General features: G+C 31.8%; 3 long non-coding RNA genes across 3 annotated transcripts in view; all 3 read left to right on the forward strand.

Annotated features, from left to right (window-relative positions):
- Window positions 1-5,236, forward strand: part of LOC143256182 (uncharacterized) — a 15,687-nt gene extending 10,451 nt beyond the window's left edge. The window contains exon 2 of the long non-coding RNA XR_013031203.1: window positions 4,408-5,236. This is a non-coding gene — a long non-coding RNA (uncharacterized LOC143256182). The remainder of the gene's footprint in view (window positions 1-4,407) is intronic.
- A 6,834-nt stretch (window positions 5,237-12,070) lies between these two features.
- LOC143258060 (uncharacterized) lies at window positions 12,071-14,355 on the forward strand. Its single transcript, XR_013032124.1, has 2 exons — window positions 12,071-12,178; window positions 14,083-14,355. It is a non-coding gene; the product is annotated as an uncharacterized LOC143258060 (long non-coding RNA).
- A 30,035-nt stretch (window positions 14,356-44,390) lies between these two features.
- On the forward strand, window positions 44,391-60,445 carry LOC143256183 (uncharacterized). Its single transcript, XR_013031204.1, has 3 exons — window positions 44,391-44,541; window positions 53,863-54,020; window positions 60,247-60,445. It is a non-coding gene; the product is annotated as an uncharacterized LOC143256183 (long non-coding RNA).
- Window positions 60,446-72,089: the final 11,644 nt, after the last annotated feature.

Consider the following 72,089-nt stretch of genomic DNA (forward strand, 5'->3'; position numbering starts at 1 on the left):
AAGAGTGCAGATATTGGTTGTATATGTTTACATTACTTATGTGTACGACGTAGTTTAAGGTAGCTTTCAATAGATCGTGTATTAAACATACATTTCAACACCAAACAAATGTTATTAGATTATTATTTGGTTTGTAATGATAGTCTAAATAAATCAGTCCTTATTAAAAAACAAATATATGTGAGGTTGATTGTGTACTTCACTTGGAATATTTGAAGTTAAATCTAATTGAACATTACAAGGTTGTTACCTCGGTATTTATTATTGAGAATGAATGAAGTCATCAGATATTTTACGTGGATGTAAGTTTGGAGTAATGATATGTACCGTAGACCATTAATTAACTTAAAGCCTATTATTTTAACAATATCTCTGAGATATTGTAATAATTTTAGGTATTTAGATTTCAGTTGTGTGCTTAATATTTATTACTTACTCTAAAATTTAGAACATTTCTTGCGTTGAGTATTGTTATATTTATTTTTTTAATACTTACCCAATCTGTGTTTAACTTTTGTGGAAATAAAGGTTGATTTTAATAAGATTCTTGTTACCGAAGTTTTATGGTTTATTTATTATTAAAAATAAATGTTTATTTAAATACAAATCTTAATATAATTAAACGATTTATCTTTATTACATACGATTATTTCTGTCGTCATGTCTTTCAGTTTACTTTAAAACTCATGAAATTGATGATTAGAAAAGGTTCATTTTTGAAACATGACTTAGTAAAACATAGAATAGAATTTATTGTGATGTATTTAAAGTATAAAGCAGAGATTAACTTACCGATCTGCGAAGTGAGAGTTACGAAGTTTAATCATTGTTTTGTTTGAGGTATAGGTGGGTGAAAATAGAGATAATATTGTTACCAGGAGCCAGACAATTCTCTTATGGCAGAGGATATTGTTACTGAACTGTCTTTCTCTTGATCAATAGTTTAATATTACATATGTTTATTCCCAATACTTGCAGTTTAGTCCAGGTTTTATAGGGAGCCGATCAGGTTGAATGTACCAGTTCTCTACTAAATGATAAATTTCAAGTTGAAAATGTTTCTATCTTAACGTGATTATCAGTCACCAAGCACTGTTTATGTTAACGTATATTTTTAGCAGGATCACAACTATTGAAACATTATGGAATAATTTTCATACCTTTCACTCTGTTATTATTTATAATTGTGTTCACATATTTTCGTTCGGAGAAAATTATTTTATTTATTTTTAACTCGAAATGTTCTGGATATTCGTTAATTTTTAGTGGAGTTTTAAATATCTTGAATGTCATGTTTAAACATCTGTTCTAACTTTGAAGCTAGTACAAAATGTTTGCTAACCCAAATATATCAGTTTTAATCCGTTTTTACTCTTTAAAGACAGTATAGATTATAATCATTATTTCATATGATAAACAGTAGAAACTTTAAATCTCATGTTTCATAGTTTGTTATTTCTTTCATTTTATTCCATTTACTGAAATTGGGCATTTTATATTACAACAAATTTTATGTGCAAATTGGCTAGAAGGTGGGTTAGCGTTTTAATGCACCTAAATATTCATCTATAAACTGAACAATGGATAAAACTAATAAATGAAACATGAACACAGCCATAACCACAAAACATTAGTATACTGAATTTAAATAACATGTCCTTTCCAAAGTCACAATGTTGCTGGTCTCTTTAAATTACCAATGACAGACCAGAAGGAAGAAAGACAACTAGTCAACACAACTCACTCTCAACTTTATGTCTACTCTTTAACTGACGAATATTTTGATTGATCATCACATCACAACTCCCCACGGATGAAAGAGCTATTGTTTTCAGTGACTGTGATTCGAACACGTGAATCGTATATTGCACTTAACAAAGAGTCTATGTCAGGCCAAGATAGGTAGAAGTCATGAACCAATAAACGGATTCTCAGGTCAAATGTCAAAGCTACCTCATTCATTTTTTTAATATCTAAGAGTCAAAAGTGAAGTAGAACACCGCTCATGGCTGAGACATATTAACTCATCCAACACAGTACTGCCACATAATAAAGAAACATCAGACCTTCATACTCCATGGTAAAGAGTAAATAAGTACAAAATCCTGACAAGTAAAAAATGAAACACAATGTGAGAAACATAGTTGATGAAACTTCTCTCAGTATAAGCAGCTGCACATGAAAGAATCTGTGCCAGTTCACGTACAAAATAACACAAGTCAACGAGACAAGAAATACTGTGATCTATTCATATAATAACAAAAGATGAATTCTACGAAAATTTCAATTTTTCAAAAAATTAAAACCAAAAGGTGCAGTTTAGGTTAGATATTACACTTAGTTACTATTGAAACAAAAGGTGCAGTTTAGGTTAGATATCACAGTTAGTTACTTTTGAAAACAAATATTTCTTACAACAGTCTACGTCAGTAACATTTGTGATGTGTCATTGAAAACAAACATTAGCCAAATGTAAATAAACAGACAAATAACATGCTATTGCTTAGCAAATGTATGCCGAAAGTGGATTTTGAGTTAAACAGAGAGCTCCGTTATGAAAGAAAAATATGAAGTAGACACCAATCTGAAGTACTTATGAAAGAAACCTGAAGATGTGGTACAGCAACAGGAAGGTGAGATTTCTGACTGTGAATCCAAAATGAAATTAATGTGTTGACAATATGGGATGAATCAGTTGAAGTAGGGTATACTTGTGAACAGTCATAGAGATTAAGAGGTCATGTTCCACCAGCACCTTACCCTCTGAAGCAATTATGGTTTAATGAACAGAAGAGAGATCAATGGAAGAGATTCCAAAACAAAAGTATGCTGAGCTAGGTAAACTAGGAAAAACTGATAACTGTAAGAGTTCAACAGTATTATTAGTAGTAACTAGCTCTGAATCCTAAGGCAAGGGTGTAGAAACGCAATACATGGTTGAAGGACAATTTCATCACTTGAAACAGGGCAGTAGGACACACAATCTCACATGTAGTATTAAATACTGGATACTGCAAGACATTAGACTCCAACAGTGCACCATCTGGGTCAGAAAAAGTTGATTCATCCACAGAGACATGAACAATCAAAACATGGACTTAATGAATCAAAAATAAGTGTTTGAAATGTAAGTGAATCTGCCACTTTACTCACAGAGGAGGATTCCTTTCGAAAGCAAATAAAATGTACTTCAAAAATGTAACAGCAGAACAGAGCCAAGACACTTCGAATGTAAAGAACTCCACATATAATTGATTATATCTTGAGTTTATATCGTCACACATCGCTTGATTTGCTTCACACGACTTACTTTTACCTGTGGTTATATTTAATGCTCTAGTAGAAATTCTAACGGTTGGTTATGTTCGAAATCTATAAACTATCATGATTAAATTTTGTAAGTTTTCGACTAATAAGCGTTAATCACAATTATAGCTTCTTAGGTCTATAGTACACTGACTCTAACTGTCAAATATTCTTCTTTGTCCCTCAGTGCGTCAGTTTATTCTGTAAGAATAACTGGAGATTCTCGACATTTCAACAATATTCTAGTGCGTTTTAGTTTTGGTGTGTTTTACTCTCAAGAAACTTCTTTAGATCTCGGGAACAAGCGGGATTTGCACAGTACACAGTCAAGAATATACGTCACGTGCAAACAAGGAAAACTACGTATAAACGAGCATAGTACACTAAATTATACAGTGTAACGATAAATCCCTTAAACTAATAAATAACAGACTCTTTAGATAGTATTTTACTAATAAACAAGGAACTACATGAATAGCATTTTACTAATAAACAATGACATGTATAAATAGAATTTTGCAAATAAACGACAAACTTTATGGGTATAATTTTTCTAATAAATAAACAACTATACATGTAGTCTTTTACTAATAAACAACGAACTGTAAGGGCATTTTTTCACTAATAAATTACAGTCTCTATAGGTAGTATTTTACTGTATACGTAACTAACTGCTTTGTTTCACATATCAAAATCAATAGTAGTGTAACAACGATAAGTCTGCAGACTTTTTATAACAATAGAAATTGAACTTGGATAATCATTGTGCAGCTTTGCAGTTAACTACAAATTTAAATTATAATGCATAGAACAAGACAATTTAAACCAAATCAAAGCGACTCCAAGGGAAAAGTTGATATTAAAACCAACTCACTATGTTCTTGTTGTGGAGCTCATAATCTAAGTCAGTTATTTTTACCATTAACTGAATATTTTAGAAATTGAAAAGGTATAAATTTCTACCTGTAATGTACACGTTTGGTTTAAGCATGAGGTCGTGATGAAATTAATCTAATTATTTCCTTGTACAAAATTTATGACAAACACAGTGCTCATATATTACTTATATACTCATATATTAGAACGTTTTATTTGTTACAGGAACAACGTTTATTTAAATATTACATAGGGCTTCAAAAAACATCACCTGTGTAACTCCAGCGGAGTCATGGCTTCATCAGATACCATTATTAACACAATCTTTGCTTCCAGCCTAATGATTAAGCCCTTAACCGCTGATGATGAAGAAGGTATTCGAGACTTTTTGAAGCTTTTATTTGCGGAACAAAAGAAACGTTTTACTTCCGTCCAGTTAAGTAGAATGTTCAGAAACATCAAAATCTGGATCTTTATAGTATTCATCATGACCACAGTTTACACGCTCATATCAAGTATAATTATATCTGTTATATTAGGCATTACTTTAGGAATTATAATAGCATTAGTATTGTCACTGTTGCTATTAAGAAAGCTTTACAACAAAGAATACAACGATTTTAGTCCGCATGTAATTAATCCATTCGCCTGGTCACGTGAAAATAACCACACATTCCTAGTAGGAAAAATCGGAGGTGTTATAATAGCAACAGCGTTACTCAAAAGAGTTTCGAGTGGAGAGAGACGTTTGACAAGGATGTATGTGAGAAAAGGTCTTCGAAGTCGTGGAATTGGAAAGTTAATGGTGAAAAGATGTATAGAAATGAGTAAAGACGAAAAGTGTAAGAAGATAACAGTTTGTACAATTTCTTTAAATTCAAGGGCGATTAAGTTTTATTTGAACAGTGGATTCAAAGTATGTGACACCAGTATACTGTTTGAGCAATTTCCTTACAAGTTGTCGCATGTTGAAATGGAAATGTATCTGTAAAATAATGGAACTGTTTTATAAAACAATAACTGAAATAAATAAATATTTAGATATTTAATAATAGCAATGTTTGTTTTTCAATTTAGTTAAATTCGTAAAATACTCAACACGTTTTGGATATCTCAGTTAAGACTTTTTATTCTGTTTCTCTACAGTAATGAGCTAGATATTTCAAAATAATAAATGTAAGTTAAACAAAATGTAACAAATAAGCTGTAATTATAAAAGAATGTAAAAAAAGGGAAAAAATTAAAGATTCAACTTATAAGAAGTCTTTCTCATAAGAAAAAATAAACAATTGTTGGTGAAATACCAAGTTAGTTCATAAAGAATATCAGGGCTGATACTGGCTTCTCTGACGGGAGATTTAGACCATTGGTAGATCAAGAGAGTTGGTAGAAAACTAATAAATATGTAAAATGAAATGTAAAAATTAATGTAAAAATTAATTTTAAACACAACTTATCTTTGTACTTAAAACACAAAAATCAGGGATTTTATTCCCTCAGGTGAACACAGTAAAGAGCATTAAGTGGCTTTATGTTCAATGTCATTATTAGTGAAAAAATCACTAAATAAGAATAAAATTCAAAGCGTTGTTTCATCAAGAACGCTACAATAAAACTTTGACACTGATCTACTCTGACGTCGTCTACACGTGGTTACTGACGTATAACTCTTGAAGATAAGGTTTCCCTTGGGCTTGTCTAATACCTGCTGTATTTTCTTGTTTTATCACATTATTAGTCATCTAGAAAATTCACAACAATACCAAACATTCGTCAAAAATCATAATCGTAAAAGAATATCTATTTATAAGTGAAGTAATTTGCCTTCGACTGTATCAAATAATTATTCTTCCTCACGTGGATTTGGCAATTGTTACCGTAACACGAATAAAGAGAAGTTTACACTTCACCAAATGATAAAATCACCAGTTACAAACCATAGTTTTGTGATCTTCTTATATGAAACTCACTTCTCATCCTAGACTAAGATACTGTCTCTTGGAGAGATAAATAAAATCTCAATCTAACGTACAACATATAATAAAACATTTGTTAAGAAAACTTCTAAATACACCATAAAACTATTTACAAAAACTTTTAGTTTATAAAATTTGTCTGGCTTAGAACTTTGTAGTTAAATCACCCACCACGAATATTAGTTTGTAACAAACCTCTATTTCATATGGTAAACTCATGTTTCCTCGTAACACGATATAAAATAGTTATTATACATATAGAAAATCACATATTTAACAAGCTAACTGAAACATCTAACAAAACTTCTAAGATACCGACCTTAATCTCAATAAAATAATATCTTCTGGATATATTGTTCGAGTAGATTATTGGTTAACGTAAATGAAACATAAGTGACAAGTAATCAAAGTTCATTTATTTTAGAAATTACAAAAAAACTTTTCATTCATTTGAATTTAAATTACCTGGCCTGACATTTATATACTCCTTCCCCTATTGTATTAACTTCAAGATATGTAATTAAAGACTGGTAAACTATCACATACATATAGGTTTACTGTCTATCATTACAGAGTATATTTTGAAACTAAAACAAAGTGTACATCCATTATACATTAACTTTAACAAATGTTTTGTGTCAGAACTAATGTTCTTACACTTTACATAGTGTAGAAAAGCTAAATGTATATTTACAACATATGATAATTCAACAGGAAAATATTTTCTAATTCTATGCTAGAATTTCTTTTTTTGATATAGAAAACATACATGTATCGCTTCAAACACACAAAATTATATACATTGTTATTTCGACACGTTAAGAAACATCAGTGACGTCCATCTTGAGCTTTGGACAACTTTTCATGATGACAAGAAACCTCTTGAACAATAAATCAATTCTAAAGTTGGCTGGTATGGATATTAAAACTTTGTTTTATTTTAATTGAAGCTTTAATAGATATACCAGCCGTATTTAGAATACATTTCGATAAATTTTATCTTGGAGATAAAATTACTCTTAGTGTATAATAACCTCTTGTATTTATAAACAACACAACTGAGATATGTATGGATTATGAATATTAAATTAGCTTTCATAGAAGGTAGTGTATATTATCCTTGTTACACTTCTGTTGTTTGCTATATTTAGTAATGTTTACTGTAGTAAGAGGAACAAGTCATATCTCACGTATATTTTTAAGTTAAAGTTGTTTAAGTTTTTGTATTAAACGATAAAAGTTAACTCGTTAGTTTTGCTGTCACTGATGTCTTTTGACGTTATACTAATGTATGTGTTACCACTACTACGATACTAGTTTCTACAGGTTAAGTAACACTCTTTTGACAACCGACTCTCAGTCTAAATAAAGGTATCAGAGAAATACAAAGGTATTCGGTGTTTCATTTTGACGGACCTACAGAAAAAACTAATACAAAATCAAAATTTACAACGAATTTTTTATATGTTCGAACATATACCTTGGTATATTATAGCCTTAGGTACTTTATTTCTAGCAGAATGGAAAATCAAGTATGTAGGTTTCACATCTATATACCCATAGACTAAACAATATTGTGAATATCCTGTTGGATATCCAACAATAACAACTACAATATATTTCTTTTTTAAATGATTATTTCAGATTTATTAAATGTAAAATTATAGCTTCAGGAAATTTTGTTATTCCCTGTTACCATTTAGATTTAATGGTAAACTGACATTTCCATCATGTAAATCACGTGTGAAATTCAGAACACAGCCTCAACGTGATCACATCGATGACCGAAGATCTTTCATCTGTATCTCGGTCACAGAAGAAGTAAAGAAAGTAGCTGAATGTGGATACTAAATAATAAGCACTTTTAAGATTTATCATTTCCTTATAAAATTGATCGATGTCTTTAGCAAATATATTGATAAATTTATTAAAATAAAGCAAGAATTTTTTGGCTGTTCCTCTCACTCGTAACATCTGAAACAAAACAGTTTTATGTTGACCAATGGAGCAAAAAATGAAGGAATGCAACTGACCCTTAAAGATATTGTTTTTACTCGAGGAAAAAGGTCAGATGAGAAGTTATGTTTTAAATTTTGGGGGTCATTGGGGTATGTCTGAGGACAAACTAATAACTAACTATACAGCATATTCAATCAAATATAATAAAAAAAATACAATAATGCTGTTGATTTATTTTGTTATTCTGTCACGAAAGTAATATAATAGACATTAAAAGTTGATATGTATCAGATAAACTTTTGTATATAAACACAGTAATTTTGTGTTTCTAAACACTTATTGTCATTTCATTAAACAAGAACTTAAAGAAACACGTTTCTGCAAATGTTTTTTTTTTTGTTCCCGAACTTTGAAGCCGTGAAGTAAGTAAAATTTTAATTGCATTTGGTTTAACAACTGAAAAAAAGACAATTTCCGTCGCCGTCTTTCTAGCAAGCTAAAGACATTTTGTAATAACTAAATTCTCTATTCGAAAACCATGTAGATTTTTCTTCACATACATGTTGGTCAAGTACGGAATATTTTTTCTCTCTGGATTATAACTGTTGCTACCACTTAACTTAATATCTTTCATATTAATTCTTAGTTAAACAATAATCTATATTTTAAGCTTTAAAGTATGCTAATTGGAAACATTAGTGTTCGTTGACCCACAAAATCTAACACTTCAACTGAATAAAATACAGCACTCTAACTGAATATTTGTTTATTTCAGTTAAAATGAAAAATACGTGAAGCAGGAGTGTGTAACATAAATTAATGAGTTTTGTTTTTGAAATATGAGAAATATAAATGAGTTTTAATAAACTATGTTTTTAATGTTTTTAATTACAAAAAAGATATTATATTAAATACATTTTTTACAGCCCGTCTTCAGTTAAAATCAAATAACCTTTAATTATAGGTTTTCTCATTTTATTGTTAATCTCAGACACCCGTTATCCAAGTACTTAAGAGCTTTGATTTTCATCTTAAATAGTTCAGTATGTTCATCTTATCTACTTATTTTCTTAAAATTTTTGACTGTTATTAAAATTTCTCGTGTCAATATCAGGCAAGGAGGAAACGAAACATAATATGCAAGAGTTGAGTTCAAAATTTTTAACCTAATATCAACCTATTTTATAAAATAACCAGATTTTTGAATATAACCCATCTTTTGGTATGTTTCTTTAATAAACTACTTTCAAATTCAACATATATTCGCAAAACAGCAAATATGTATTTGAGATAGCATCGTAACTAATAATTAATTGTAATAAGTAAACTGAAAACATCTTTGCTATCACCTATTACTTAAAATCCAATTTCACTTGAGATAAAAATGTGTTTGTTTTTTTAAAATTTAAACTAAATTTACTTCTTTATTATTTCTTTTATTGTTCTGATTCAACTTGAGCTAATTCTCAGTAAGTGTTCAAGTTAAAGGTCATTAAATATTTCGCCGATGATGTTTTCTTGCAGGAGCCTGCACAGCGAACAATCCATATTTAATGCATCTGTGAGCCAATAGTATTTTAGGTCTATGTATTTTTTTAGTGTAAGATTTTGTTTGTTTGTTTTGCAATTTCGCACAAAGCTACTCGAGGGCTATCTGTGCTAGCCGTCCCTAATTTAGCAGTGTAAGGTTAGAGAGAAGGCAGCTAGTCATCACCACCCACCGCCAACTCTTGGGCTACTCTTTTACCAACGAATAGTGGGATTGACCGTCACAATTATAACGCCCCCACGGCTGAAAGGGCGAGCATGTTTGGTGCGACCAGGATTCAAACCCGCGACCCTCGGATTACGAGTCGCACGCGCGGGCCGTATTCCAAAACAACGTATATTTTTCTTTATGTACACTCTGTTCAAATACGGAATAATTTTGTCTCTTTGGAACATAATTGTTGCAACCACTTTACCTTCAATCTCTCTTACTAGAAATATGTGATTGTTTTGGAAAAATCAAGATACCAAGATAATTACTTTAGTTGGTACAATGATATGTCTGAATCATTTGTATGATCAAATGAGATGATTTAAATGCTTGTATCCTATAAAAGTAAACAACTCCATTTTTAACTCAGACACTTATCTATGCTAAATTATGCTCTGCATGCCATCGGTGTCACAGAGTAACCACGCTTATGTTTTAGTAGTTAGAATATCGAAACACTTTACTGTTATTTTATTACGAGTGAACAATGTGTGCGTGTGTTTTTCTTTTAGCAAAGCCACAAAGACTATCTGCTCAGCCCAAGGAGGGGAATCGAACCCCTTATTTTAGCGTTGTAAATCCGGAGACATACCGCTATACTAGCGGGGGGCACGAGTGAATAAACCATGCATATTCAACCTGTGAACACAAATTATTTTAACTGTGATAAGTAAAGTAGAATTGGGGGAGACGTCATTTTAAACTAAATGGATAAGAAAGTAGACCTATTTAGTTCTAAACTTGATTTCAAATTTACTACAAGTCAAGTCAGAGCAAAATAGAGAAATTAAGGACTTAATTGACGTACAATAAACAATGCAATGACATAATTTCTCTAATAACAGAGTAAGTATGCGAAGTACCAATTTATTTATCTGCTTTAATAACTACCGTCAAATACTGTTAGTAAACCTGGCAATATTAATATTGTTGGCGTTATCAAGAAAGAAAAGGCATTATCATCTATACTCTGTGGTTTTGAGTTAATTCTAACTGTTACTCCTGTTCTTCATACAACAATGACCACAGTGGTTGTACCTTAATAGTGGCGAAGGAAGGAAGGAGTCATTGTTCTAGTTCATGAGTTTTCCTCCAAATACCTCACAGGAAAAAAGGCAAGCTTTAAAAGGTATGTACTTAACCACAAATGAATTCATACCTGGGTTCTGAGAAATAGCTTATGAACTCCATCTTTGCTTAGTCTCATGCTTTACCAGTTAATATCAAGCAGACATAACTGATTTCGTTGAGTAAGATGATGTTCGTCAAGGCAACATTTTCTAGGTATATTTAAGTTTCAATAAAAATTTCGAAACATCGTATTCAATACCAATTCAACAGGAAGACACCAGGCATGTCTTCCTCTATTCTGACAATAAATATTTCTTGTCTCTCTTATCATTTCATAATTGTGATTTTAAACAAGCGATCCAGAGGGTATTGCTAAAACAAGATGGTCACATTCATTGGTAAAAGATAGTCCAAGAGTGGGCGGTGGGTGGTGATGCATCGCGTTTATTTACTTTTGTTTTACCGTCGCACCAAACTAGCTCTCATTTTAAACTTTGGGGCGTTATAATGTAATGGTAAATCCAACTAGTATAAGACTAGGCCAAGAGTTGGCAGTGGGTGGTGATGACCAGCTGCCTTTCCTGTAGTCCTATACTGCTAACTTAGAGACGTTCATCGCAGATAGATCTCGTTTAGCTTTGCACGAAATTCAAAAATAAACTTCAGTGTTAGGAACGTAAACCCCACAAACTGCATTCCATTTATATCCGTGTTTTTATTCATTCTTAATTTTAGTTGGTTTCTAAACAAAGCGTTAGATGACAGTCTTATAGAATAGTTAAGTATCGATTCCTACTTATTTAGTACTTACACGAACATGTCGCTATTTTATATGATAATTCAATATGGCTTCAAAGATAATGAAAATACCACACCTTCTATGGTACTTATATTAATGTACGCGATTTTGTATCCTGAGATTAACAGTATCACTTTGAAGCAAACAAGTCAAATCCCTTAAAAACTGGTTTAACGAACAAAATCAAGTAACAAGAATGAACATATTACATCATCATTTAACCTAAGTCTTTGAGTAAACTATGTCTTTCCTCATTGGTAAGGAAGTTATGTGAAAATTACCTTTACAGTTGTATATTACTGAAAAACAAACCACTACATGAGACCTTACTTAGAAACCTAAACAGAACCTTACGAAACTTGAGAAAATACGAGTGCGTTTAATCATTCAATCAGTAGACAAATATTTGTAAAGTTTATTACAAACATGCAGGTGAGTACCTATGAAGATAGCTAGATCTATAGATAGGGACTAAACTGGTGTAGTTTAACATCAATACAATACCAGTAACAACAGTAATATATAACAATACGACTTTATTTTGTACTTGTGATTAAATCCAACGACATGGAAGCGTTTTATCAGAAATTAATGGTTCTCATATATTTTTATTGGGCATATTTATTACATGTATAAAGCCTTAAGGTTTATGTTTATTTGTGAATAGTTTGTGTTTATTAGTGGGTGAACGTAAGTGTTATCAAATAGCCTGGATAGTTACTCTGTTTAGTATCTCCGGTATAAACAACTGATATCTGATATGTTGTATTTTGTTTGTTTATTTGTTATTTATTTGGGGATAAAAGAAGTTACTGAGATATAATCTTTACTAGCAGTACTACTATACTATAATCTCAAATCTGATATGACCACATTAATTTACTGAGTAATTCCAAATTCTTCATAATTGTCTAATTGGTTTTAAAATATTTTTTTTTATTTCTAATCACAAAAAACAGCCAACTTTTGTAGTGTTCATGGTATAATTGCTACTGATGTATTGTAGGTATACAGTCAGTTACTTCCCATGTTCATTACCACTGAAGGTAATATATTCACATATGACGACTTGAGAATTAAACAATTAAACATGTGCAATGTAATATTCAGGGAAATATGATATTTCTGCTAATACTATGTCCACTACTTTGTAAGTGAGACACATGTATAACTCTTGTGTCTATTCATCACTTTCATATTACATTTACTTTTATAAATTCACGTAGTAAGTTCTGTCTGTTGTATACTGACAAAAAGAATTCATTCAAAACCCACATAGCTAGCAGGTTTATCTTAAAAATCCTTTTTTAAAATATATGTTTTAAGTCTAAAATCCTAAACATAAAATTTTGTAAAAACAGCTAAGGAACTTTTAGCTGTAATACGTCTCGGAGAACAATACTGATTACAATATTTTAAATATTTTTCACAGGTTATATTAAAAATAAAATGTTTTCTGTTAAAACGTTTTTATTAACTTCATTATTCAAATTACCAAACTTAGTTCTCTAATAGAAAATCGAACATTTAAAAGTTGACGAATAAATGTCTCAATCACCCTACACTAACATCTCTTACCAAATAAGATCATGAAATGGAAAAATTGACTTGTTTTCCAATTGGCCCAGCGACTTAAGAGTTAACACATAACGGATGTACAAACACATAGATACACAGAATTTTGTGGTTTATGAATATTACATATATGTATATAGACAGATGAAATACAAGTAATAAAATATTAGGCTTGTCTATCAACATTTTATTGCATTTTCTAACGTAGAGGACATTAATAAGTTTTTCAAATATTGATATAACTTCTAACAATAGTTATGAATGTTTTAATGACTACATTTAGTCATGTTTTCAGTTCGATAAAACTTTGATAATCTGCAACAAAAAATAAAATATTTAAGGTTTCTTCACTTGTCTTTCAATTGGTCCATTTTATTTTCATTGTTTTAAGAAAAACCAAAGATATATTAATTACACCTTTAATAACTTCTAACAAAATATAATATACTGATCATCCACTTTCAACATCCAGTGTTACCATTAAGGGATAGCAGCTGATTATGAGTAAAACAAAAAAAATCCTTTTGATTGAATATAACATAGTGTAATATATATATTTAAAATAGTATCGATGTGCGTGTTATCTGGTTTACATATATTTATATATATATATACATATATTTATATATATATATATATTATAACCATAATTTTTAAGCCATAAACAAAACGCTTTAAAATGAAACAAAATACATGTATATAATTTTTTTAAAGAATTCTATGGTACAAGGTATAACGTGGGATTATAAAATGTGTCCTAGGTTTTGTAGGTGACTGCCGAAAAGGACCAATATTGCTGTGGGCATACACCGTCTATCAGTCTTAACCTCCAATTCGCTAGTCTCACATGAGAAGATTAGAAATTAGGAGAGCGAAATGTAGGTGGTCAAGCCCACAACGTCCCACATCTATATCACCCTTCACTGCCTACAGACAGTTGTAGGAAGATGACTGCTTCCCCAAGTTAAAATAAGAACATCAAAAAGATGAAAAATAAGTAAATAAATAAAATAAAAAATAAGGAAAATAAGGTACTTACGTCTGGTGGTAAGTAAGATAAAACTTATCTTTTGAAGATAGCACTTTCCCACTTTAGAATTTATTATACATGATAGGAGAACAAAAAGAAAAACAAACCTCAAAATATATACAAAAATGTATAACAATGATATGGAACAATACAGCAAAAAAACAACAGCAAATAAATATACAATATATACAACTATGTAAATAAACATGAGAAATACAAAAGTAGAAATTGAAAAACGAATATATATATATATCTACATATATACATATGTGCACCAAATAATATATATATATATATACATCTCTACATATGTACACCAAGTAATATATATATATATATACATACGTACACCAAGTAATATATATATATATATGTACATATGTACACCAAGTAATATATATATATATATATGTACATATGTACACCAAGTAATATATATATATGTACATATGTACACCAAATAATATATATATATATACATATGTACACCAAGTAATATATATATATATATACACATATGTACACCAAGTAATATATATATATACATATGTACACCAAGTAATATATATATATATATATATATACATATGTACACCAAGTAATATATATATATATATATATATACATATGTACACCAGATATTGAATTTTGAAAAAATGAATTGGTACATGAAAGTACACTAATGTTACACATCGTCTGTCAGTTTCAGCTCTATAAAGTACATGCCATCCATCACGTGGAATGTTGTAAACTACGCTGCTGTCTGTTAGTTCCACTCAACGTATTTAGGTCTTCGTGTATGTAATCACACAACAAGTTCAGATCTACTAATAATATTCTTAAATATCGAAAAAAGAAAACAATTACAATTGTTAGCGTCTTGTCAGTTAATCAAACGCATGTCCAAAGTGACTATATATTTGTAACCTGAGATCAAGTTCCCCAAGTCTCCATTCATATACTGAACTCTACTGACGTTTATAAATTAAAACAAACAGAGAGGTGTGTGTGTCTGTTTTTCTTATAGCAAAGCCACATCGGGCTATCTGCTCAGCCCACCGAGGGGAATCGAACCGCTGATTTTAGCGTTGTAAATCCGGAGACATACCGCTGTACAAGCGGGGGGGGGGCAAACAGAGGGGTCACAGAGCACTATAGCACTTGAGTAGGATAAGACATGTTTCTAAGTTACTTGTGTACTTGGTGAACCGATCCTGTATTAAGTTGATTGCAACACTACTTATGTTATCCATACTAACACGATTGCCACTGCTATGTGTGTTAACGTTCTTTAAAAAACAATTGATAGAATCTACCGGCACTTCACATATAAGATGTTACTAGTATTACATTCCTAACGAGTAAATTCGTTATTGTACTGATATGTGATACGTGTAATGATGCATATCATAAAATGAAAGGAATTTTAGGGTTTTATCTTGCTTTCTGCGTGTAACAAGATGTTTATGAAGACCAGGAATCATTCATCAAGACAACTCTGACTACAGTAATAGCTTAATCATAACCCATAAAGTCAGCTCTAATTCCAATAATAACCCAATTATTACCCACAAAGACTGTTCTTATTGCAGTAATAACCTATTCATTATCGACCGAGACGGCTTTGAATGCACTGATAAATCCGAGTTGTTTTGAGAGATATTTTTTCTAGCCTATGTTGTGTATTTGTTTTAACATTCAGGCTCAACACAAACCTGAATGAACAAACAAACGTTATATACAGACAATCCAGGGTCAATAATAATTTTAAAATTTAAGTATGTTTCTGGAACAGATGGTTCGCTCACATGTACAAAACGAAAATAAGTAAAGAATAAAAATAGTTGAATCGCGTCAGAGACCCAGAATATCCTTCTATTTCTATTCAGGTTTATCAACTTTAACTCACCTTTGTTCTATAGGTGATATTTATGTTTCATTTGTTAATTATTTAATTTGCTATAACATGCACTTTATGTAGACAGAACGTAGGCTAATTTAAACTGTTGCTTTATGATGTCATTAGTGAGAACAATTCATAGTTCAATATTTGAGAACCAGAAATGAATCGATAAACCGTTTTAACAAATGTACAAAATAAGAATATTTATTAAAACAAAATATGTTACACGGATACAGTTGCTGTGACAAAATTTAAAAGAAGCCTGTAACTGAATCCAAGATTAGTTTATAAACGAGTTTAATATTTAAATGCCCCGTAGCGACTCAGCGGAACGTCTAGGGTCTTCAAATGCTAGAAACCGGCTTTCAATACCCGTGGTAGACAGAGTACAGGCTGGATATTGTGTTGCTTGGTACTTAATTAGAAACAAACAAATTATGAAAACTGTGTATTTCTTTTTACTTAGAAATTATTTTTCAGTGATTTCCTTCTTTAAGTTTTCTGTTTCTATCATCACATTTGTTAAATCTTATTCATGAAGGAAATTATCTTGTATTTTTATTGTTACGGAATAATTCGAGACTTGACAGCCTCATTGTCTTAGCGCTGTCAGTTAAGGAGATTGATTTAACCTTGTAACATGCTCCATATCAACAGTTACAAATATGACCTTTGTATCCTGGAAGTAATTTGTCCTCTTTGTAATCTGACATTTTCTTGCAAGAATGTTGTCTTTCAGAAAGAGGTCAGGGTATTTCGGACTTAGATCTGATTTCTTATGTGTTTTTACTTTTCATTTTTATCTGATTTTCATATCACATGTCGCTAAATATAGATTTCATTATTCAAGTCTTTAATATTTTTATACAAGTATATTTCATTTCTTCTTTCTTTTAAACAAAAACAAGGAAGGTCTGTTTATTAGATCACTTCTCCGACTAAAACACTGTTTAATAAGTGTGAGAATCAGTGAAAATTTGTTATGTTAAAGAAGTTTTATCTCATCTAAAAAACTAACGATAGAGAACATTATCACATTATACACCCACTTTGTTTACAAGGACGTCTATAAACACTATGAAGAACAAACACTGCACGAGATTTAAAAATAGGGTATAATTTGTTAGAAATACGTTATTTACTAGATACGAAAGGAAGTGAAATAAATAACTTTTGAAAAACAAAGCAGCTCAAAACCTAATATATTGTGTACAATAAAATCAAGTTGGCTGAATTTCACTATTTTATTAACTGTTAAACATCGCTTATTGTAGTTTCTTCTATCTTATTATTTAAGGGGTTATCGTTTCCAAAACGATGAGAATCTGAGGTACCAACTGAATAAAATCCAAAATACAGAAATAAAAATATTTGGTACTCTTAAGTTTAGTTTTATTTACTCTCGACACGGGACAATATTGTAAACCCTGCGGAGGTGCATCTAGTGATAACAAGTATGTTTCTAAGGCTGGAATAAAAGTTCGTCTAAGCTATCCAGTGTCACAGCAGTAGGTTAAGAGACTTATAATGATAAAATCCGTGGGTCAAACATTCGCATTTAATACAACAGACAGTCTAATGTGATTTTTCTCTTTTTTTCTATGTGGATAACAAATAGGACAGACAACCTCATAACACACATTTAAGGTTTCGTCACTTGTGTTTTTACATGTGAACTTTATTTTCTTCATTCTAAACAGGATCAAAGAGGAAATATTTATCAGAAGAATTCTCCAAAAGTGTACCATTTCCATGGCTTCTTCAAACATCAATGATCATACGTTTTCTACATCCAACATCACGATTGAACCGATAACAGTTGATGATGAACCAACTGTGAGAAGATTCTTACGACTGAATTTAGCAGAAAGAGAAAAAAACATTCTCCATATCACAATATCATCAAATCTCCAAAAATATCAAACTTTGGATAATGTAACTGATAGCTGTCCTTCTGTTTATCATGTTTATTTCAAACATTATATATTGTTTAATGTCTGGAATTTCGTTTGGATTAACAGTAGGTTTAAAATCATCACATTCGATCGTACAAATGATTCACACTGAATTTAGCAGAACCAGAAAAAAACGCTGTCCACATTACAATATCATCAAATCTACAGAAATATGAAAGTTTGAATTATAACACTGATAACTATTCTTCTCTTGAACATGTTTACTTCTGACATTACGTATTCTCTATTGTTTGGAATTTCGTTTGGACTAATACTAGCTCAAAAATCTTCACATTTGATCGTAGAAATGGTTCACACATGTATTTCTTACGACTTAAGTAAAGATGTGATGACCACGTCATCTGGTCCTTCTAAAACAATCACACTTGAGTATGAAATACTCAAGTTGAAGTGGTAGCAACAGTTATGATCCAAAGTGACAAAAATATTCCGTATTTGACCAGATTGTATGTAAAGAAAAATCTCCGTTGTTTTGGAATAGTGAATTTCTTGATTAAAAGTTGTGTTCAGCTTGTTAAAGAAGAAGGATATAGAAAACTGTATTTTCTGGTTAATTGTTTAAACACAGGTGCAATTAAATGTTATTTAAATAACGGCTTCAAATTTCAACAACAAATAACTTTTGCAAAAATGTGTTTCTTTCAGTGGTTGCTTAATAAAATGGAAAAAGTTAAAAACCAAATATTACCAGATTTATATTATGAAGGTATATTTAATTCATAACAATATTTGCTGTGTATCATCCTTCTAGTTTTCCGTGACGAGAGCTTAAGATAAATATTAGATTTCTAAAACATTATCATGAGTTTTTTATTACATTTGATTAATGATGTTACATAGGTAGCTCTTAGTTTGTCCTCTGAAATACCCTAACGACCCTTGAAAGAAATAAAGCATAACTTCTCAACTGACTATTCTCCTGGAATAAGAACATATCTTCAAGTGTCAGTTCTATTCCTTGATTTTTGTTATATTGATCAATATAAGACTGCTTTGTTCCATATGTCATGCATGAGAAGGCCAGCCAGAACAAGCTTGCTTTATTTTAAGAAATTTATCAATGTATGTCTTAAATAAATCGAAAGAATATGATAAATCTCAAGTCTTTGGTTATTCTTTCACGAAAAGTGGGATTCACCGCTACGTTATAAGGTTCTACCGGTACTTGAACCAGCAACTTTTATATTACAAGTAGAGCGTCTTAACCTCATCACCAATCCACGTTTTGTTCTTCATAGGCAGTAAATAACAAACTATAAAAGTTAGAGTTTTACTGTTAAATAAAAACTGTGTAGGTTGGCTAACTAATGTTCACTCATGGTTCAGCGGTTAATCTTTGGATTTATACTCTTAAAATAATGGGATTATATTAAACCAAATAGTTCAATGTGATTTTGTTATTAAAAACACGCACTAAAAATAAAGTTAGTAGCTATACTTCTGCTAATAAATAACAAACTAATAAGGTATATTTTTACCAACAAATAATAAACTGTATAGACACATTTCAAGTGCTTATATACTTGAGATTTCTATTCAAGATTACTGCCAAGTTATCTGATTTCCATTAATTTATAACTAGCAAAGTATGTAGAGATTCACTAATTTATAAAACATCACAAAGAACTGTGATAGTTTGCCCTGTTAGCAGTTCGCTAAAACACATATGTTTATCAATCATTTAAATATCCAAATATATTTTTATTCAAGCATGTCTGTGAATAAATATTGACTTTAATGTACACCATAATCTACATTTAGAACGTTAAAATATTCTAAAGATAAACATTAGTGACAGCCAATCCATTTTTATGAAAAAGTCAAACCGTTATAAAGAATGCATTACCATCTATCTTTTTAAAATACAACTAAATGGAGTACAGTTTAAAATATTCGTAAAGAAGGAGTGTATTCTATACATGAATATAAATGAAGTTTTAATAAACCGTCTTTTTAATGTTTTTAAGAAACTAATTCATATTAAATTAAATACATTTTCTATACAGTGTAAGCCTCTTTACTACAAAGCATATTATATCCTATCATACCTTGTCTCGTACATTTTAACATGTAAAATTTTAAGTTGAAACACTTCACTCTTGTACTCAGCACGTGGTCGGAGAGTTATAAACGAAATTTCGTTTAAAATGTGTGCCGGGTAAATAAACATAGAACTTATTAAAGATGTCGCCGCTGTTGTTTTCTTGCACGTGCCTACACTGCGAACTTTTGATATTTAATGCATTTTGTTAGATAATCCGATTTTCGGTTGTATATTTTTTTAGTTTAAGAAATAAAAAGGTAATTTCTCAAATATCACTTGGAAATAACATATTAGTTTTTATGATGTTGTAACATTATTTTGAATAACACAAGTAACAAAGTACGAAACTTTTGTCACCTTAAATATCTGCAATAGTTCACTCGTTGACAAGTATGTATATATTTATATATATCTTTAATAAATTCAAAAGATATGATTTAACGGCAATACCCACATAGTTTGAAATAAGAAACAAAGTAAATATATATTTAATTTATTTCTAAGTTGCACATTCAAAATAATTACAAATCCCAAATTTTCATATATGTTTTAAAAAGTTATTTTACTCTGGTATTTAGGTATAACTTTCTTGTTTATAGATGGAGCACAAATTTGCGAGTGTGGTTTCTGAAAATTCAAATATTTCTTTTGATTTGTATTATTTCTAATAATAGATGGCATTAGCATATAATAAATTTGTTTTGTTTGTTTTGGAATTTCGCACAAAGCTACTCGAGGGTTATCTGTGCTAGCCGTCCCTAATTTAGCAGTGTAAGACTAGAGGGAAGGCAGCTAGTCATCACCACCCACCGCCAACTCTTGGGCTACTCTTTTACCAACGAATAGTGGGACTGACCGTCACATTATACGCCCCCACGGCTGGGAGGGCGAGCATGTTACGCGCGACGAGGGCGCGAACCAGCGACCCTGGGATTACGAGTCGCACGCCTTACGCGCTTGGCCATGCCAGGCCCATATAATAAATAACGAATGTACTCATGCTGTCAAAATTTCTAAACACATGAAATATATTCACTCTGAACACACACCTTATCGTAAGATATATCATTTGGAGAAACAGTAAGAACAAATTTCATCTGAATACTTAGACATTACCACTTGAACTTTTTTCTTAACGACAGATCTGTAATGTTGTTTTCTCAGAATAGGGATAAAGTATTATTTTCTCAAAACAAAAATACATTGTTATATTTTGAGGAAAATATTGGATTTTTGTTTTTTTTCAGTACAGCAAGGGCCCGGCATGGCCAAGCGTGTTAAGGCGTGCGACTCGTAATCTGAGAATCGCGAGTTCGCATCCCCGTTGCGCCAAACATGCTCGCCCTTTCAGCCGTGACGGCGTTATAATGTGACGGTCAATCCCACTATTCGTTGGTAAAAGAGTAGCCCAAGAGTTGGCGGTGGGTGGTGGTGACTAGCTGCCTTCCCTCTAGTCTTACGCTGCTAAATTAGGGACGGCTAGCACAGATAGCCTTCGAGTAGCTTTGTGCGAAAATCCAAAACAAACAAACAAACCTAAGAAAATCAGGACACTCACAAGACGTCACTTCATTGGAATCAAGAAACACACTGATATAAAACTGTTCTATATGCATCAATATCAACACGTGCGAAAACACTACCAGTTCTTGACCAGATGTAGAAAAATCACTACAGTTTTTTAGAGGAAACAAAAACTGAAACTTATACTATATTTGTTATCTCAAATTATACAAACAATAATCAATATTCTGATGGACTATTTGAGTAATTCTGTTGTTTTGAAGGGAATGTCTGAAGTCTTAATTTCGTGAGTGTCTTAACACTTTCCTTCCATAAGGATGTCTTTCTCCTGCGACATTTATATGAGTGGCTCTTTATATTTAAAGACACTAGCAACTCACAAACCCTGTTTTCTAATCGACCAATATTAGTTCCCAATGTAAATTACACAACTGTTGCCAAAGTTTCTAGGTTTTGTTTGGGCACTGTTTTAATTTAACTTGTCCACTAATGAATTTGTAAGGTTTTGTAGTTTTGTAAATACAATTTAAAAATTAACTCAAGTTACTCCTATTACCTGCTCTGACCTTGGTTTGGGGTCACCACATGGTATGCACATACAGTAACCAGAGGGGAAGATGGAAAGCGTAGTTTATCCTCATGTCCACTTAACATCGGTCTGGTGTTATAGGGTCCTTGTACGATTTTGCAGAAACTATTACAGGATCACCACTGTAACCACAACACTCACCATGCTTTATTACAAGCATGATAACATTATATAATACAAAGTTTGTTTCTGGATAGTATGTGTTAGTTCTTAATTGCTTATGTTTTAAAAGTACCTGAAAGTAGCCATTATTCCCTTCCAAATTTGCTTTTTGTGATCTGGATAATGAAATTTAGAAATTAATGTATTTTCTGTGTAAAAACGGGCAAATTTGCACATTTTGATTTACATAAGGTCTGATTAAAACAGCATATGAATCAAGATTTACATGTATTTATACTAAAGTTATTCAAAAATGTTTAGAAGTGAGTAGTTTTTTCAAGATTTGCGACTGTAATATAAATAAATCACTTTCACGTATCAGCCCTAAATATAGTCTCCCATCATGTTTTTATCATTCGCTTCCAGGTCACAAAAGCAAAGTTTGAAGAGAAAAATAAGCCTTATCCATTTTTTTAACGCAAGAAAAAGTTAAAAAATTATGTTTCATAGTGTAATAGTAGTTTCATGTAAAATATATATTTAAACGTTTGCTTATCTCTTAATGCATGGAAATGATATGTAACTATTTATAAAACATTTATTTCAACTATGAAGAAAGTAACAATCTTTTCACTATCAACGTGAACTTTATGTCAAGTGGATTCTTTGATATTGTGAACAATCATTGTTACAAATTTTCCTGATAATTCCTAATAAGATATTCAGTATTTAACTAACTTAAGTTTAAGATATTGATGTATTGTAACCACTTCCATCATTTGTTTATGATTAGTGTCAGTGCTGTTCTTTCAACATTCTTACATTACATAAATGATAAAATATTACCTGCAAAAGAAAGACCTAGAGTAGCTGGTCCAGTTATTATCCAGTGAAATCCTCTGACCCGTTTGAGTTAAACCTAATGTGTTGTGAAACTAGTAGGATGAAATAAAATACATACACCAGTGAAAAGGTGTTGGAAAACTGGTTGATACTAACGAAGAAGAAATGACTACAAAAGAGTGACACTCACAAACGAGTATGTCCTTTAAAACATTTATTATATTTGTCCAACATCAACAGTATTTAGTTAGGTTCATTATATTTATGATTATTTTCACTTTGTTTATCATTATTATGAAGCCAAACTCGACGTCACTCCGATTTTCCACAGTACTATGAAAGTGAGTGTTGAATTCAAATAAAACCGGCGTCATTTCTCCAGTGCCAAAAAACATATCATATAAATGACTGAATTTTTCGAATAATTTCTCACATCTCTAACACATTACTCCAGTGTTTACACAACAAGGTTCCTCAGCTCTATCAGGATTCATGAACTTCTTAGGTGATATTCTGATAAAATTCCATTACAGCGAAATCATAAGTGTTTGTACGCATCTGTCACATTAAGTATATTATAACTTGAAGCCTCCTGATGAGAAATGTAAACGTGAGGGTTTTAGATGTTTTGTGTTGTTTTCTTTACATTAAATGTACTGCTTGAGTTGTTTTTAATATTAAAATGAAGAACAAATTGAAAATTAATAAAAGTGATACGAATTACAAAGGTGAAGTCCTGGAAGTGTGTTGGTGGAATAAAATTAATGTAATATAAAATAAAAATGTAATAATGAATAGTTTATAATAAAAGTGACATAAAACACATTTTATATCAGTGTTTTTTATAATATATGATCAAGTAAGGGAGAAATTGGAACATATTTATATTGATGAGTGGGGGATTGCTCCGTGTTAATGTTTGGTAATGAGTGCATTAATCCATATTCAGAAACTGACATCCTTTTACTAAAATACCAAATCACTAGTCCCGGCATGGCCATGTGTGTTAAGGCGGTCGATTCGTAATCTGAGGGTTGCGGTTCCGAATCCCTTACTTGTATCTATGTTGATAGATAGATAAATACAAAGCTGTAGCTTTATATGGATGAATAATTTTTGTAACGGCCTTAGTGAGTTAGTTTATTTGTTTTTATGAGGGGTTAATTTATTTGAATGGTAGTATCCAAAGTAATATATTATATCTTGGCAAAATATCAATTTCTATTTCCGAAACACTTGAGATAAATAAGACAACGGAAAAACCAACCTTCTAGTAACTAGTCATTTCAGTTCAGGTACTTAGTGTATAAGTACTGTGTGACTACTGGCTCTGAAAATAGATAGACGAAGAGTTTGTGTTTTGAGTTTAGCACAAACCTACCAGAAGACTATCTGTACAAGTTATCTATTTTTATTCTTTTATTAGGGAAAGGTAGTTAGTCAATACAAGTATTAGCTAGTTTTTGGATTACTTTTAACTTATAATGGTATTGGCCGTCACATTATAATGACCCTACAGACTAAAGGACAAGTATTTAAGTATACTGTTCTATTTATTTTCATAAATTTAATAAATCATGCATATCAATTCATAGAATATTTGTATAACTTCAATAATCATGACAGTATATAACATAATCATTCAAAATAGCCTTATCATCATAAAATTACATAGCACGTGAAAGTGCATTAACACAGATGAAGACTCAACACAATCAACTATGATACGACTTAGGGGCTCTTTGAAAGCTATGATAGGTTTGAAAGAAGCAACAGGAATTTTTTGATTAGGTTTTACAAAACTGAGAAGCATCTTGACTAATTTTGGGCGAAAAGGAATATCTCAAAATTTTGTCTCATGTCTTCATAACACCGAAATGACCTCCAATGGGAATTTCATGCTAATCATACAATATTTCAAAACGTGATTCATTGGCAAAATCGATTTAATAAACTACAGCCTTGTCCTCAAAATGTGGCAAATCTGGTGGTCTTTATTTTCTCAAGAGCACACCATTCATGAAGAAAAAAAAACATCTGGAACTTTCTGCAGTTAATCTTTCCTGAATACATATGTAAGTTGTGAAGATATCCGTGGCTCCTTTTTGTTGCTCACAGAACAGTTTCCTTCTTGTAAAGGGAACTTCCAGCTGATCCATCACGTTCATGATTGTCACTCACCAACGAACTGTCAGTAGGATAAATATTCACAATATCCCCGTTGGACCCAAAACGTTTCTGTGACAAATCTATTACCGCTAGGCGAGATCTTAGAAATTTCATCTTGTACAACAATACTAACCTTTACATACACTTATAATGTTAAAATATACCATACAGAATGTTACACACTTTTAGTGAACAGGCTGAACTTTTTCAATACACATTTGACAGTGTAAGTTATATGTATTTCTAAATAAGTATTTAACTGAAAGAAGCACAAATATTAAAGTAGATATATAAGTAATTCTAATTAAGTTTTTGCACCGTAACATCTTTGTCGTCTAAAGGTATTAACTGCTACAATAACAATATATATTAAACGCTGATATAATCCCATATATTCCACAACGCAAGGTCTGACATATCCTAAAACAATATGACTAATCTTCAGGTGTCACTTCATTGGGGTCACGGTACCTTGAATACATTATTAAAACAATTCTACATACTGTATCACCAATATATTTTACCAATATTACCAGTTATTGTCTGCATATGAAAACATCGGTAAAGAGTCTGAGAGAAAAAAAAAAGGTTGAAGTTCTTATACCTTCTTTGTATTTGAGAAATTTCCTTACAAGTTGTCGTATGTGGAAATGGAGATGTATCTACACAATAATGGAACTACTTTATTAAACAATAACTAAAATAAATAAATATTTCGATCTCAAATAATGATAACAATGTTTATTTTTTAATTCAGTGAACTTCGTAAAATACTCAAAACGTTTTTGAATTTCAGCTAAGGTTTTTGTTCTGATTCTCTACAGTAATAAGCTGGATATTTCAAAATAATAAATGTATGTTAAATAAAATGGTCAAGTTGTAATTATAAAATAATAAAAAAGAAAAATGTATTTTGTAAATTTTCAAAAAATGTAGTAATAACACATTAACATTGTAATTCACAAAGGTTAAAGCACCAAGAATATATAAAAATACTGTTTGTTTTGACAGACAAAACTTATCATTTTGGAGGAACAGAATAAAACAGAATCGTTAATGTCAAGAACTATTTAATTCGACAAAAGAAAAACATCCCAATAGTTTTGAGTTCAGATCTCACTTTATTGTTAAGAAAAATATTGCTGTTTCAAAATATCCTCCGCTAAGACAGCGGTAAGTCTAGAGGTTTAGAACACTAAGACCAGGACTTTATTTCCTTGTGTGGACATGGCAGATAACCTGATGTGGATTTCCTATAAGGAAACATAGACACTACTTCAAAATAATTCTATTGATTTTAGAAACTCCAATTGGTTTCTCTGACGGGAGAGTTAGAGCATTAGTAGATCAAGATGATTGGTAGAAATCGGATAAAAAGGTTAAATGAAATGTAAAAATTAATGTAAAGAACTATTTTTAAATACTAATTATCTTCGGATTTAAAACACTAAAATCAGGGATTTGATTCCCTCAGGAGAACACAGAAAAGAGCATCATGTGATTTTACGTTCTATGTCATTATTATTGAAAGAAAACCACTAAATAAGTATAAAATTCAGTGTTATGTCTCATCAGTTACGCTTCAGTTAACTTTGACACTAATCAACTCTGAGGTAGTCGTCTCGTGGTTACTGACGCTTAAGTCTTGTAGATAAGGTTAACCTTGGGCTTGTCTAATACCTCCTGTATATACTTGTTTCATCACATTATTAATCATCTAGAAAAACCGCCACATTACCGAACATTTGTTGAGAATCATAATCGTAAAACAACCTTTATTTATAAGTGAAGTAATTTGTTTTCGACATTTTCAAATAATTGTTCTTCCTCACGTGGATTTAGCAATTGTTACTGTAACATGAATTAGCTGACATTTACACATGATGATAAAACCATCAGTTACAAACCAGAGTCTTGTGATTTTCTTATATGAAACTCGCTTCTCATCCTGGACTAAGAATCTGTCTCTGGTAAATGTAAGTAAAATCTCAGACTAACGTGCAACACATAAAAAAACATTTGTTAATAAAAAATTTTAATGCACTTTGATTCTATTTACGAATATTTCTTAGTTTCGCTTATTCATTTATAGTTAAATTACACACCATGTATATTATTTTCTAACAAACCTCTAATTCACATATTAAACTCATGTTTCCTCGTAACACGATGTAAAATAGTTATTATATATTGAGAAAATTACGTGTTTAACAAGTTAACTGAAACATCTAAGAAAACTTCTCAGATTATAAGATACTGACAGACCTCTCAAAGTAATAATATCTGCTGGAAATATTGTTCGAGTGTATTATTAGTAAATAAAACATAAGGGAAAAGTAATGAAAGCTGATTTCTTCTAGAAACTACAAAAATCTTTTCATACATTTGAAACTATACGATCTGGTTTTCCTCGTGCTGACCTTTACATATCCCTTCTATGCCTTAAAGCTATTGTGTTATCTTCAATATATGTAATTAAAGACTTGTATACTATCATATATACATATTTTTACGGTCTATCATTACATAATATGCTTTGCAACTAAAACAAAGTGTACATCCACTATACATTAACTTTAACAAATGTTTTGTATCAGAACTAATTTATACATTCTTACACTTTACATAATTTTAGAGAAAGCTAAATGTATATTTACAATATCTGGTAATTCAATAGGAAATTATTTTTTAATTTCAGGCTACACTTTCTGTTTTTAATGTAGAACACATACATTTCTCGTTTCAATATGACACACAAAATTATATACACAGTCATTTGGTCATATTAAGAAACATCATTGTTATCTATCATAACCTTTGGACAATTTTTTATGAATGCGAGGAACCCACTAGAAGTACAAATGTATTCTAAATACAGCTTATGTGGATATTAAAACTTTAAGCTTGTTTCATTTTAATTAAAGTTTTAATACCCACGTGAGCCGTATTTATAATACATTTCAACAATTTTTATATAAGGCACAAATTCCTCTGAGATTATAATAACCTCTGGTATTTATAAATAACACAACTGAAATGTGTATGGATTACCAATATTAATTTAGTTTTCGTTCAAGTTAATGTCTAATGCTAGTTATACTTCTGTTTACGATATTTAGTAAAGTTTACTGCAGTAAGAGATGTATATCATACCACACGGTTCTTTTTATGTTACAGTTGTCTAAGGTTTTGTATTAAACGATAAAAATTGACTAGTAAAGAAGAGAGATACTTTCACATTAGTTTTGTTATCATTGATGTCTTTTCACGCTACACCAGTGTATGTGTTACCACTAAGAAACTAATTTATACAGGTGAAAAGTTAAGTAACACTCGTTTGACAACCGACTCTCAGTCTGAGTAAAGGTAGCAGACAAATACAAAGGAAATCGGAACCTACAAAAACCTTATACTAAATCAAAATATAGACGAATGTTTTGAGTTCTAACATATAATTCAGTGTATCGCCAATAGACGACCTAATATTCAGTTCTCGAGTTCGTGAGTCGGCTATAAATGTATTAAAATATCAGTTATAGTATTATATGAGTTATTAATGTTACAAACTTTATTTAAATATGACAATTACAGATGTCTGAAAATGTATTATAGTATCAGTTAAAACACTTTATCAGCTCAGTACACTTCACCAGTTACGTCTTTGATTTTTACTTGTCTCTCTCGTATCTTTGTTTTAGACTGAAGCTCAACACACATTTATTATGTCTGTCCAAGTCTTGCAGAGACGAACAAGAAACAAATGAAATGGGCATAACAAATATGATGGTTACAGTAACAAGTTGAAATGAGATATCAGTAAATAGGCTTAGACATTTCTACGAGATACTCAGTAATAAGATCGATGACTAATAACACCAACATTAGAGGTTTCATCACTGTGGTGAACACTACACAGATAATTCATTGTTCAGGCTTACATGTATGCTTATAAAACGAGCAAACAAACGTTTAACCTGAACTAGTCGTCATTTAATTGTTTGAAGCCTGAAGGTGCCTGTTAGTACAGATAAGATACACCTCTGTTCAGGCTTACATGTATGCTTATAAAACGAGCAAACAAACGTTTAACCTGAACTAGTCGTCATTTAATTGTTTGCAGGCCTGAAGGTGCCTGTTGGTACAGATAAGATACACCTCTGTTCAGGCTTACATGTATGCTTATAAAACGAGCAAACAAACGTTTAACCTGAACTAGTCGTCATTTAATTGTTTGCAGGCCTGAAGGTGCCTGTTGGTACAGATAAGATACACCTCTGTTCAGGCTTACATGTATGCTTATAAAACGAGCAAACAAACGTTTAACCTGAACTAGTCGTCATTTAATTGTTTGCAGGCCTGAAGGTGCCTGTTAGTACAGGTAAGATACACCTCTGTTCAGGCTTACATGTATGCTTATAAAACGAGCAAACAAACGTTTAACCTGAACTAGTCGTCATTTAATTGTTTGCAGGCCTGAAGGTGCCTGTTGGTACAGATAAGATACACCTCTGTTCAGGCTTACATGTATGCTTATAAAACGAGCAAACAAACGTTTAACCTGAACTAGTCGTCATTTAATTGTTTGCAGGCCTGAAGGTGCCTGTTGGTACAGATAAGATACACCTCTGCACAAAACTAAAACAAGTAAAATAAACGTGATTATTCCATATTTTGAAGTTGAAACGAAAATACCTAAAATGACATCCAAAAAAACCATCTTACATTCCCTGGATACATTGTAAAGATAGATAACTTTAAATAACACAAAACTTTAAATAACACGAAACTTGTACACTTCTCTTTGCACCTGGTCAGATTATTACGCCTCACTCCAGATGTAATGACATAAAAACAGTGTCAAATAAGTGTTATCATCAGTGAACATTTCTTGTGTTAAAGAAGTTTTATCTTATATAAAAATCTAAAGTACGTTTAACACTTTTGTTTGGTGTTGTTTGTTATTAAGCATAAAGCTAAACAAAGGTCTATCTATGTTCTGCCGACAACGAGTATTTCTAACATTACATATTTTCTAATGTTTGGAATTTTGTTTGGATTAACATTAACTTTAAAATCATCATATTCGACAGTACAAATGATTCACACGTGTGATTATAACAACTTAAGTCTAGATATAATGATTTCGGTATCATGGTCTTTCTAAAACAATCACATATTTCTAGTAGGAAAGATTGCAGGTGAAGTGGTAGCGACAGTTATAATCCAAAGAGACAAAAATATTCCGTATTTGACCAGAGTGTAAGTAAATAAAAATATATGTGGTTTTGGAATAGGGAGTTTAATTATTAAAACATGTGTTCAACTTGATAAAGAAGAAGGCTACGGAAAACTATGTCTTCTTGTTAATATTTTAAACATGGGTGCAATTACATTTATTTACAGAACGGCTTCAAAATTCGGTAACAAAGAACCTTTGTATATTGTGTTTCTTTAAGTTATTGTTTAAGGAAATAGAAACAAGTGTTTAGAAACCTAATATTACTGTGTTTATATATGAAAGTTTATTTAATTCATAACAACTTTTCATGTCTATTGTTCTACCAGTTTTTCGTAACAGGAGCTCAAAATAAATCATTTATTTTCAACAGCATTATTGTGTTGTGTTCCATAGATACCACTTTAGTGTTCTGTTCATTATGTTGTGTTCCATAGACACCACTTTAGTCTTCTGTTTATTATTCTACATAATAATACGTTTGATACGCACCCGATTCACCTATAATGTCATATCATTCAAAAATTTGACTTAGTAAAACAAAGACGAGAATTTCTTCTGTCGTATTTGAACCATGACAATAGTTAACTTTACGAAGTTCGAGCTGTGACGTAGTTGAATTGATTGTTCAATTTCAGCAATAAGCGGGTTATAATATTTGTTATAATAAATGCTGTTACCAGCAGCTAGACACATCTTTTCTTCGGAGGACATTATTAACGGACTGTTTTTCTCTTGATCAATATTCTAAAATTAATGACAGTTATACTTATTCCATAAAGACCACTGGCGTTGTCGTTTAGTTAACGTGTATATAGGCTGAGTGTACCAGTTTTCCAGCGGAACAGGTAAATGATAAATTTCTAGTTGAAAATGTTCTTCTCATAACATGATCATCAGTGATACAGCAATGTTAAAGTAGATGTATATTTTCAGGAAGTAACTTTCTAACTTGCAACGGTCTTAAATAAACACTCCGCTACAAGTTAGGTATTTTTTTTTTTACATATCTATTCTAATTATTTAATACAAACACATACTGTTAGGGTAAGCAGAATTATTACCTATGAATTTATGTATTATCGGATTGTTAAAACGAGTGCTAGGAAACCGATGTACTCGTACACTAGATGGATTGTGGAAACACTGTCCGGTGGAGTGGTCTGATTTGAATATGTCAGTCTGTATACGGAAACTTTTACCATGGAAGCTACTCTGTAAGGTTATAGTTAAGATGTGTGATCATGTGATAGAGAGGACTGTTATGAAGATTTTGATTTATTTACAGAACGTTTCGTTTTAGGTAATTATACTTTCAATAAAATCGTTTCCGAGTGTTTCAGAAATGAAAGAAGACAAAAATATTAACAAACGAAAAGTAGCTTGAAAAATGATAAATATGTTCTAGAATTAAACGATTTTTAAGCACAAAACTACACAATCATTAACGAGGAATAAACCCATTTGTTTGTGTTATGAGCCCTCAAACGTACCTTCTAGACACGTGGGTCAACTAAACAGAAAAGAAGTATTATATGAATTGATATGTGAGAATTATTAAATTAATGAAAATAACAAACTGACATAAAGAGTACAGTATATTTAAATACAAACTCTTTGTCTGACTATTTTCAGAGTTTTGATAGAGTAAGTACCTCATCTGAAATGACTTGTTACTGGAAGGTTGTTTTTACGTTGCCCTATTTATTATAACTGTTTCGGAAACACGACGTGACGTTTTGCCAAGACATAATATGTTGCATTGGATACAACCATTGAAATAAATTAAACACTTATAAAACAAATAAATCAACAGACATAAGTTTCCGTTTTTCTTTACTTTAAGAAACTAGTGATATTTCCATATCTGGTAAAGAACTGTTAGTATTTTTAAGATGTGTTGGTATTGCAGTATGTGGAAAAGTTTTATATCAATGTGTTTCTTGATTCCAATGAAGTGACATCTGGTGATTGGTACTAACTTTCTAAGGTCTGCCAGAGAACGTTTTGTGTGAAGTATGGAATTATATCAGTGTTCCATATAAATATTATTATTGTAATAGTTGAAATACTTATACAACAGAGATGTTAGTTATAATTATTTATTTAAATAAAATTTACGACGAATATACATTTTCATTGTAACAAAATTGTCTAACTATAAAACAACAATATTACTGCTGTAGTGAAATACAACATTCCAATATTTTCGTCAAGATATAACAATGTATTCTTGTTTTGAGAAAAGAATACTTTTGCCTTATTCACAAAAAACAATATTATAGTTCTGTCGTGAAGAAAACACAATAGTTCATTTGTATTGTCTAAGTATTTTGATAACATATGTTCATACTGTTTTCCAGATGATATATCTTGCACTAAGTTGTGCGTTTATCATCTATAATATAAAGATATGAGGTTCAAACCTAGTGATTTACTTTGATTGGGAGCGTTTTTAACTCTATATAGGAATCAAATTTCTCAGAGTGAATATATTTCATATGTTTATGTATTTCGAGAACATGAGTTCATTGGTAATATAATATATGGTGGTTTCACCTATTATTAGGATAATATAATACATAATCAAAAGAAATGTTTACATTTTCGGAAATCCACTCACTAATTTGAGCTCCATCTTGCACTATCAAAGATATCAAATACCATACTGAAATAACTTTTTAAATGATATATGAGAATTTGGAAATGTAATTATTTCGAGTATGCAACTTAGAAATAAATTAAATATATTTACTATGTTTCCTATATCAAACCATCTGGGTATTGCCATTAAATCATATCTTTTAAATGTATTAAATATATATACACTGCTGACCAAAATCTTAAGGTCAATGAACATAAACAAAAAAATATGCATTTTGCGTCTTTAGACTCAACCCCTTATTTGAGTTAAGCTTTGAAAGATGAAAATACAAAACATTTTTAGCATTTAATAGAGAAAATGTGAAAAACTATGAAATTATTCTAAATACTAGCTGTTCTAAAGTTTAAGACCATACTGAAATGAAGTCCTAAACAGCGTAGGAAATGCCCAACAAAAAACAGTTTCAGTAGTGAGTTGCACGGCCGTCATTACGAATAACTGCAAACATTCGCTTTGGCATGGTCGATATAAGCGTTTACAGAAGGCTTGCTGGAATGTTATTCCAAGTGGTGAAGATGACTTCACGAAGATCATACACTGTTTGGAATTGACGTCCATTTCTATAGACTTCCCTTGACATCCAGCTCCAAACATTTTCAATGGGGTACAGTTCGTGCATACACTGAATGGTCCAAGAGAATCACGTTATTCGCCATGAAAAAGTCCTTTGTCCTGCGGGCATTGTGGATTGCAGTGTTGTCCTGCTGAAAGATCCAATCGTTTCCACACAAGCGAGGGCCTTCAGTCAATAAAGATGCTCTCTCCAACATGCCAATGTAGCCAGCTGCTGTTTGACGCCCCTGTATAACCTGAAGTTCCATTGTTCCATGGAAGGAGAAAGCATCCTAGATCATGATGGAACTTCCTCCACTGTGTCGTGTAGAAAATGTCTCTGGTGGGATATCCTTTTCGTGCCACTAACGTTGGAAGCCGTTTGGACCATCCAGGTTACATTTTTATTCTCATCGGAGAACAAAACCTTCGTCCACTTTACTACATCCCATGTTTGGTGCTTCTCAGCAAAGTTTAACCGAGCTGTTTCGTGGTGTGGAAGGAGGCGTGGCCTTTGAAGACGTTTACGGTTTTTAAAGCCTTTCAATCGTAGATGTCGCCTTATTGTTCTTGAGTTGCATTCTGCATCCGTAAGGGGCTTAATCTGGTTTGACGATCGGCTAGTGTTTTGCCGGACAATCATTCGAATCCTCCTGCTTAACGCCGGCGAAATGTTCTTGGGCCGACCACTTAAAATTCTCCTTCCCTATCCCTCAGGGTCTTTTAAGAAATTTGCAACATCAGTTTTACTACTCCCAATCTCACCAGCGATGGCACATTGAGAGAGACCTAGCTTTTATAGCTCGACAATTCTGTAACGTTCAAACTCTGTCAACTTTTTAGCCTTTGCCATGTTGTTTCCATGTTGACAATTCTATTTCTTGAACACAAACGACTAAATTTTGTTAAGTGTTTACCGATTAACGTTTCGTTTTAGTATGGTCTTAAACCTTTGACCAGCTAGTTTTTAGGCTCATTTCATAGTATTCACATTTTCCCTATTAAATTCTAAAAACGTTTTATTTCTATTTTCCTTTTTCTTATTTTCATCTTTCGAACCTTTACTTGAATAAGTTGTTGAATCTAACATCGCAAAATGAATAATTTTTCTTTATGTTTATTGACCTTAAGATTTGGACCAGCGGTGTATATATATATATGTATATTTGTCAACGAGTGAACTATTAGAGACGGTCAAATGGATAAAAGTTTCGTACTTTATTACTTCTGTTATTCAAAATAATGTTACAACATCAAAAAACTAATTTGTTATTTCCAAGCGATATTTTGAGAAATTACTTTTTATTTCTTACACTAAAAGAAATATACAGACCTAAAATCGGATTGGCTAATAGAATACATTAAATATACAATATTCACAGTATAGACACGTGCAAAAAACAACAACAGCGGCGACATCTTTTACAACTTCCATGTTTATTTATCTTGAACACATTTTAAACGAAATATACATTTATAACTCTGGTAAAAGTTCTTACTAACAATTAGTTCAGGTTGCATCTAAACCACAAATGGAATCATTCAGTTTGTCCGGAACTTTAACCCAGCATTTAAATTAAGATTCCATCTTTCGACATCAAAATTATCTATTCGCATAAACGTCTCTTAAATAATAACTTCAACAACAGGATCAACCAGTGAAAACTATAATATGATTTCTACTTGAAATATAATAATATTTTGGATTAATCCACAGTTTACAAATATCCCACACCTCTCAAGAATTCAGTGTTGTATAATCCAACAGTGATATATATCTTCTTCCTTTGTTCTTCTTTAATTGTAATAAAGCTATTGTAAGAGCTCTAGTATTGTTTTGAAAAACAATTGGAGGAATGTGTCAAATTTATATATTTATGTACACATATGATACATTGAGCAAAAATATCGAGCATTCCAATAAACATTCATGTTAAAATGGATAGAAATACAGTTATATCATCACAAATTTTGGATATTGAAAGCGTGTTGCTAAATTGTACTTTTATAAAATTGTTACGTGATAGATGGAAGCTACAAGAAGATACCTAAACGTCTTCAAAGTAAAGCAGAACTTCTTTAGATTATATAAAAGTATAAACACGAAACTTGTAGCTTTAAAGTAGTTACCTTGATGTGATAAAGTACAATTACTGGTCTAATTTTGTCACCAAGTTTTCAATATAAATTATTAATATTGTAATTGTGGGTTTTTGGTTAAAGCGCTAAGTTGACATTAATTAAGGGGAGAACAACATATATCCATATCTAAACATTATTTTAACTTATGTTTTATAAGTTTTCAATTTTCAAGAAAAATAGGTAGTAAGGTAAAATAAAACTTACACTATAAAGTTATAATTTAAAACAAATACTGGTATTTAATACTTGTGTTCAAATTGAAGAATATTATTGATATCTTTAAAAAATTGAAGAAAATCTAAACTTTATTAGCCAAACAATCTCATACACATGATCGTCTCTCAAACGCCATACCTCTATCATAACAATTTCTGTATCTTAATTTGTATGTAAAATAAATCATTCATATTAATTTTATACATTTCAGTTGAGAATTTGTTCTTCCGATTTCCTGATTTAACTTTCTACGAACTCTGGTGATCTACTGATGATCTAAATCCCACGTCAGAGAAGTCAATATAAATTTCTTAAATTAATAATGCTTTTATTTTATTATCAGAAAAATATCTAAGTTAAACATGTAAAAACAAAGTTTTTGGAACATTTCCATACTTGGTCAGTTTCTCCGTCTTTATATGTACTGAATAATATAAATTTATTTATCTGAGGGGATTGTATAATGCACAATCCTAAATATAACTGACATCTATCGTTATTAGAGTTTTTAACTATGTAGAAATATGTAGAAATTGACTCAGAATTACCACGTAAAATAGAAAACAAACAGTTAAGATTTAAGATTTTATCCACCTTGACACACCAAACTTCGATCTGTTGCTTAACAATATTTAAGGTTCAATAAAAACTTCAATTAAATAAACATAAGAAAAGACTATAATCTTAGGTACAACTCAAAAAATAAAACGTATAATATCAAATACTACATCAAATAATAATTTGTAAGGAATAAAATAGAAAATAACTTTTCTTTTAATTATTTAATTTTAAGTCGAATTATGATATTTTGGTTGTTAACAATTGTTTTGTTAAAACCGGCTGATGGTACTTTGTAAACAGTGTTGAGATACGTCAAATGTATTGTATTGCAAATTGCCTGAACTTTACTTTGTTATAGCAGGCTTTAATAACAGTGTCAAGGTTAAATTGAATTAATTTTAAAATGTGATGAAAGTTCATAAATTTATAAGGTATTCAACACATACGTCATGTTTTTATATGCCAACTTTAATTTAAAAATGTTTATATCATTTCAAGTCCTCAATTCAATTGTATAAATTTATATTAAGTTGTTATGCACTTTAGAGAAAACCCGATCAACAGTGAATTAAGACCAGAACTGAACTTTATTTGGAAATAATTATCAAATCTCACTTTTAATGATTTTTAACTTTATTTGGAAGTAATTCTGTTTACCAGTTAGTAAGTGGATATTGACTCTTTTTTGACCGATTTTACTCTAAACGCATAAAATATACCATAGTGTGCCTTGATATCAAACAAAATTCGTTGGTGCTATTTTAATGTAGAGTAATGAATCTCATGGTATGTCTTAGGACTCACACCGCTATAAAACGTGTTTCAATACCTGTGGTAGGGAGAGCAGAGATAATCCATTTTGTAGCTTTGTCTTTCAATCCAAACAAACAAAGAAGATGGAATAAAATTAAACAAACTTAAATCTCAATAAATAAACTTTCAAATAAATTTAACTATGGGCGTGATAAGACAGAAGAACACTACAGATAGGGTATTTACTAATAACAGACTTTTCAACCGCATTTGTTTTGATCAAACGAAATGATTTGTTTCAACTAGAGTAAATAATCATGAAAACTATATCGTTGAAGAAAGTTGATACACCTGATTTATCCTTATATGTTCACGAAACTTACCACAGAATTAACACTAGTAAATCAAAGCCTTCGATGAATTAAACTTCTTTCACCGGCGTTACAGCAGAAGATCAGCAGAATTATTTTCATTGTTGAGAAAAATCTTCTCAACAATAAAGTGGAATCTGGATTCAACACTATTGTGTAGTTTTATCCTCTTCTGTTGTCAGTTTGAAAAGTGGACACGGACTGTTTTTGGACCTGTACCAATTTAAACATAGGTGGTCAGTTTTACCTATCGAGACTAATAGGAATGTCATGTTTAGTTGATGTCTTAACATTTTTTAATATTAATAATGTGGATAATTTTTTTTTTAATTTTAAAGAAACATTTTCCTTCTTTATTATTTTATGAATACCGCTTGAACATTTTGTTCAATGAATACCGCTTGAACATTTTGTTCAATTTGCACTTATTATTTTGAAATATCTAGATTATTTCTGAAGAGAAACAGAACAAAGTGTTGTAAGAAAGATATTCAAAAATGTTTAGATTTGTTTACGAATAACAACGGATTGCAAAAATAAACAATTTTATTATTATTAAAGGGTAAAATATTTAACTATTTTAGCTATTATTTTATGAAGCAGTTCTATTATTGGATAGATACATATACATCCGATATACGACCACTTGTAAGTAAACTGTTGTTCACCAGTGTCACACACTTTGAAACCACTGTTCAAATAAATTTTAACTGCCTTTAAATTTAAAGAACTTTTTTAGAACAGACTATTTGTTAATAGTAGTTGCTGAGGAAGCCATGATTCATTTGGAGCTACAAAGACGATGTCTTTTCGGATCCTAGGTAATATTAAAATAACATTTGTTCTTATTACTAAAGGTCAATTAATATACAATGTATGGGCAAAAGTATGTGGACATCCTTCTAATTAGTGGATTCGGATATTTCAGCCACACTTATTTTTAACAGATATTTTATTTATAAAATCAAACATGTAATCTCCAAAGACAAACGTTGACAGTAGAATGGGTCGTAATGAAGAGCTCAGTAACTTTTAACGTGACACTGTCATAAGAAACTATCTTTTCAACAAGTCAGTTCGTCAAACTTCTGATTTACTAAAGCTGCTTCTGTCGACTGTAAGTGCTGTTATTTTGAAGTAGAAACGTTTAGGAGCAACAACAGCTTAACCACGAGGTTATAAGCTACAAAAGCTCACAGAACGAGACCACTGAAGCGCGAAACGCGTAAAAATTGTCTGTCCACAATTATAACACTCACTACCGAGTTCCAAACTGCTTCTGGAAGCAACGTCAGCATTAGAACTGTTCGTCGAGGGTTTCATGAATTGGGTTTCCATGGCCAAGGAGCCGCACACAAGCATAAGGTTACAACACCAAGTGTCGCGTGGAATGGTGTAAAGCACACCATCAATGGACTCTATAGCAGTAGAAATGCGTTTTCTGGAACGCTTCACTTTTGGCAGATTGATGGACGAATCTGGGCTTGGCGAATGCCAGGAGAACAATACCTACCTGAATGCATAGTGCGAACTGTAAAGTTTTGTGGAGGACCAATAACGGGCTGATGTTGTTTATTGTAGATTGGGCTGGACTCATTAGTCCCAGTGAAGGGAAATCTTAATGCTACAGCATAGAATGACATTCCAAAGTATTGTGTGTTTCTAACTTTGGGGCAACTGTTTTGGAAAGGCACTTTTTTGTTTCAGCATGACACTGCCCCGTGACACAAAGCGAGGTCCATAAAGACATGGTTTGGCGTGGTTAGTGTGGAGAAACTTGACTGGCCTGAACAGAACCTTGACCTCAACGTCATCGAACACCTTTGGGATGAATTGGAACGCTGGCTTAGGACAGGCCTTCTCGACTGATGTCAGTGCCCGACCTTACTAATTGTCTTGTAGTTGATAGAAGCGAATTCCCACAGCCATATTTCAAAATCTAGTGAAAGGCCTTCCCAAACGAATGGTGGCTGTAATAGCAACGAAGTGATACGAACTCCATATTAATGCCCTTAGTTTTGGAATGAGATGTCCAACAAGCACATACGGGTGTTATAGTCGGGTGTTCGCATAATTCTGACCATGTAGTGTATTTGACCTGTGTATATTATTAATTTACTGCAAAAATATCTAACCGATGTTAGATTTTATGTCAAGTTAATTGTAAAAAGTACCACAAATTACCAGTGGAGTACGCTAATCATCTGGCCATATCACCTTACTCTGGAGAATGTTCCAAGAGATGATACGGAGGCTTACTTAATTCCTTCATATGTTTAAATGCACATTAAATTACTTTGAGGATTTGCGAAATTTTTAAAGGAATTATCATAAAAAAATATTCATTATGGTGGAAGAAAAAGTGATTGCGTGCATCCATCACACTGAGTATATTATAACTTCAAGACTCCTCATGAGAAATAGAAAGGTGAGAAGGGATTTTTGGCTCTTTTTAAAATTAATTAAAATTTATTATTATACGACATAAAATGTAAATTTATCTCGAAATATATAGCTGCTAAATGGAATACTGATTAAGTCTTCCAGTGAGAGAGAAGTAAATATTCAGATTTAAAACGCTAAAATCAGGGATTTGATTCCCTCAGAAGAACACAGTAGATAGCATGACATGGTCTTACTGTAACAAATAAAGCCCTAAGATTGTATAAATTATGAAAATATGTTATGTTAGAAAATAATTCATTAAACAAATATACCGGAAAATGTACCACTTTCATAAACTTGTATATTTAATTAAACGGTTAACAATGATCAGTGAAAAAATTTCGACATATATTATCATGTATTTTATATTTTGTTTTCTCTTTGTCTGAAAACACTCACAAGGTATTTCAGAAAGCCAGAGATTGTCAGAGAATAAGCTACAAGTGGTAAGGTGAAGAAATTAAACTATTTTGGCTGAAAATCAACACGTGATTAATACAAGAATGAATAGCGTTTTAACTAAAATGTTTACATGTTAAAATCTTGTAAAATCTATCAATTTCTCTGAGAAATATATTGATAAAGTAAATTTATCAAAATAAAGCAATATTGTTCTGGCTGGTCCTCTCATTCATAACATCTGAAACAAAGCAGTCTTATGTTGACCAATATAACAAAAATGAATGAATCCAACTAACCCTTGAGAATATTGTTCTTACTCCAGGAAAAAGGTCAGTTGAGAAGTTATGTTTTAATTCTTTCGGGTGTCGTTAGAGTATTTTTGAGGACAAACCAAGAGCTATCTATGTGACATCATTAATCAAATATAATAAAAAAACACTCAACAGTTGTTGTTGAAAATCAATGATTTATTTTGAATTCTCGTCACGTAAAACTAGAAGGATAATACACACCAAATATCGTTATGAATTAAGTATTTTCTTATACATAAATATGGTAATATTTGGTTTTTAAATTTCTTTTTCCATTTTATTAAGTAACCACTTAAAGAAACAAGTTATTTGTTTAATAAAATTTAATTGCACCTTTGTTTAAACAACTGAAGAAAAGACACAGTTTTTCGTAGCATTTTTCTTTAACAAGTTCAATACATTTTTTAATCATTAAACTCCCAATTACAAAACCATTTATATTTTTCTTTACATACACTCTGGTCAAATACGGAATATTTTTGTCTCTTTGGATTATTACTGTTGCTACCACTTCACCTTGAATCTTTCCTAATAGAAATGTGTGATTATTTTGAAAAGACCAGGTGACAGGGTTCATAACATCTGGACTTAAGTCGTTATAAACATTTGTGTGAACAATTTGTATGATCGAATGTGATAATTTTAAGCCTATTGTTAATCCAAACGAAATTCCAAACATTAGAGAATATGTAAAGTTAGAAATAAACATGTTGAACAATAGGACAGCTATCAGTGTTATTATCCACAGTTTCATATTTTTGTAGATTTGATGATATTGTGATATGGATAATGTTTTTTCTGTGTCTGCTAAATTCAGTCGTAAGAAACTTCTCACAGCTGGTTCATCATCAACTGTTATCGGTTTAATCGTGATGTTGGATGTAGAAAACGTATGATCATTGATGTTTGAAGAAGCCATGGAAATGGTGGACTTTTGGAGAATTCTTTTAATAAATAATTCCTCTTTGATCCTGTTTAGAATGAAGAAAATAAAGTTCACATGTAGGAAGACAAGTGATGAAATCTTAAATGTTTGTAACGAGGTTGTCTGTAGTATTGGTTGTCAGGTAAGATAAGAACATAGAAAAAAAGAGAAAAATCATACTGGACCATCTGTTGTATTAGATACGAGTGACTGATCCCTAGATTCAAGCGTTGTAAGTCTCTTAGCTTACTGCTGTCTCACTGGATAACTCAGGCAAACTTTTCATCGAGTCTCAAAAACATACTTGTTATCAATAAATGTACCTCCGAACTAGCATGTGGAGGTGTTAAGGCGTTCGTCTCGTAATCGAAGGGTCGCGGGTTCGAATCTCTGTCGCACCAAACAAGTTCACCATTTCAGCCGTGGGTGCGTTATAATGTGACGATCAATCCCACTATTCGTTGGAAAAAGAGTAAGCAAAGATTTGATTGTGGGTGATGATGACTAGCTGCCTTCCCTCTAGTCTTACACTGTTAAGTTAGGACGGCTAGCGCAGATAGCCCTCGTGTAGCTTTGCGCGAAATTCAAAAACAAACAACCAAAACCAAAAAGATGTACCTCCGCAGGGTTCTCTATATTGTCCAGTTTCGAATGTAAATAAAACTAAAATTAAGAGTACCAAATATTTTTTATTTCTAAATAAATAACGTATTTATAACAAAGTATACCCTATTTTTAAATCTAGTGCAGTCTTTGTTCTTCATGGTGATTATAGACGTCCTTCTAAAGAAAGTGTTAGAAAAAGAAAATTTTATAAACAAAATCAGATTTAAATCAGCAACACCCTGACCTCTTTCTAAAAAGTCAACATTCTCACAGGAAAAGGTTAGATTACAAGGTGATCAAACAACTTCCAGGATATTAAGTTCTTATTTTTAACCATTCTCAGGTCTTGTCATGGCCGAGCGCGTAAGGCATGCGACTCGTAATCCGAGGGTCGCGGGTTCGCGCCCGCGTCGCGCTAAACATGCTCGCCCTCCCAGCCGTGGGGGCGTTATAATGTGACGGTCAATCCCACTATTCGTTGGTAAAAGAGTAGCCCAAGAGTTGGCGGCGGGTGGTGATGACTAGCTGCCTTCCCTCTAGTCTTACACTGCTAAATTAGGGACGGCTAGCACAGATAGCCCTCGAGTAGCTTTGTGCAAAATTCCAAAAACAAACAAACATAACCACTCTTGTGTTACGGCATAGGTTACAAGGTTAAATCAACTGGTAGCGATAAGAAAATGACGTTAACTGGACTCGATTTATTCCGTAACAATAAAGGTACAAGATAATTACCTTTAAATGTACAGTTATGAATAAGACGTGATAAATGCTACAACTGAAACAGTAAACTAAGATGTGATAAATGCTACAACTGAAACAGTAAACGTAAAGAACTTAATCACTGAAAAACTGTCGCTAAGTACACAACAGCCAACCTGTACTCTGTCTACCACAGGTTTTGAAAGCCGATTTCTTGCATTTTGTGACTGCAGACATTTGGCTGTGTCGCTTCGGGGCATATAAATATTAAACTCCTTTATAAACTAATCTTGAATTCAGTTACAGGCTTCTGTTTAAATTTTGTCACAGCAACTGTATCCGTGTAACATTTTTTTGTTTTATTAAATATTCTTATTTTATACATTTGTTAAAATGATCTATCGATTCATTTCTGGTTCTCAAATATTGAATTATGAACTGTCCTTACTAATGATATCATATAACAACAGTTTAAACTAGTCTACGTTCTGTCTACATAAAGTGCATGTTATAGCAAATTAAATAATTAACAACTAAAGAAAATATAAATATTACCGATAGAACAAAGGTGAGTAAAAGTTGATAAACCTGAGATAGAAATAGAAGGATATTCTGGATTTCCTACACGATTCAACTATTTTCATTCTCATAAAAAAAACTTTTAAGTATGACATTACTACGATCACTTCATTTTTTTCGTTTTGTTACATGTATGCATACTACCTGTTCCAAAAACCTACTGCAGGATTACAAACAATTTATTATTGACGCCGGGTATTCTGGATATAACATTTGTTTGTTCATTTTTATGAGTAAAAGAGCACAATGCGCTCTATTCAGCACGAGGATCGAACAAAAAAAAATTGGCGGTATAGGTTATCCAGTTTATTCCTGAGTTCCTAGGAGATATATCTAAGCCTAATTACTGATATTTTACTTTAACTTGTTATTATAAACATAATATTAGCTATACCTCTTAATTTTTTTCTTTCTAGTCTCTGCGAGACCTGGACAGACAAAATATGCGTGTGTTGATTCTCCATGGTAAAAGTAAAACACAACATTGATAAGAAAAACAATCGTGTTTATCAGTGCATTCAAAGTCGTCTCGGTAAATATTGAAGAATTTATTACTGTAATAACAACAGTCTTGGTGAGTAATCATTTCGTTATTATTGTAATCACAGCTACCTTGGTTGATGATGATTGGGTTGTTATTGTAAACAGAGCTGCCTTGATAGGTGATCACTGAGTCGCAGCTGTCTCGGTGAATGATTTCTGCTCTTGACAAATATTTTGTAACACGCGGAAATCAAGAAAACCCTAAAATACATTTCTAGCAAAGAATTTCATATTTGACACTTCATTATAACGACATACATTATTACACATATTACACATCAGTACATTTACGAATTTACTGGATAGGAATGTAATACAAGTAACATTTTATATACAAAGTGCCAGTAGATTCTGTCAAAATTTTAATTTTAAAGAGTGTTAACACATTTAGCAATGGTAACCGTGTACGTATAGATACCATAATTAATGTTACAGTCAACTTAACACAGGTCAGTTCACTATGAACACAAAAAACTTAATAATAATGTCTTAACATGTTATATGGAAGTGATGAATAGGCACAAAGGCTATACATGTATCTAACTTACATAGTACTGGACATACAATTAGCAGCAATATCATATTTTCCTGAATATTAAATTACACTTGTTTAATGTAGAAAAACAAAGGATCAATATTGTTTGATATACAAATCAATTTTTAATTTGGAATATCTGATTTTGATTTATGTATAGTTTTTTATACTAAAACATTTGAGACTATCCGTACTAACATAATTATAACGTAGCTGTTTCAATTTGCAGGAACATACAAATTTACAATTCATAAAATATGTGAATTAAAAAATGAGGAAAAGGAATTTATTCACACCCTCCACACGACTCAGTAATAAACAAATCAAAATTGTCTAGTATAGTTATTCAAGAAATGTCATAAAATACAATAACGAGTGATGTTTTTTTTTTTCTTTTTGAGTTTGATTTCTTCAATGTAATTAAACATGAGGACCCATTACGCTTTTTAATTACTCCTTAAAGTTACACAGAATTTTACCTGTTTCAACCACTAAAATATTGTCAATAAAATGTTAATATTTCTTATTGAATGCATTATTTGTAAATTATATTCAACCTCTGCTGCATAAACACTTTTCAATATACAGCATTTCTATGTTTCATCTTGTGTTGTCTTGATCACAAAATCTCATATCATTTTGATATCAATTCATTCCAAATTGTTTAATTCTTATGTCGTCAGGTATGTGAATATATTACTTTTAGCAGTACTGAACAGGGTAAGTAATTAACTACTTACCTACAATACATCAGTAGCAATTATTCCACGAACACTACACAAAAGTTGACTTTTTGTGATTAGAAAGTTATAAAAAACTTTGTTGTAAAACAAATTAGAGAATTATGAACATTTTGGAATTACTCAGAAAATTAATACAATCAGAACTGATTTAAGGTTATAATATACCAGTACTGCTCGTTATGATTATACAGGGTGTTCGGAAAGTCGCTGTGCAATTTTGTAATCATATGTCTATTCAGTCTGTTTCAAGCCAGCAACTGAAAACGGTGTTTAGAAACAAAATAAGAAGGATCCAGGCCTATATTGATGCCAACGGGAGTCACTTTCAACATTGTTTATAATTGTCATTCATATTTACCTCCTGTATTCTATATTGAAACATGTCTGTTAATAAATATATAAGTGCACAGCGACTTTCCGAACACCCTGTATCTTCGTAACTTCTGTTGTCCTCCCTCTCAAAAATCCGTACAATTTATTAGATAACAGTTGTTTCTAACTGAGACACTAAACTAAGGAACTATATCCAGGCTATTAAATAAAGTTTAGGTTCACCCACTAATAAACACAAAACTGTTAACAAATAGACACATTCCTTAAAGCTTCAAACGAATAAAAAATTTGCACAATAAAAATGTATGAGAACCAATAATTTCTGTCAAAACGCTTCAATGTCGTTGGATTTTAAGCCCACGTAAAAAGTAAAGTTATGTTATTATATATCACCATGTTGTTTCCATGTTAAACTTCACCAATTTAGTCACAATCGATAGATCTTGCTGTGTTTATAGGTACTCACCTGTATGTTTCTAATAAGCTTTCCAACTATTTCTCTATTGATTGAATAATTAAACGCTCTCTTTTTTTCTCAAATCTTGTAAGGTTCTTTTCAAGTTTGTGAATTATATCTCATGTAGTAGTTTGTATTTCAGTAATATACAACTGTAAAGGTAATTTTTACATAATTTCCTGACCAATGAGGGAAGTCATAGTTTACTAGTTCAGTTGTTTAAATGATGATGTTTCAACAAGTTTATAAGGAGTTTGATTTGTTAGTTACAAAGCGATACGGTTTATCTCAGGATAGAAAATGGCGTACATTAATATAAGTAAGTATATGAAATAATACCACAGAAGGTGTTGTGTTTTAATTGTCTTTAAAATCATATAGAATTAAAATCATATAGAATAAAATTATCATATAGAATACCGACATGTTCGTATTAGTACTAAATAAGTAGGAACCGATACTTCACTATTCTATAAGCCTGTCATATAACGCTTTCTTTAGAAACCAACTAAAAATTAAGAATGAATAACAACAAGATATAAGTGGAGTGCAGTTAGCGGGGTTTACGTTCCTAACACTAAAGTTTATTTTTGAATTTCGCGCAAAGCTACACGAGATCTATCTGCGATGAACGTCTCTAAGTAAGCAGTATAAGACTAGAGGGAAGGCAGCTAGTTATAACCATCCACAGCCAAACTTTAGAGCTACTCTTTTACCAATGAAATTTGTGATTTACCGTCACGTTATAACGTCCTCAATGTTAAATAGGCGAGTATGTTTAGTTCGACGGTAAAACAAAGGTAAATAAACGCAATACATTCTGTTGTTCTTTGTTGTAAAAGGATAGAATTTTCTCTGGGTCGCTTGTTTAAATTCCAATTATAAACTGATAAGAGAGACAAGAAATATTTATTGTCAGTATAAGGGAAGACATGCTTGGTGTCTACCTTTAGAATTGGTATTGACTACAACAGTGATGACGAGAAAACGTTTCGACCTTCTTCGGTCATCCTCAGGTTCACAAAGAAAATGAAAGTTAAATGACCGATAGCTAAAAACGTGTTTAAAGGGGGTTGTGCAATTGAGTGTAAGAATGTAGAGGGCGTGCTTAGATGTTGGATTATATTTATTAATATAGGTATAAAGGTGTTCCTTTGTATTGTTTTATTTTGGGCTTGAGTTGTTGTATAAGTAAGGCTTCTTTATTTCTGCGTTTGTTTATTTTGTTTCTTTATTTAGTGTTTGGGTGTCTTCTATGGTTATGTTGTATTTATTTGAATTGCAGTGTTCGAAAACAGGTGAAGGTGACATTTTGAGTTTTGTGAATCTAGTTTCCATTTTTCTACATATTTCTATAATACAGAAGTCGTGGCAATTATCACATTGTATTTTATAAATAATGTTGGTGTGGCGTTTGTCAGTGTAGTTTTTACATAGTATAGACCTCAGTTTTGTGCCTGGTTTATGAATAAATTTGGTATTAACTGGAATGTCATATTTTGTTACTAGTTTTTGCCAAATGTTGGTTATTTGTTTGCTGATGTCAGGAATATATGGTTTACAGCAGTACATGGTTTCGTGATTTTTTAATTTGTGAGATATATTTACTTTTGTTAGTTGATTTTGCTTTTTGTCTGGGTTTGTACATATAATATTTTTTTACGGTTTGTAGAGGAAACTTATTGATGTTGATGAAGTATTGTTTTATTTTATCTAATTCGTCGTTAATTTTATCTGGTGAGCATAGTTTTATGGCTGTGTTTATTTGGTTTCTTAGTATGTTGAGTTTTTGTTTTGTTTCATGTGTTGAGTCCCAAGGAATGTATAGTCCAGTATGGGTGATTTTTCGGTGGATTTCTGTTTGAAATTGTGTATCAGTTCTCGTACTTTTGAGGTTAAGAAATGATATTTGATTGCTTTCTTCCTGTTCACGTGTGAAGTTAATGTTGGGATGTATAGAATTAATGTGATTGAAAGAATTAAGTGTGTTCTGTAGATGTGAATCCCGCAACCGTGTCATCTACATATCTGTATCAGTATAGTGGTGGATGTAATGCTGTGTTAACTGCTTGTGTTTCAACTTGTGTCATAAAAATATTGGCTAGAACTGGTGATACCATTTTACCCAACGATATCAATTATATCTGCTTGATGTTAACTGTCAAAGGATGAGACTAAGTAAAAATGGAGTTTATAATCCATTTCCCAGATCCCAGCTATGATTGTGGTTACGTACATGCCTCACAAAGTTTGCCCTTTCTATAGTGGGTAACACTGAGGAAATTTCATCAACTTGAGCAATAACTCCTTTATTCCATTCCTACTATTAAGGTACAACCACTATGACCAATGTAATATAACGAACAGAGATATTGTATATTGAATTAACTCATTACAAAATGGTACAGATAATATTGTCTTTTGTTTCTAAATAATGCCAACAATATTAATATTGCCTGGTTTACTAGCAGTAATTAACGGTAGGTATTAAAGCAAACATATAAATTGGCCTTTCGCGTATTTCTTCTGTTATTCGAGAGATTACGTTATTGAGTTGTTTATTGTACGTCAGTTATGTCCTTAATTTCTCCATTTTGCTCATTTTAAATCAAGTTTAGAGTTTAATAGGTCTACTTTCTTATCTATTTAATGTCAAATAACGTATCCATTAAATCTACTCAAATTTTAATATTTAAAATCATTCGTATACCTACCCTGGACCTACTAGGGAACATTTCTCGCTTCTATGTTAGAGCCACCAGAATACACTGTATCAGTTCTGTTTTCAGGTGAATCATATGTTACTGTTTTATCAGATTAAAGTCTGGTGAGCTAACTGACCAGTAGTTTCTCTTGATAACCTTTTCTCTCAGGAAGTTTATGACTGTTCAGGAATAATGGAAGCGCATGCATAACATTAGAAAAAATATTAGACGAATTACACATATGGATGGTAATCGGAGAACCACATTCCGACATCTTATGACAAGCGCAAAGTCTTGCCTACCAAATAAGTGCCAGTTTCGTGCCCAATACTGACTATTGTCCCAAACAAGCCTCTCTTATTGTCATGTGATTATCTTTTATCTGAGAAATTGTGATTGAATCTAGCAATAGCATTCATCCAACGTGTACATTCAACAGATTAGCACCAGACTTAAGAGTGCTGAAAAATCTCAGCAGACAAAAACAGGAGATGTAAGTACTTAATGTTAAAACATATTAACATGTTAAAAATCAGTTAGTTGAATGTTAAATATCTTGTTACGATTTTCGAGATAATTTTGCAACAATGATTGTTTACAATATCAACGAAGTCACTGAACATAAAGTTACGCGGGTAACTGACATCCTTTAGGAAAAAGAATTTGATAAACTACATCCCATTCCTCTGATGGTCTCCATTTTCTCATGATACAACCATTTATGAAAAAAGTAACAATTTGGAACTTTCTCCAGTTCATCTTTTGGTGGTGCTTGTTTGAATAGTTAAGAGATGTGCAGATCCTTTTCTTGATCACAGATCAGTTTCTTTCTAGCAAACAGAACTTCAATCGGATCCATTACGTTCATCATTGTCACGCACAAGTGAATTTTCAGTAGGACAATTCTGATTTTAAAAAAAATGCCTCTGATCATCAGATGTCATTTCATTCGAATCAAAGAACACTAGATTCATACTTATTCCACATACTGTTTTACCAGAACATCTTACAAATACTAACAGTTCTTCACAACTTATATAAACATCGCTAAAGAGTATTAGAGAAAAAAAATAGAAGGGACTTATGCCCTCTGGTGGCTATACATTTTAAAAAACAATAATCAACATTAGGCAACTAAACAATTTATAGTTAAGCATATAACAAATGGAAATGTGCTATTTGTAATATTATTATTATCTACTTATTTATATTTATTATTAGTTTTATACATTTCGTAAACTTTGTTTCACCGATAGTTAAGGCTCATGAAAGCATGTTATTTTGATATTAGGTTTATACATAGCATAGATTATATTGATATGAACAGCTGCATGCCGCCACTGATATTCTCTGGAATCCTTCTATTTTGTTACAAGCGATTCACAATAATAACTTAATTACTTTATATTTGTCAAAAAATATTACCTTAATCTATTTTGAATAACCGCAAAGCTACAGCAGAGTTATTTTCACTAGCCTTCTCTATTTTAACACTGATAGATGAGAAGGAAGGAAGCTCATCAAAACAACAAACTGCCATCTGTTGGGTTATTCTTATACCAACGACTAGAACGGAAAATGCAAGCTCTATCAGGCCTAATTTGGAGGAAACCAGTTATCCATGATATCTTTTTGTTTAGTAATACCTTAAATGTTTTCATTGAACTTGCTATTCTCTCAAATAATAAAATGCTGTTAATGTAGGATATAATGAATGAAATTTTAAATAATTACTTCTTAATCTGTTTCTTAATATTTTAGAAATTAAACTATGTATAATCCGGTATCTTTCTGTTTATTGCTTGTTCATGTTAAACACTTACACACGTACATTGAGACTAATGTTGAATATTATATGTTACTTAAAGATTTATTACATAATTGTATTGAAAAAAGTCGGTCAAAACACTAAATATTACAGAAGTTTTTGCAACAGTTACTGACTAACAAAAAAAATGGTTGTTAAAGAACATAATCTCCATTTCAGCTGTATTTGTATGTGGCTGTCTTCGTCACTTTCTCAAGGACGATGTTGAATGAGAAATAGTTCTTTTACGTCTAGAAATATCTGAAAAATATCTGATTCTTTTATTTGTTACCTTGAATGACCAGTGACGTTATAACTTCTACACTGTGATAGGCTTAACGTTATCGTTTTATTTATATCATGGTATACATACTATATCAGATTTCTTCAAGAGTTCCACCTGGTAAGTTCTCTCCACTGTAAGAAAGAAGGTCACTTATCTTGTAAGTAAATACAAACTGTTATTCACTTTGTTTTACGTCGTTTCTTTTCTTCCAATCAGTCAAGTTTGTGCTTCAGTAATCTATATTGAATTTCTTCCCTGTTTTATTGCTATATTGTTATACTGCATAATGTGAATTGCTTCAGAAGGTCTTTGTCTCGCGTTTAAAAATAAAGAATATAGAGTACCATTAACTTATTAATATAAAACTGAATAATACACTTTTACTAATAACTAACAAGGTAGTTTTTACTAATAATCACCGAACTGTTTATCTGGTCTTTTACTAATAAACAACAAACTGTATAAATAACCTTTTACTAATGCTACGTATTATAATTTCCTTCCGACGAGTCAAAAACATACTTGTTATCAATAAATGTACCTCCGAACTGGCATGGCCAGGTGTTAAGGCGTTCGTCTCGTAATCGAAGGGTCGCGGGTTCGAATCTCTGTCGCACCAAACAAGTTCACCACTTCAGCCGTGGGTGCGTTATAATGTGACGATCAATCCCACTATTCGTTGGAAAAAGAGTAAGCAAAGAGTTCATTGTGGGTTGTGATGACTAGCTGCCTTCCCTCTAGTCTTACACTGTTAAGTTAGGACGGCTAGCGCAGATAGCCCTCGTGTAGCTTTGAGCGAAATTCGAAAACAAACAACCAAAACCAAAAAGGTGTACCTCCGCAGGGTTCTCTATATTGTCCAGTTTCGAATGTAAATAAAACTAAAATTAAGAGTACCAAATATTTTTATTTCTAAATAAATAACGTATTTCTAACAAAGCATACCCTATTTTTAAATCTAGTGCAGTGTTTGTTCTTCATGGTGATTATAGACGTCCTTCTAAAGAAAGTGTTAGAAAAAGAAAATTTTATAAACAAAATCAGATTTAAATCAGCAACACCCTGACCTCTTTCTAAAAGTCAACATTCTCACAGGGAAAGGTTAGATTACAAGGTGATCAAACAACTTCCAGGATATTAAGTTCTTATTTTTAACCACTCTCAGGCCTGGCATGGCCGAGCGCGTAAGGCGTGCGACTCGTAATCCGAGGGTCACGGGTTCGCGCCCGCGTCGCGCTAAACATGCTCGCCCTCCCAGCCGTGGGGCGTTATAATGTGACGGTCAATCCCACTATTCGTTGGTAAAAGAGTAACCCAAGAGTTGGCGGCGGGTGGTGATGACTAGCTGCCTTCCCTCTAGTCTTACACTGCTAAATTAGGGACGGCTAGCGCAGATAGCCCTCGAGTAGCTTTGTGCGAAATTCCAAAAACAAACAAACAAACATAACCACTCTTGTGTTACGGCATAGGTTACAAGGTTAAATCAACTGGTAGCGATAAGAAAATGACGTTAACTGGACTCGATTTATTCCGTAACAATAAAAGTAAAAGTACAATAAAAGTAAAATGTACAGTTATGAATAAGACGTAATAAATGCTACAACTGAAACAGTAAACGTAAAGAACTTAATCACTGAAAAACTGTCGCTAAGTACACAACAGCCAACCTGTACTCTGTCTACCACAGGTTTTGAAAGCCGATTTCTTGCATTTTGTGACTGCAGACATTCCGCTGTGTCGCTTCGGGGCATATAAATATTAAACTCCTTTATAAACTAATCTTGAATTCAGTTACAGGCTTCTGTTTAAATTTTGTCACAGCAACTGTATCCGTGTAACATTTTTTTGTTTTATTAAATATTCTTATTTTATACATTTGTTAAAATGATCTATCGATTCATTTCTGGTTCTCAAATATTGAATTATGAACTGTCCTTACTAATGATATCATATAACAACAGTTTAAACTAGCCTACGTTCTGTCTACATAAAGTGCATGTTATAGCAAATTAAATAATTAACAACTAAAGAATATATAAATATTACCGACAGAACAAAGGTGAGTAAAAGTTGATAAACCTGAGATAAAAATACAAGTATATTCTGGATTTCCTACACGATTCAACTATTTTCATTCTCATAAAAAAAAACTTGTAAGTGTGACATTATTACGATTACTTTATTTGTTTTCGTTTTGTTACATGTATGCATACTACCTGTTCCAAAAACCTACTGCAGGATTACAAACAATTTATTATTGACGCCGGGTATTCTGGATATAACATTTGTTTATTCATTTTTATGAGTAAAAGAGCACAATGCGCTGTATTCAGCACGAGGATCGAACAAAAAAATTGGCGGTATAGGTTATCCAGTTTATTCCTGAGTTCCTAGGAGATATATCTAAGCCTAATTACTGATATTTTACTTTAACTTGTTATTATAAACATAATATTAGCTATACCTCTTAATTTTTTTCTTTCTAGACTCTGCGAGACCGGGACAGACAAAATATGCGTGTGTTCATCCTCCATGGTAAAAGTAAAACACAACATTGATAAGAAAAACAATCGTGTTTATCAGTGCATTCAAAATCGTCTCGGTAAATATTGAAGAATTTATTACTGTAATAACAACAGTCTTGGTGAGTAATCATTTCGTTATTATTGTAATCACAGCTACCTTGGTTGATGATGATTGGGTTGTTATTGTAAACAGAGCTGCCTTGATAGGTGATCACTGAGTCGCAGCTGTCTCGGTGAATGATTTCTGCTCTTTACAAATATTTTGTAACACGCGGAAATCAAGAAAAACCCTAAAATACATTTCTAGCAAAGAATTTCATATTTGACACTTCATTATAACGACATACATTATTACACATATTACACATCAGTACATTTACGAATTTACTGGATAGGAATGTAATACAAGTAACATTTTATATATAAAGTGCCAGTAGATTCTGTCAAAATTTTAATTTTAAAGAGTGTTAACACATTTAGCAATGGTAACCGTGTACGTATAGATACCATAATTAGTGTTACAGTCAACTTAACACAGGTCAGTTCACTATGAACACAAAAAACTTAATAATAATGTCTTAACATGTTATATGGAAGTGATGAATAGACACAAAGGCTATACATGTATCTAACTTACAAAGTACTGGACATACAATTAGCAGCAACATCATATTTTCCTGAATATTAAATTACATTTATTTGATGTAGAAAACAAAGGATCAATATTGCTTGATATACAAATCAATTTTAATTTGGAATATCTGATTTTGATTTATGTATAGTTTTTTTATACTAAAACATTTGAGACTATCCGTACTAACATAATTATAACGTAGCTGTTTCAATTTGCAGGAACATACAAATTTACAAATCATAAAACATGTGAATTAAAAAATGAGAAAAAGGAATTTATTCACACCCTCCACATGACTCAGTAGTAAACAAATCAACGTTGTCCAGTATAGTGATTCAAGAAATGTCATAAAATACAATAACGAGTGATATGTTTTTTTTTCTTTTTGAGTTTGATTTCTTCAATAAAATTAAACATAAGGACCCATTACGCTTTTCATTTACTTCTTAAAGATACTCAGAATTTTACCTGTTTCAACCACTAAAATATTGTCAATAAAATGTTAACATTTCTTATTGAATGTATTATTTGTAAATTATATTCAACCTCTGCTGCATAAACACTTTTCAATATACAGCATTTCTATGTTTCGGCTTGTGTTGTCTTGATCACAAAATATCATATCATTTTGATATCAATTCATTCCAAATTGTTTAATTCTTATGTCGTCAGGTATGTGAATATATTACTTTTAGCAGTAATGAACAGGGTAAGTAATTAACTACTTACCTACAATACATCAGTAGCAATTATACCACGAACACTACACAAAAGTTGGCTTTTTTGTGATTAGAAATTTATAAAAAACTTTGTTGTAAAACAAATTAGAGAATTATGAACATTTTGGAATTACTCAGAAAATTAATATAATCAGAAGTGATTTAAGGTTATAATATACCAGTACTGCTCGTTATGATTATACAGGGTGTTCGGAAAGTCGCTGTGCAATTTTGTAATCATATGTATATTCAGTCTGTTTCAAGCCAGCAACTGAAAACGGTCTTTAGAAACAAAATAAGAAGGATCCAGGCCTATATTGATGCCAACGGGAGTCACTTTCAACATTGTTTATAATTGTCATTCATATTTACCTCCTGTATTCTATATTGAAACATGTCTGTTAATAAATATATAAGTGCACAGCGACTTTCCGAACACCCTGTATCTTCGTAACTTCTGTTGTCCTCCCTCTCAAAAATCCGTACAATTTATTAGATAACAGTTGTTTCTAACCGAGACACTAAACTAAGGAACTATATCTAGGCTATTAAATAAAGTTTAGGTTCACCCACTAATAAACACAAAACTGTTAACAAATAGACACATTCCTTAAGGCTTCAAACGAATTTGCACAATAAAAATGTATGAGAACCATAAATTTCTGTCAAAACGCTTCAATGTCGTTGGATTTTAAGCCCACGTAAAATGTAAAGTTATGTTATTATATATCACCATGTTGTTTCCATGTTAAACTTCACCAATTTAGTCACAATCGATAGATCTAGCTGTATTTATAGGTACTCACCTGTATGTTTATAATAAGCTTTCCAGCTATTTCTCTATTGATTGAATAATTAAACGCTCTCGTATTTTCTCAAGTCTCGTAAGGTTCTGTTCAAGTTTGTGAATTATATCTCATGTAGTAGTTTGTATTTCAGTGATATACAACGGTAAAGGTAATTTTTACATAACTTTCTGACCAATGAGGGAAGTCATAGTTTACTAGTTCAGTTGTTTAAATGATGATGTTTCAACAAGTTTATAAGGAGTTTGATTTGTTAGTTACAAAGCGATACTGTTTATCTCAGGATAGAAAATAGCGTACATTAATATAAGTACAGGAAATCATACCATAGAAGGTGTTGTGTTTTAATTGTCTTTAAAATCATATTAAATTATCATATAGAAAACCGACATGTTCGTATAAGTACTAATTAAAAAGGAACCGATACTTCACTATTCTATCAGCCTGTCATCTAACGCTTTCTTTAGAAACCAACTAAAAATTAAGAATGAATAACAACAAGATATAAATGGAGTGCAGTTAGCGGGGTTTACGTTCCTAACACTAAAGTTTATTTTTGAATTTCGCGAAAAGCTACACGAGATCTATCTGTGATGAACGTCTCTAAGTAAGCAGTATAAGACTAGAGGGAAGGCAGCAAGTTATAACCACCTGCAGCCAAACTTTAGAGCTACTCTTTTACCAATGAAAAGTGTGATTTACCGTCACGTTATAACGTCCTCAATGTTAAATAGGCGAGTATGTTTCGTGCGACAGTAAAACAAAAGTAAATAAACGCAATACATTCTATTGTTCTTTGTTGTAAAAGGATAGAATTTTCTCTGGATCTCTAGTTTAAACTCCAATTATGAACAGAGACAAGAAATGTTTATTGTCAGTATAAGGGAAGACATGCTTGGTGACTTCCTTTAGAATTGGTATTGACTACAACAGTGATGAAGAGAAACGTTTCGACCTTCTTCGGTCATCCTCAGGTTCACAAAGAAAATGAAAGTTAAATGACCGATAGCTAAAAACGTGTTTAAAGGGGGTTGTGCAATTGAGTGTAGGAATGTAGAGGGCGTGCTTAGATGTTTGATTATATTTATTAATATTGGTATAAAGATGTTTCTTTGTATTGATTTATTTTGGGCTTGAATTGTTGTATAAGTAAGGCTTCTTTATTTCTGCGTTTGTTTATTTTGTTTCTTTATTTAGTGTTTGGGTGTTTTCTATGGTTATGTTGTATTTATTTGAATTGCAATGTTCGAAAACAGGTGAAGGTGATATTTTGAGTTTTGTGAATCTAGTTTCCATTTTTCTACTTGTTTTTTTAATATAGAAGTCGTGGCAATTATAACCTTGTATTTTATAAATAATGTTGGTGTGGTGTTTGTCAGTGTAGTTTTTACATAGTATAGACCTCAGTTTTGTGCCTGGTTTTTGAAGAAAATTTGGCATAAACTGGAATGTCATATTTCGTTATAAGTTTTTGCCAAATGTTGGTTATTTTTCGGCTCATGTCAGGGATATACAGTATGCAGCAGTATATGGTTTTGTGATGTTTTAAATCATGGGATATATTTACTTTTGTTGGTTGATTTTGCTTTCTGTCTAGGTGTGTGCGTATAATGTTTTCTATGGTTTGTGGGGGAAACTTATTGATGTTGATGAAGTATTGTTTTATTTTGTCTAATTCGTTGTTAATTTTATCTGGTGAGCATAGTTTTATGGCTGTGTTTATTTGGTTTCTCAGTTTGTTGAGTTTTTGTTTTGTTTCATGTGTTGAGTCCCAAGGAATGTATAGTCCAGTGTGGGTGATTTTTTTCGATGGGTTTCTGTTTTAAATTGTGTATCAGTTCTCGTACTTTTGAGGTTAACAAATGATATTTGATTGCTTTCTTCCTGTTCACATGTGAAGTTAATGTTGGGATGTATAGAATTAATGTGATTGAAAAAATTAAGTGTGTGTTCTGTAGATGTGAATCCCACAACCTTGTCGTCTACATATCTGTACCAGTATAGTGGTGGATGTTATGCTGTGTTAATTGCATGTGTTTCAATTTGTGTCATAAAAATATTGGCTAGAACTGGTAATACCACCTTATCCAACGATATCAGTTATGTCTGCTTGATGTTAACTGCTACAGGATGAGACTAATTAAAATTGGAGTTTATAATCCATTTCCCAGATCCCAGCTATGATTGTGGCTACGTACATGCCTCACAAAGTTTGCCCTTTCTATAGTGGGTAACATTGAGGAAATTTCATCAACTTGAGCAATAACTCCTTTATTCCATTCCTACTATTAAGGTACAACCACTATGACCAATGTAATATAACGAACAGAGATATTGTATATTGAATTAACTCATTACAAAATGGTACAGATAATATTGTCTTTTGTTTCTAAATAATGCCAACAATATTAATATTGCCTGGTTTACTAGCAGTAATTAACGGTAGGTATTAAAGCAAACATATAAATTGGCCTTTCGCGTATTTCTTCTGTTATTCGAGAGATTACGTTATTGAGTTGTTTATTGTACGTCAGTTATGTCCTTAATTTCTCCATTTTGCTCATTTTAAATCAAGTTTAGAGTTTAATAGGTCTACTTTCTTATCTATTTAATGTCAAATAACGTATCCATTAAATCTACTCAAATTTTAATATTTAAAATCATTCGTATACCTACCCTGGACCTACTAGGGTAACATTTCTCGCTTCTATGTTAGAGCCACCAGAATACACTGTATCAGTTCTGTTTTCAGGTGAATCATATGTTACTGTTTTATCAGATTAAAGTCTGGTGAGCTAACTGACCAGTAGTTTCTCTTGATAACCTTTTCTCTCAGGAAGTTTATGACTGTTCAGGAATAATGGAAGCGCATGCATAACATTAGAAAAAATATTAGACGAATTACACATATGGATGGTAATCGGAGAACCACATTCCGACATCTTATGACAAGCGCAAAGTCTTGCCTACCAAATAAGTGCCAGTTTCGTGCCCAATACTGACTATTGTCCCAAACAAGCCTCTCTTATTGTCATGTGATTATCTTTTATCTGAGAAATTGTGATTGAATCTAGCAATAGCATTCATCCAACGTGTACATTCAACAGATTAGCACCAGACTTAAGAGTGCTGAAAAATCTCAGCAGACAAAAACAGGAGATGTAAGTACTTAATGTTAAAACATATTAACATGTTAAAAATCAGTTAGTTGAATGTTAAATATCTTGTTACGATTTTCGAGATAATTTTGCAACAATGATTGTTTACAATATCAACGAAGTCACTGAACATAAAGTTACGCGGGTAACTGACATCCTTTAGGAAAAAGAATTTGATAAACTACATCCCATTCCTCTGATGGTCTCCATTTTCTCATGATACAACCATTTATGAAAAAAGTAACAATTTGGAACTTTCTCCAGTTCATCTTTTGGTGGTGCTTGTTTGAACAGTTAAGAGATGTGCAGATCCTTTTCTTGATCACAGATCAGTTTCTTTCTAGCAAACAGAACTTCAATCGGATCCATTACGTTCATCATTGTCACGCACAAGTGAATTTTCAGTAGGACAATTCTGATTTAAAAAAAATGCCTCTGATCATCAGATGTCATTTCATTCGAATCAAAGAACACTAGATTCATACTTATTCCACATACTGTTTTACCAGAACATCTTACAAATACTACCAGTTCTTCACAACTTATATAAACATCGCTAAAGAGTATTAGAGAAAAAAATAGAAGGGACTTATACCCTCTGGTGGCCATACGTTTTAAAAACAATAATCAACATTAGGCAACTAAACAATTTATAAAGTTTTAAGGTTACTTTCCTGTTAAGCGTATAACAAATTGAAATGTGCTATTTTTAATATTATTATTAGCTACTTATTTATATTTATTATTAGTTTTATACATTTCGTAAATTTTGTTTCACCGATAGTTAAGGCTCATGAAAGCATGTTATTTTGATATTAGGTTTATACATAGCATAGATTATATTGATATGAACTGCTGCATGCCGCCACTGATATTCTCTGGAATCCTTCTATTTTGTTACAAGCGATTCACAATAATAACTTAATTACTTTATATTTGTCAAAAAATATTACCTTAATCTATTTTGAATAACCGCAAAGCTGCAGCAGAGTTATTTTCACTAGCCTTCTCTATTTTAACACTGATAGATGAGAAGGAAGGAAGCTCATCAAAACAACAAACTGCCATCTGTTGGGTTATTCTTATACCAACGACTAGAACGGAAAATGCAAGCTCTATCAGGCCTAATTTGGAGGAAACCAGTTATCCATGATATCTTTTTGTTTAGTAATACCTTAAATGTTTTCATTGAACTTGCTATTCTCTCAAATAATAAAATGCTGTTAATGTAGGATATAATGAATGAAATTTTAAATAATTACTTCTTAATCTGTTTCTTAATATTTTAGAAATTAAACTATCTTTAATCCGATATCTTTCTGTTTATTGCTTGTTCATGTTAAACACTTACACACGTACATTGAGACTAATGTTGAATATTATATGTTACTTAAAGATTTATTACATAATTGTATTGAAAAAAGTCGGTCAAAACACTAAATATTACAGAAGTTTTTGCAACAGTTACTGACTAACGAAAAAAATGGTTGTTAAAGAACATAATCTCCATTTCAGCTGTATTTGTATGTGGCTGTCTTCGTCACTTTCTCAAGGACGATGTTGAATGAGAAATAGTTCTTTTACGTCTAGAAATGTCTGAAGGATATCTGCTTTTTTTATTTGTTACCTTGAATGACCAGTGACGTTATAACTTCTACACTGTGATAGGATTAACATTATCGTTTTATTCATATCATGGTATACATACTATATCAGATTTCTTCAAGAGTTCCACCTGGTAAGTTCTCTCCACTGTAAGAAAGAAGGTCACTTATCTTGTAAGTAAATACAAACTGTTATTCACTTTGTTTTACGTCGTTTCTTTTCTTCCAATCAGTCAAGTTTGTGCTTCAGTAATCTATATTGAATTTCTTCCCTGTTTTATTGCTATATTGTTATACTGCATAATGTGAATTGCTTCAGAAGGTCTTTGTCTCGCGTTTAAAAATAAAGAATATAGAGTACCATTAACTTATTAATATAAAACTGAATAATACACTTTTACTAATAACTAACAAGGTAGTTTTTACTAATAATCACCGAACTGTTTATCTGGTCTTTTACTAATAAACAACAAACTGTATAAATAACCTTTTACTAATGCTACGTATTATAATTTCCTTCCGACGAGTCAAAAACATACTTGTTATCAATAAATGTACCTCCGAACTGGCATGGCCAGGTGTTAAGGCGTTCGTCTCGTAATCGAAGGGTCGCGGGTTCGAATCTCTGTCGCACCAAACAAGTTCACCACTTCAGCCGTGGGTGCGTTATAATGTGACGATCAATCCCACTATTCGTTGGAAAAAGAGTAAGCAAAGAGTTCATTGTGGGTTGTGATGACTAGCTGCCTTCCCTCTAGTCTTACACTGTTAAGTTAGGACGGCTAGCGCAGATAGCCCTCGTGTAGCTTTGAGCGAAATTCGAAAACAAACAACCAAAACCAAAAAGATGTACCTCCGCAGGGTTCTCTATATTGTCCAGTTTCGAATGTAAATAAAACTAAAATTAAGAGTACCAAATATTTTTATTTCTAAATAAATAACGTATTTCTAACAAAGCATACCCTATTTTTAAATCTAGTGCAGTGTTTGTTCTTCATGGTGATTATAGACGTCCTTCTAAAGAAAGTGTTAGAAAAAGAAAATTTTATAAACAAAATCAGATTTAAATCAGCAACACCCTGACCTCTTTCTAAAAGTCAACATTCTCACAGGGAAAGGTTAGATTACAAGGTGATCAAACAACTTCCAGGATATTAAGTTCTTATTTTTAACCACTCTCAGGCCTGGCATGGCCGAGCGCGTAAGGCGTGCGACTCGTAATCCGAGGGTCACGGGTTCGCGCCCGCGTCGCGCTAAACATGCTCGCCCTCCCAGCCGTGGGGGCGTTATAATGTGACGGTCAATCCCACTATTCGTTGGTAAAAGAGTAACCCAAGAGTTGGCGGCGGGTGGTGATGACTAGCTGCCTTCCCTCTAGTCTTACACTGCTAAATTAGGGACGGCTAGCGCAGATAGCCCTCGAGTAGCTTTGTGCGAAATTCCAAAAACAAACAAACAAACATAACCACTCTTGTGTTACGGCATAGGTTACAAGGTTAAATCAACTGGTAGCGATAAGAAAATGACGTTAACTGGACTCGATTTATTCCGTAACAATAAAAGTAAAAGTACAATAAAAGTAAAATGTACAGTTATGAATAAGACGTAATAAATGCTACAACTGAAACAGTAAACGTAAAGAACTTAATCACTGAAAAACTGTCGCTAAGTACACAACAGCCAACCTGTACTCTGTCTACCACAGGTTTTGAAAGCCGATTTCTTGCATTTTGTGACTGCAGACATTCCGCTGTGTCGCTTCGGGGCATATAAATATTAAACTCCTTTATAAACTAATCTTGAATTCAGTTACAGGCTTCTGTTTAAATTTTGTCACAGCAACTGTATCCGTGTAACATTTTTTTGTTTTATTAAATATTCTTATTTTATACATTTGTTAAAATGATCTATCGATTCATTTCTGGTTCTCAAATATTGAATTATGAACTGTCCTTACTAATGATATCATATAACAACAGTTTAAACTAGCCTACGTTCTGTCTACATAAAGTGCATGTTATAGCAAATTAAATAATTAACAACTAAAGAATATATAAATATTACCGACAGAACAAAGGTGAGTAAAAGTTGATAAACCTGAGATAAAAATACAAGTATATTCTGGATTTCCTACACGATTCAACTATTTTCATTCTCATAAAAAAAACTTGTAAGTGTGACATTATTACGATTACTTTATTTGTTTTCGTTTTGTTACATGTATGCATACTACCTGTTCCAAAAACCTACTGCAGGATTACAAACAATTTATTATTGACGCCGGGTATTCTGGATATAACATTTGTTTATTCATTTTTATGAGTAAAAGAGCACAATGCGCTGTATTCAGCACGAGGATCGAACAAAAAAATTGGCGGTATAGGTTATCCAGTTTATTCCTGAGTTCCTAGGAGATATATCTAAGCCTAATTACTGATATTTTACTTTAACTTGTTATTATAAACATAATATTAGCTATACCTCTTAATTTTTTTCTTTCTAGACTCTGCGAGACCGGGACAGACAAAATATGCGTGTGTTCATCCTCCATGGTAAAAGTAAAACACAACATTGATAAGAAAAACAATCGTGTTTATCAGTGCATTCAAAATCGTCTCGGTAAATATTGAAGAATTTATTACTGTAATAACAACAGTCTTGGTGAGTAATCATTTCGTTATTATTGTAATCACAGCTACCTTGGTTGATGATGATTGGGTTGTTATTGTAAACAGAGCTGCCTTGATAGGTGATCACTGAGTCGCAGCTGTCTCGGTGAATGATTTCTGCTCTTTACAAATATTTTGTAACACGCGGAAATCAAGAAAAACCCTAAAATACATTTCTAGCAAAGAATTTCATATTTGACACTTCATTATAACGACATACATTATTACACATATTACACATCAGTACATTTACGAATTTACTGGATAGGAATGTAATACAAGTAACATTTTATATATAAAGTGCCAGTAGATTCTGTCAAAATTTTAATTTTAAAGAGTGTTAACACATTTAGCAATGGTAACCGTGTACGTATAGATACCATAATTAGTGTTACAGTCAACTTAACACAGGTCAGTTCACTATGAACACAAAAAACTTAATAATAATGTCTTAACATGTTATATGGAAGTGATGAATAGACACAAAGGCTATACATGTATCTAACTTACAAAGTACTGGACATACAATTAGCAGCAACATCATATTTTCCTGAATATTAAATTACATTTATTTGATGTAGAAAAACAAAGGATCAATATTGCTTGATATACAAATCAATTTTTAATTTGGAATATCTGATTTTGATTTATGTATAGTTTTTTTATACTAAAACATTTGAGACTATCCGTACTAACATAATTATAACGTAGCTGTTTCAATTTGCAGGAACATACAAATTTACAAATCATAAAACATGTGAATTAAAAAATGAGAAAAAGGAATTTATTCACACCCTCCACATGACTCAGTAGTAAACAAATCAACGTTGTCCAGTATAGTGATTCAAGAAATGTCATAAAATACAATAACGAGTGATATGTTTTTTTTTCTTTTTGAGTTTGATTTCTTCAATAAAATTAAACATAAGGACCCATTACGCTTTTCATTTACTTCTTAAAGATACTCAGAATTTTACCTGTTTCAACCACTAAAATATTGTCAATAAAATGTTAACATTTCTTATTGAATGTATTATTTGTAAATTATATTCAACCTCTGCTGCATAAACACTTTTCAATATACAGCATTTCTATGTTTCGGCTTGTGTTGTCTTGATCACAAAATATCATATCATTTTGATATCAATTCATTCCAAATTGTTTAATTCTTATGTCGTCAGGTATGTGAATATATTACTTTTAGCAGTAATGAACAGGGTAAGTAATTAACTACTTACCTACAATACATCAGTAGCAATTATACCACGAACACTACACAAAAGTTGGCTTTTTTGTGATTAGAAATTTATAAAAAACTTTGTTGTAAAACAAATTAGAGAATTATGAACATTTTGGAATTACTCAGAAAATTAATATAATCAGAAGTGATTTAAGGTTATAATATACCAGTACTGCTCGTTATGATTATACAGGGTGTTCGGAAAGTCGCTGTGCAATTTTGTAATCATATGTATATTCAGTCTGTTTCAAGCCAGCAACTGAAAACGGTCTTTAGAAACAAAATAAGAAGGATCCAGGCCTATATTGATGCCAACGGGAGTCACTTTCAACATTGTTTATAATTGTCATTCATATTTACCTCCTGTATTCTATATTGAAACATGTCTGTTAATAAATATATAAGTGCACAGCGACTTTCCGAACACCCTGTATCTTCGTAACTTCTGTCCTCCCTCTCAAAAAATCCGTACAATTTATTAGATAACAGTTGTTTCTAACCGAGACACTAAACTAAGGAACTATATCTAGGCTATTAAATAAAGTTTAGGTTCACCCACTAATAAACACAAAACTGTTAACAAATAGACACATTCCTTAAGGCTTCAAACGAATTTGCACAATAAAAATGTATGAGAACCATAAATTTCTGTCAAAACGCTTCAATGTCGTTGGATTTTAAGCCCACGTAAAATGTAAAGTTATGTTATTATATATCACCATGTTGTTTCCATGTTAAACTTCACCAATTTAGTCACAATCGATAGATCTAGCTGTATTTATAGGTACTCACCTGTATGTTTATAATAAGCTTTCCAGCTATTTCTCTATTGATTGAATAATTAAACGCTCTCGTATTTTCTCAAGTCTCGTAAGGTTCTGTTCAAGTTTGTGAATTATATCTCATGTAGTAGTTTGTATTTCAGTGATATACAACGGTAAAGGTAATTTTTACATAACTTTCTGACCAATGAGGGAAGTCATAGTTTACTAGTTCAGTTGTTTAAATGATGATGTTTCAACAAGTTTATAAGGAGTTTGATTTGTTAGTTACAAAGCGATACTGTTTATCTCAGGATAGAAAATAGCGTACATTAATATAAGTACAGGAAATCATACCATAGAAGGTGTTGTGTTTTAATTGTCTTTAAAATCATATTAAATTATCATATAGAAAACCGACATGTTCGTATAAGTACTAATTAAAAAGGAACCGATACTTCACTATTCTATCAGCCTGTCATCTAACGCTTTCTTTAGAAACCAACTAAAAATTAAGAATGAATAACAACAAGATATAAATGGAGTGCAGTTAGCGGGGTTTACGTTCCTAACACTAAAGTTTATTTTTGAATTTCGCGAAAAGCTACACGAGATCTATCTGTGATGAACGTCTCTAAGTAAGCAGTATAAGACTAGAGGGAAGGCAGCAAGTTATAACCACCTGCAGCCAAACTTTAGAGCTACTCTTTTACCAATGAAAAGTGTGATTTACCGTCACGTTATAACGTCCTCAATGTTAAATAGGCGAGTATGTTTCGTGCGACAGTAAAACAAAAGTAAATAAACGCAATACATTCTATTGTTCTTTGTTGTAAAAGGATAGAATTTTCTCTGGATCTCTAGTTTAAACTCCAATTATGAACAGAGACAAGAAATGTTTATTGTCAGTATAAGGGAAGACATGCTTGGTGTCTTCCTTTAGAATTGGTATTGACTACAACAGTGATGAAGAGAAACGTTTCGACCTTCTTCGGTCATCCTCAGGTTCACAAAGAAAATGAAAGTTAAATGACCGATAGCTAAAAACGTGTTTAAAGGGGGTTGTGCAATTGAGTGTAGGAATGTAGAGGGCGTGCTTAGATGTTTGATTATATTTATTAATATTGGTATAAAGATGTTTCTTTGTATTGATTTATTTTGGGCTTGAATTGTTGTATAAGTAAGGCTTCTTTATTTCTGCGTTTGTTTATTTTGTTTCTTTATTTAGTGTTTGGGTGTTTTCTATGGTTATGTTGTATTTATTTGAATTGCAATGTTCGAAAACAGGTGAAGGTGATATTTTGAGTTTTGTGAATCTAGTTTCCATTTTTCTACTTGTTTTTTTTAATATAGAAGTCGTGGCAATTATAACCTTGTATTTTATAAATAATGTTGGTGTGGTGTTTGTCAGTGTAGTTTTTACATAGTATAGACCTCAGTTTTGTGCCTGGTTTTTGAAGAAAATTTGGCATAAACTGGAATGTCATATTTCGTTATAAGTTTTTGCCAAATGTTGGTTATTTTTCGGCTCATGTCAGGGATATACAGTATGCAGCAGTATATGGTTTTGTGATGTTTTAAATCATGGGATATATTTACTTTTGTTGGTTGATTTTGCTTTCTGTCTAGGTGTGTGCGTATAATGTTTTCTATGGTTTGTGGGGGAAACTTATTGATGTTGATGAAGTATTGTTTTATTTTGTCTAATTCGTTGTTAATTTTATCTGGTGAGCATAGTTTTATGGCTGTGTTTATTTGGTTTCTCAGTTTGTTGAGTTTTTGTTTTGTTTCATGTGTTGAGTCCCAAGGAATGTATAGTCCAGTGTGGGTGATTTTTTTCGATGGGTTTCTGTTTTAAATTGTGTATCAGTTCTCGTACTTTTGAGGTTAACAAATGATATTTGATTGCTTTCTTCCTGTTCACATGTGAAGTTAATGTTGGGATGTATAGAATTAATGTGATTGAAAAAATTAAGTGTGTGTTCTGTAGATGTGAATCCCACAACCTTGTCGTCTACATATCTGTACCAGTATAGTGGTGGATGTTATGCTGTGTTAATTGCATGTGTTTCAATTTGTGTCATAAAATATTGGCTAGAACTGGTAATACCACCTTATCCAACGATATCAGTTATGTCTGCTTGATGTTAACTGCTACAGGATGAGACTAATTAAAATTGGAGTTTATAATCCATTTCCCAGATCCCAGCTATGATTGTGGTTACGTACATGCCTCACAAAGTTTGCCCTTTCTATAGTGGGTAACACTGAGGAAATTTCATCAACTTGAGCAATAACTCCTTTATTCCATTCCTACTATTAAGGTACAACCACTATGACCAATGTAATATAACGAACAGAGATATTGTATATTGAATTAACTCATTACAAAATGGTACAGATAATATTGTCTTTTGTTTCTAAATAATGCCAACAATATTAATATTGCCTGGTTTACTAGCAGTAATTAACGGTAGGTATTAAAGCAAACATATAAATTGGCCTTTCGCGTATTTCTTCTGTTATTCGAGAGATTACGTTATTGAGTTGTTTATTGTACGTCAGTTATGTCCTTAATTTCTCCATTTTGCTCATTTTAAATCAAGTTTAGAGTTTAATAGGTCTACTTTCTTATCTATTTAATGTCAAATAACGTATCCATTAAATCTACTCAAATTTTAATATTTAAAATCATTCGTATACCTACCCTGGACCTACTAGGGAACATTTCTCGCTTCTATGTTAGAGCCACCAGAATACACTGTATCAGTTCTGTTTTCAGGTGAATCATATGTTACTGTTTTATCAGATTAAAGTCTGGTGAGCTAACTGACCAGTAGTTTCTCTTGATAACCTTTTCTCTCAGGAAGTTTATGACTGTTCAGGAATAATGGAAGCGCATGCATAACATTAGAAAAATATTAGACGAATTACACATATGGATGGTAATCGGAGAACCACATTCCGACATCTTATGACAAGCGCAAAGTCTTGCCTACCAAATAAGTGCCAGTTTCGTGCCCAATACTGACTATTGTCCCAAACAAGCCTCTCTTATTGTCATGTGATTATCTTTTATCTGAGAAATTGTGATTGAATCTAGCAATAGCATTCATCCAACGTGTACATTCAACAGATTAGCACCAGACTTAAGAGTGCTGAAAAATCTCAGCAGACAAAAACAGGAGATGTAAGTACTTAATGTTAAAACATATTAACATGTTAAAAATCAGTTAGTTGAATGTTAAATATCTTGTTACGATTTTCGAGATAATTTTGCAACAATGATTGTTTACAATATCAACGAAGTCACTGAACATAAAGTTACGCGGGTAACTGACATCCTTTAGGAAAAAGAATTTGATAAACTACATCCCATTCCTCTGATGGTCTCCATTTTCTCATGATACAACCATTTATGAAAAAAGTAACAATTTGGAACTTTCTCCAGTTCATCTTTTGGTGGTGCTTGTTTGAACAGTTAAGAGATGTGCAGATCCTTTTCTTGATCACAGATCAGTTTCTTTCTAGCAAACAGAACTTCAATCGGATCCATTACGTTCATCATTGTCACGCACAAGTGAATTTTCAGTAGGACAATTCTGATTTAAAAAAAATGCCTCTGATCATCAGATGTCATTTCATTCGAATCAAAGAACACTAGATTCATACTTATTCCACATACTGTTTTACCAGAACATCTTACAAATACTACCAGTTCTTCACAACTTATATAAACATCGCTAAAGAGTATTAGAGAAAAAAATAGAAGGGACTTATACCCTCTGGTGGCCATACGTTTTAAAAACAATAATCAACATTAGGCAACTAAACAATTTATAAAGTTTTAAGGTTACTTTCCTGTTAAGCGTATAACAAATTGAAATGTGCTATTTTTAATATTATTATTAGCTACTTATTTATATTTATTATTAGTTTTATACATTTCGTAAATTTTGTTTCACCGATAGTTAAGGCTCATGAAAGCATGTTATTTTGATATTAGGTTTATACATAGCATAGATTATATTGATATGAACTGCTGCATGCCGCCACTGATATTCTCTGGAATCCTTCTATTTTGTTACAAGCGATTCACAATAATAACTTAATTACTTTATATTTGTCAAAAAATATTACCTTAATCTATTTTGAATAACCGCAAAGCTGCAGCAGAGTTATTTTCACTAGCCTTCTCTATTTTAACACTGATAGATGAGAAGGAAGGAAGCTCATCAAAACAACAAACTGCCATCTGTTGGGTTATTCTTATACCAACGACTAGAACGGAAAATGCAAGCTCTATCAGGCCTAATTTGGAGGAAACCAGTTATCCATGATATCTTTTTGTTTAGTAATACCTTAAATGTTTTCATTGAACTTGCTATTCTCTCAAATAATAAAATGCTGTTAATGTAGGATATAATGAATGAAATTTTAAATAATTACTTCTTAATCTGTTTCTTAATATTTTAGAAATTAAACTATCTTTAATCCGATATCTTTCTGTTTATTGCTTGTTCATGTTAAACACTTACACACGTACATTGAGACTAATGTTGAATATTATATGTTACTTAAAGATTTATTACATAATTGTATTGAAAAAAGTCGGTCAAAACACTAAATATTACAGAAGTTTTTGCAACAGTTACTGACTAACGAAAAAAAATGGTTGTTAAAGAACATAATCTCCATTTCAGCTGTATTTGTATGTGGCTGTCTTCGTCACTTTCTCAAGGACGATGTTGAATGAGAAATAGTTCTTTTACGTCTAGAAATGTCTGAAGGATATCTGCTTTTTTTATTTGTTACCTTGAATGACCAGTGACGTTATAACTTCTACACTGTGATAGGATTAACATTATCGTTTTATTCATATCATGGTATACATACTATATCAGATTTCTTCAAGAGTTCCACCTGGTAAGTTCTCTCCACTGTAAGAAAGAAGGTCACTTATCTTGTAAGTAAATACAAACTGTTATTCACTTTGTTTTACGTCGTTTCTTTTCTTCCAATCAGTCAAGTTTGTGCTTCAGTAATCTATATTGAATTTCTTCCCTGTTTTATTGCTATATTGTTATACTGCATAATGTGAATTGCTTCAGAAGGTCTTTGTCTCGCGTTTAAAAATAAAGAATATAGAGTACCATTAACTTATTAATATAAAACTGAATAATACACTTTTACTAATAACTAACAAACTCTATAGATAGTTTTACTAATAATCACCGAACTGTTTATCTGGTCTTTACTAATAAACAACAAACTGTATAAATAACCTTTTACTAATGCTACGTATTATAATTTCCTTCCGACGAGTCTCCGAGGCCCGGCATGGCCAGGTGGTTAATGCACTCGATTTGTAATCCGAGGATAGCATATATGAATCCCCGTTACTCTAAACATGCCCACCCTTTGAGCCGTGGGAGCGTTATAATGTGCGTCAATCCCACCATTCGTTGGTAAAAGAGGAGCCCAAGGCTTGGCGGTGGGTGGTGATGACTAGCTATCTTCCGTCTAGGCTTATACTGCTAAATTATGAACCGCTGGTGCAGTAGCCCTTGAATAGATGCACGCGAGATCCAAAATAAACAAACAAAAGAGTCTCCGAAGTAAATTATAATACATGTTAAGTTACGTACGTCACGTATTACTATTTCAAATATTCGAAAAGTTGAACTTTAATTAACTTTTAATATCTATCAAATTTATAGTATTTCCCAACAAGGTTGTTACAGACAATTGTCTTTTTCTCACAAATGTATTTTAATATACAAACAAAAATAATGATGCTTTTTATAATAACAGTTATTACTAATAGTTATTACAAATACGATACTGAATCTTATATCTGGTCTAGAACTGAATATTTTATCGACATTCCAGATCTACGTCGAGAAATTTAATTCTAAGTTTATATTAGAAATCTAGCTGAAGCCAGCTAGATTGATTGGCCTCATACCGCTGACTATTACCAGTTATGATATTTAATGTCCTTTTAGAAATTCTAACGTTCGAAGCAATTCACTGAAGCTGAACAGACAAATTCTGTAGTTTTTCGATTAATAGACGTTAATCACCATTAAAGTTTCTTAGGCCTACAGAACACTTACTGTAGCTGATTAATAATATTTTTTTCTCAGAGCGTCGGTTTCACAATAAGAATCACGTGAGTTTCTCGACATCTCAACAATGTTTCAGCTCGTTTTTGTTGATGTTATTGCAATTATTTTCTTGCACGTGCATAACTTTACAAACATTTAATATTTATTATACTTGGTTGGCCAATCAGATTTTAGGTCAGCATATTTCGAATTACACAAGTAACAAAAGAAAAGTGCGCAACTTTTATCCAACTGAACATATGTAATATTTCACTTGCTGACAAGTATATATATCTAAGTTCAATGAACATGACACGGTTTCAAAAACAAAATAGTTTTAGATATGAAACAAAGATATATACTAAATTTATTTCAAAATTGCACACTCGAAATAAACATAGTTCTTAAATTCTCATTTATTTTAAAAACATATTTTACTCTGTTCTTAAAGTGTCACTTTGATATCAATAGATGGCGAGCAAAGTAG

Source organism: Tachypleus tridentatus, chromosome 7 (assembly GCF_004210375.1).
Source record: "Tachypleus tridentatus isolate NWPU-2018 chromosome 7, ASM421037v1, whole genome shotgun sequence".
In the NCBI taxonomy this organism is placed as follows: domain Eukaryota; kingdom Metazoa; phylum Arthropoda; class Merostomata; order Xiphosura; family Limulidae; genus Tachypleus; species Tachypleus tridentatus.